The sequence below is a fragment of the Mytilus californianus genome, unplaced genomic scaffold, assembly GCF_021869535.1.
Source record: "Mytilus californianus isolate M0D057914Y unplaced genomic scaffold, xbMytCali1.0.p SCAF_1, whole genome shotgun sequence".
Classification (NCBI taxonomy): domain Eukaryota; kingdom Metazoa; phylum Mollusca; class Bivalvia; order Mytilida; family Mytilidae; genus Mytilus; species Mytilus californianus.
In genome coordinates this window covers 81098166-81159113 of record NW_026262581.1, presented here as the reverse complement: position 1 = coordinate 81159113, position 60948 = coordinate 81098166, and the positions used below count along the sequence as shown (strand labels likewise).

The 60948-nt window shown below is 33.0% G+C and overlaps 3 long non-coding RNA genes across 3 annotated transcripts; all 3 read right to left on the bottom strand.

Annotated features, from left to right (window-relative positions):
- Positions 1 to 6001: 6001 nt before the first annotated feature.
- On the bottom strand, positions 6002 to 24971 carry LOC127724636 (uncharacterized). Its single transcript, XR_007992625.1, has 3 exons — positions 24873 to 24971; positions 8394 to 8504; positions 6002 to 6431 (listed from the first exon to the last, which is right to left on the bottom strand). It is a non-coding gene; the product is annotated as an uncharacterized LOC127724636 (long non-coding RNA).
- Positions 24972 to 27253: 2282 nt separating this feature from the next.
- On the bottom strand, positions 27254 to 29113 carry LOC127714283 (uncharacterized). Its single transcript, XR_007987679.1, has 2 exons — positions 28678 to 29113; positions 27254 to 27874 (listed from the first exon to the last, which is right to left on the bottom strand). It is a non-coding gene; the product is annotated as an uncharacterized LOC127714283 (long non-coding RNA).
- A 17315-nt stretch (positions 29114 to 46428) lies between these two features.
- Positions 46429 to 50134, bottom strand: LOC127714278 (uncharacterized). Its single transcript, XR_007987672.1, has 4 exons — positions 50003 to 50134; positions 48824 to 48936; positions 48366 to 48512; positions 46429 to 46612 (listed from the first exon to the last, which is right to left on the bottom strand). It is a non-coding gene; the product is annotated as an uncharacterized LOC127714278 (long non-coding RNA).
- Between the last annotated feature and the right edge of the window lie 10814 nt (positions 50135 to 60948).

Sequence of the window (60948 nt, the reverse complement as noted above, 5' to 3'; positions counted from 1 at the left end):
ACCAGATGTGATTTACGATTTAATGTTTAGATTTACTATTTACTGTGCTGTTGCCAGACATTAGCAACCTTAATGGCATGATAAAGTTAACCAATGAATATGTCACATTGTGGTGAAATGAACATGGTGAAACGCAAAGCAAACTACCAATTTATTTTTATCCTGAAAATTGTATTATAATTTTGTAAAACAGCTATTTTATAAATTTGTTTATCTTTACTGCAAAGTGATGAATATATTGAAAAAATGCCTTTTATCCAGAATCTACATGCATACATGTCTAGAGTGTTCCTTATAATCTCTTGCATGATATAATTTCTTTAAATTCTACCTATTTTATTAAATGCAGTGTTATGAGAAGTAGATGGTCTGTATAAGCTTTAGAATTGAAGCACGTATGATTATTTATATTCAGTAAAATGTAATTTTAACATTAGGTTTAGTGGTATGACTTCAAGATGACGTCATAATATTCCGTTATTTTATACAAAGAATGACAGGTCTGATTTTCTGTAATTTCTCAATTCGAAATATTTATTTTGCTTGGGGGAAACGGTAATTGCGTGCGAGAAGCAACAATGAAAATTCACAAAAGGTGTGTCATAATTTCACCTAATTTTTCTGGTTAAAAAGTTTCAATGTGCAAGACATATGTTTCCTGAAGAACTTTTCAGGTACGCTCGAGACTATTATTATGGAAACGCATCAAATTCATTAAACCATCCAACCCCACCCCCCCCCAACCTTTCCAAAAAAAAAGAAAAAAACCCTTAACAGTCAAAATCGTCAATCATAGGCTATCATAACCCAGTATTCGAAGACAAAAATAAAACTTACATCAATGACATCCCAATACAATTTCATTGCGAATGAGAATTATTTCTTGAGACCATGTGCCGTTGGAACACTCACTGCACTGGGAAGTAAAACCCATAAAATAAATTAGCAATAGAGTATTACAAAACACGGTAAACATATAAACTTTGTCATGACGTTCCCTTTTACATGCCTTATCGACAGTCATACCGCATATTCCTTATCTATGAATAAACGAGTACAACAAAATATCATAAAAACAATGACTGCAGTTTTAGAAGCAAGGTCAAAGTACATACTAGGCTTAAATAACTGTTATGCTTTATTGCATTCAAATATCGGCCGCTGTTTTTTTTTCGAGTAAATGCCTTACAGCATGGTAAAACACACTGCATAACGACTTGATTTGATGCAACGTTCAAACTAATCTCAGGGTATATAAAGTGCGAATCCAGTTAGTTTATTTTCATTGTCGTATGCGAGTATGTCTATTGTAGAATAAAGGATGATGGGAAAAACTGCGTTTGTTTACATTTTGAAAATACAAAATAATTGGTTTGAAAGTATGTTTTAAAACAATTTCATTAGAATATAACTTTTTAATGTATAAGAACAGGATTAAAGTCCAAAAAAGGGTAATTAAAGCTGCTGAATCCATAATATTGATTACTGAATGCGATTCATTTTAACTATAAATGCGATGGTGCGATCATTTCTGATGTGGAATTTTTGGAGGTGCGATGAATTTTCATTGTTCTTTTATATAATAATTCGACATGCGACAACTGAAAATAGTCTTTTAATGACTTAATATTAATGATATTTACAATTTGAAATGCAAGCTAGTCGTAGATACTTACTTGAATATACACGGGTATAAACAACGTATGGTTGAATCCAGACGTTGTGCGTCGTGTACCGCACGTGGATTTGTTTTCGGTATAGTTCTGTACCGTTCGTTAGTAAAAAATCGGGAACATAATTTGCTGTTTCTATTTAGATACATATCTTTTATTTTTTTGTTACCAAGCATTTGCAACTACTTAAACTATTTGACATTTCCTATTGAAGATTAAAACAACATGAATTCTGTATTTGTTTGACGTGAAACACATCGCGCCTGACTGCAATCAAGTTTCTTAGAAATCCAATATTTTGATCTTGATGTTATGGTTTGTTTTTTAAAAAAATATTCTTATCCCCAATTTAATGAAAAGAAAAAATTCTGGTCAAGCAGATGACAAAAAAATATTCTGAATCCAGATTTTCCCCATACCTTATAGAGTAAAATTTTGAAAAAAAAATAATTTGATTGATGGCGTCGAAAAACTAAATAAAATATTTCTGACTCAGAAAAAAAAAAATTGTTTTTCCTTGAAAAGTTTTGGTACTCGCTTGAAAAAGCTTTAAAAATTTGTCACGCCGTTTCATACACATTTCTACCATATTGATAGGCTTTCGCACAACAAACAGTACAAGAATTTACAACGAACGGTACTAAAGAAAGCAAACAAACTCAAAAGAAAATGTATCGTACAGTGTCGAAATTTTGAATTCAGTTTTTCAATTAAATGTCTGCAAATAAAATAAAACAACGGGTTTCTCATTCGAATTATGTATTTTAAACAACAACAAATCCCATAATACACGGTCGCATTTAGTGTAAGAGCCAACCAATTATGCTTTATTTGTAGTTTAATCAAGTTTGAGTTACAGAGAAAGTTTGTAGACAACAATGTATGAGCAAGACAATAAAAAAAAAAAAAAAAAAAAAATAGGTAAAAATGTCAAAAATTGCGGAACAGCAGTCAACATTGAGTTATAACCTTAATCACTATAAAAATAACTATTTCAACGAAGAAAAACAAAATGGCAGATAAACACTCTATAGACAATTTTACACAATAAAAATTGATTATATATTGACAATTTGGAAAAATAACTTTCCAGTTTAACATCAGTTATAAAAATTCTATAACATAAGCAGGTAGGAATAGTGTTAATTTCGCTTAGGAAATTCTGCAAAAACTAGTCTTTAAGTTTCATCTCAATACTTTTAATTACCCATTTATCTAACAATTGGTTCAACTAGATATTTGACATTCCACTTGTATCAAAAACAATTTTTACAAATGATATCCATTTACAATTAAGACCATAGTTTGGAAAATTAATATACAATAGTTTATATAAAAGAAATGAAATTTTACTTTCTCTTCCACATAGTCATCTACATAAGAAACTAATCTTACGCACTTTGGCATTAAGAATTACAGGATATTTACCCAAATCTGCATAAACAATACAGCTAGGTGTACTCTGTTTTAAGTGTAGAACAAGCTTGCAAAATTTTAAATGGACACGTTCTATCATATCAAAATTTACATAAACCTGGTTCATCAACGTTCTGCTCAGACACAGGTGACGTTTTATAAAGTCTTAGTAGCAGCTGCAAGCTCTTGAATACCGAATGAGTTGGGAAATGTATATCCAATATGCAGGTGAAGTTGGTATATTGCTGCTAATTAAGGTGGGTGAAATTTATAATTTCAAAATTAAAATCGTTTTATATAGATTCTAGTACTGAGAAGACCAATTATGTCAAATTCGAGGCATAAGTCTAAAAATGAGGCGGAGGAAGACGTGTCTATTGTTTCTAGTTCTGGAGGATATATTAATGGAACCCAATCAGAAAAGATTGGATTGTTAATGAAAAGAACATCATCAATATATCTGAATGTGATATTAAATAATCTGGCTTCTTTGATCTTCTTTTTTTGATAAGTGTCTGAGGGAACTCCGACTCATATGAACATAATAAGAAGAGGTCGGCAAGGAGAGGTGCACAGTTCGTTCCCATAGGAATTTCTTTTAAACGATTTTTCAATTTCACATGGAGAATGGTGGTATACAGGGTTGAAAAATCACGAGTTTTGATAGAATTAATTTCAGAGAAAGATCGGGATTCGAAATTATCCAGAAGTTCTTTAGAGTTTGTTTTAGAATCCACATATGGTTAATACCACTACGCAAGTAAACAATTTCACCGTATTTCTGAAGACCCTCTTTCACTGTGAACAGATTTTTTGTCAATCCAATAGACAATTCCTTTGTAGAACATGCAGATGAGCCGGCAATGTACCGTTGTTTGTATGGAATTTTGTGAAGCTTAGGTATCCAATACAAACAAGGCAAGTCCTCAGATTTGCTATTTAATGTAAGGTTCATTGAAGCCTTGAAGGACGTATGATTAGCAAAAATTTCATTCCTGTCAAAAGATATGTTTTTGTATGTGGGATTACCTGAGTGCTCATTAATATCTAATTCTTTTCAAGACAGTCGTAGTAGTACGTTTTACATACAAAAACAATATTATTTGAAGCTTTGTCCGAAGGAACAACAATGTATGTATCGTGAAGAGAAAAGTCTTTGTTAAACTCGAAAGTTGCACTGACGCTAATATGCAAGAAACTCTGCGAACAATTATCATTAGGCACGAAAACACGTAAAACTATAACAGAAAACATTTTACAAAAAAATGTAAGCCTTATCTTATATAAGGTATGTGAAAAGAAACGGAAGACAAACTACAACAAATATAATATCCTAATCAAAAGTAAAAGTTAAGTAGTATAATTTTGAGGTATGATCATGCTATAAAACTTGAAAAAGTTGATTTTAATAACTAATTTTATACAGAAAACTAAAATCATTAGATTTGTTTCCAATAATACTTTTTACGAACCCTTTGTGGAACTCCTGCAAAACTATCTCGACTGGATGATCATTGGTCAGTTTCTACACAATGCATCATATTATATATATTACACATTGTTGCCGATGAACAGGTCGAAAATTTTGTGAACAACCTTTCTATTTAGGATTTTAATATTAAAAATTCAAAATATTGCTTAAGTCAAATTGAGAATGGAAATGGGGAATGTGTCAAAGAGACAACAACCCGACCATAGAACAGACAACAGCAGAAGGTCACCAACAGGTCTTCAATGCAGCAAGAAATTCCCGCACCCGGAGGCGTCCTTCAGCTGGCCCCTAAACAAATATATATACTAGTTCAGTGATAATGAACGCCATACTAAACTCCAAATTGTACACAAGAAACTAAAATTAAAAATAATACAAGACTAACAAAGGCTAGAGGCTCCTGACTTGGGACAGGCGCAAAAATGCGGCGGGGTTAAACATGTTTATGAGATCTCAACCCTCCCCTATACCTCTAGCCAATGTAGAAAAGTAAACGCATAACAATACGCACATTAAAATTCAGTTCAAGAGAAGTCCGAGTCTGATGTCAGAAGATGTAACCAAAGAAAATAAACAAAATGACAATAATACATAAATAACAACAGACTACTAGCAGTTAACTGACATGCCAGCTCCAGACTTCAATTAAACTGATTGAAAGATTATGTCTTCATCATATGAATATCAGGCACAATCCTTCCCGTTAGGGGTTTAGTATCATACCATCATAACATATATGAGAAGAACATAACCCGTGTCATGCCAAAACTGGTTTTTAAATAATTGTGTTTAGTGCCGATGCAAAGACCCTATAAGTGAATCAATATTAACGCCAAAATATGCAATCTTTAATGACCTGACAACAGTATCGTAACTATATCCCTTCTTAATAAGTCTATTTAAAGGTTTTGTTAGCTTCAGAGGTGAATACTGACATTTTTGTGCTTTATAAAGAATATTTCCATAAAAAATTGGATGTGAAATACCTGAACGTATAAGAAGTCTGCATGTTGAGCTATATTTACGAATGATGTCCTTATACCGATGATAAAATTTAGTAAATGTTTTGACTAGTTTGTGATATCGAAAACCCTGGTGTAATAATTTTTCAGTAATACATAAATTTCTCTCGTTAAAATCTAAAACATTGTTACATACACGAGCGAATCGTACAAGTTGAGATATATAAACACCGTAAGATGGTGACAAGGGAACGTCACCATCTAAAAATGGATAATTAACGATAGGAAATGAAAAATCATCTCTTTTATCATATATTTTAGTATTAAGCTTTCCATTAATGATATAGATATCAAGATCGAGGAAAGGGCAGTGGTCATTGTTAGTATTAGCTTTATTTAAAGTAAGTTCAACAGGATAAATTTCTTTAGTATACATACTTAAGTGTTTATTTGCGACATTTGTCAAAAACATAGACATTTTGTGAGTAATCCGAGCAGTTTTAAACATTGATCAACGAAGAAAAAAAAAATACATACGAAACAAATTGCAAAAAAAAAACGTTCATCTCAAATGCATCACGAGGATCGGCAGATTCTGTTACAATTTACACGTGTGTGCTGTAAGTAAGGAAGGGACTGGTTATTTCATGGCTTGTGTCATGACACAAACTGTTACAAATGTAAAATGCATATATTCATGCCACAAAATTCCAACACGCATTTCAAAAATCCAAAACCAAAAGCATCTTTCTTTTATCGGAGTTATTTTATGTCTCAAAGTGACAAATATGACTTCAACATGGAGAATATACTCACAACTATTATAAGTTTATATCAGTCCCGAGCAGCATCGACTTAAGCAAAGTTCTTTGTTAGATGTTCATCAAACTAAATGTAAAGAACACAAATGTTATGTAATATCAACAAATTAAATGCTATAATGGACAAAACAATAAGAATAATACTATCCTTATTAATGAAACACAAATACTACAAATAAATGACTTTGTAGGATATAATGTATAAAAGAAAAACTAATTTGAATGGATTGTAGAGCAATTTCAATAAATAAAATCAAGACCAAGTAAAAAGGAGATCTAGAGGGATACATATAAGAGAAGTTATCCCCCAAAAAATTACAAAACAACACAACGTGTAGAAATATAAGTGAATTCATCTGAAGTACATGTTAGCTTTTTAAAGCCTTAATATTGCAGAAGAAACGCTTAACGTCCAGCTGCAAATATTGCATAAATATTCAGGACAATAATACATTCATGTCATAGGAAGATACCCTACTTTCCATATATCGAACATGTCTACAATCACTTGTCTTGTCGTCGTTCAGTTCCAATGAATGTTAGTTAACTATATTTTTGATTGTTTTTCTTTCACGTCCTGAATAGATTTGAGTAACCATGGAAATGTGGAGTGAACGTCATAAAAGTTTTATTTTTTACATATATCTTTAAATTTGGTAAATTATATAATAAACAAAAGCCTTACCAAAAAATGTGTTTTTCTCGTATATTATGTAGCAAAAGGTTGTTTTGGAGTAAGGCTGTTGGTAATATTTAAATAGCAGGGAGATCATCTGAATTTGGGCAATTGTGTGCAGTTTTACCTGTAACACAATAAGTGTATAGTCTTAACTCATAAGAATGAACGACAAAATAAGAGTAAACAAAACCGAAATACTAATCTACCATAGTTCATATCATAGATTATAATGCATTTTTATTAAAGAGTTTTTACACCTAGATCTTTTCTAATATTCCATATAAATGGTAAGTTGGAACGCAAGTTCTACTTTAAATTGGTAAATACAAATTTAAATATTACGCAAAACCGGCATATTGAAAAGTCCTCTGTCATAGTGTCGTCTGCGATTGAGGATTTATTGCGAAAATCCAAGTACCCGGCCGTCATTACGATTCACATATTACGTACAATTTTGTTTAACATGCTACTAAATGAACTCATGATTCGTGTGAGCAGTTATGCTGTTCTACTGGTCCCTGAAACTTGGAAAGTGCAAAATAAATTTACTTCAATATCATCTTATAGAAAAAGACTCATTTTATATATCAAAATTTGAACTTTGGGACTTCATGTGGATTTGGTTCATTTTAGCTCGAGACTACAAGATACTTTAATTCAAGTTCTCTGGATTACTACCAAAGCACTCATACAAAACGTATATAAATAAATTTGATTTGCGATTAGGGAAAACTTATGTAACACATATAAAGATGAAAAAGTACGAATGTGAACATAAAATGTATACGTCGAAGTAGAAGAAACAACAGCATAGTCATACACACACAAAGGAAAAGGCAAATGGCATTGATGTAGGTAACAAGGCTACATACCATACTACATTGGCTAATGTCACGTGTCTAATTCTAAAACATACATGTACGTGATTTCATTTACCGTAAACAGAGAGAACCTGTATCAAAATCGGATAATATCTGATAAAGTTTCTTACTAAAGTAAAGTGAAGACCAAAACTAAACATCATTGATATCTGTAACTGATTATACTATACCATGACCTATTCAAAATCAAAATATCAGTTAGCACTGACAACAGATGAAAAAAAGACATATATGAAGTGCTAATGGAAAATCTACAAGTATAAAATGTACAATATGCATGTACCGATATCATAATTTATAAAACAATATTTCAATCTTATATAAAGTATTTTTAAAAACACATTGAATTTACTGTAATAACCGTCTAATTATTTAATATTCGAAAAATACAACTAAAACATTCTTAACAGTCATTTTTAATTGGCAACAGTTATATATAATAATGGCATTTTTGTTTTTTAATACTAACTTTATCAGCAACAATATCCATCGAGCCGCTACTGCGCTATGGAGAGCCGAAATTAGAGCTGATGATTCACTCGGAGATTGATAGTCCACCGGCAGATGTATCGACCCAGTGCTGTAAAAAATATAAACAATACGTTATAAATTTCATGCGTCCAAAGCGCTTTTCTGGATTTACCTTCATCAGGCACGCTCAATACAAAATATTTGAAAGCCAAGGATGTATAAGAACCGATGTTGAAGAACTATGTGACCGAATGAACATAAAGATAGCCAAATCCATCTAAGGTCAACTTTGCCTAAGGGAGTTAAAATCTTAGTTTCTAAATAATTTAAAAATTTATAAACGGGCAATTTTAGAAAGGTTTGTCATAAATCATGTCAGTATCGAAGTACTGTCTACTGAGCTGATAATACCCTCGGGGAGTGATAGTCCACCAGCAAAGGTATCGACCCAGTGCTGTAAAAAATGTAAATATTTATACAGAAATAAAACAAAAACAAAAACAAAACAGAAAAAATATTATCAAAGATTAAATACCTAACTTTAGATTGGTACTGTCAATGTCGTATTTAGCTATAAAAGGAAGCGGATATAAAACATTGATAATTAATACTTGTTTCTGAGTAAAAAAAATCTAGGCCTGGATATGAAACGATGTCATCGGGAAATATGAATTGTCTTGAGTGAACAAATCTTCTTATCTTCCTAGCAACAAGGGAAATAATTGTTTATTATTATACCTCAGTATGTTTTTTTCGATATAAAAAAGAATGAAATATTTGTGCTATTTCATTCTACAGACTATTTGCCAGTCAATAGTTTCAAAGACAATTATCCCGGTCAACAGTTTTATGAACATATTTCTCGTACTTTTTCATACTAATTTTTCATGAGACAACAATGACGACATTGACTATTCTGCTTGGATTTGTGGGCTTGGCAACGTTAAACTCTGAAATATCGTAAACGGTATAATCCGTATGTGTCTGTCGTCGTTATTTCAAATTAATATGTTACTCACCAGAAGCAATTAAAAAAGAAAAAGAAAATCTACATGACATATTTTAAGAACTAAAACATAACAAATGTATGGTATGGGGGTGTCGTCGTCTTCATAATCTGGGGTTGCTTTGGTTTAAGGTAACATATGATAGCTAGTGTTTATTATATGCACGGGAATTTTTACACAAGAACTCCTGGTCTTGATTACACTATATAAAATATTGATAAATACCACACGAGTAAAAAAAACAAAAAAAACCTGATAGTTCACCTTGTGCATGTTTATGTGACTATTTGGGTTTTTTCCCAAGTGGTGTATGTAGTCTTTTTAGAATGTTGTTTTGCTCGGTATAATCAAACACCTACTGACTGGTTATGAGTGTAATAGCAAGTTTGTTGTCCCTTTGAAACTAACTATTGCTCTTGGCTTCACCTCGAGCAATAGTTGGTATCTCAGGGACAACAAACTTACTATTACCCTCATAACCAGTCAATAGGTGTATAATATTCTTGAAGGGATTGATGTGTTTTGCCAGCTTTAACAGATCAACACAGGTCTGAATCTCATCATATATGATTTTGATACATGATAAAGGTGTTAGAATATATTATATGTTATTCTGGTCTCAGGCAGGGTATATAATGTGACATTCTTGGTCTAACGATTATATTCCATGATCTGAAGGCGAAGGGGATATTAACTCTAAGCCGGGAATATCACATTATATACCCTGTCTGAAACCTGAATCACACAGTTATATATTACGAATTACCCTTTCCTTGATGTAGTTTTCAGTACCAGAAATTTAACATTCAGAATAGATATTCAGTACATGTTTCTGAAAATATTTTTCTGCAATTCATTTACATGCACTTTTTTTATCTTGATCATGTTGAAAAATAATTTGTTTTCTTTAGGAAAATATATTTGCAATAAAGTTTTTACCTTCCATGTGCACCGTTTTTATGTTGGTGACTTTTCATGTATTTTGACAACAGAAAAGACCCAACCTGATATTTTTCCGCATACGGGAAAGATTTTGTAATTACCTTAGCAGTATTAATAATTTTATCGGGTATGCAATAATTTTGATATGCAAATCGCGTGATTTTAAATTAAAAACGTATTATTGACGGATCCTCGTAATTATTTCCCTTTTGTGAGCCTCTGTCATCCTTTAAAAAAGGGACGAAAGATACCAGAGGGACAGTCAAACTCATAAATCGAAAATAAACTGACAACGCCATGGCCAAAAATAAAAAGACAAACAGACAAATAATAGTACAGATGACACAACATAGAAAACTAAAGACTAAGCAGCACGAACCCCAGCAAAAACTGGGGGTAATCTCAGGTGCTCCGGAAGGGTAAGCAGATCCTGCTCCACATGTGGCACCCGTCGTGTTGCTTATGTTATTACAAATCCGGTAAATAGTCTAATTCGGTAGGTCACATTCGTGAAAAGGAAGGGTATTGTAGTTACGACATAAGGAACATATCCGAAATCATCTGTGAAACGGTTATTCCAGAACGGTCAACCAACTCGTGATGGCGTCCGTAAAATTTACGAGGGGATGATTTCAACTTCACCATTTGGAACTCTTGGTTTAATAGCTTCCTTGTGAGCAGCAATCCTCTATCAAGGAAATCATGATAGGAAGTACAAGCCCGGGTATATCGTATCAATTGGGAGATATATATATATGTTGCTACATAGAAATGGAAAGTTCACAATTGGGAAGCTGAAATCATCTCTTTTGTCGTAAAGTTTTGTTTTCAACCGACCCTCATTGTCAATTTCTAGATGTAAGTCAAGATATGAGGCAGACTTAACTGTATCTGTAGTATCCTTTATCTCTAGTTCGATGGGATAGATTCGTTCAACATAGTCACCAAATGTTGTATTATTTAGTGAGAGAACATCATCTATATAGCGGAACGTAAAGTTAAAGGATATTGCTAACTTCTTATCTTTCTTCCTAAGAAGTTCCTGTATGAAGTCAGCCTCATAATAATAAAGAAACAAGTCGGCAACAAGAAGGGTACACTTGGTTCCCATTGGAATTCCGACAGTCTGCTGAAAAACACGTCCTCCAAATGTAACAAATATGTTGTCAATCAAGAAATCAAGCATCTTGATAATGTCAGTTTCAGAGAATTTTTTACAAAGTAGGATTTATCCCTCCCCAAGACAAGATACTTGTATCTACGTTCGCCATTCTTTTTAATGAAACAAAGTAATACCAACTCTTTCAATTTGTCTTTTAGTTTGGAATGGGGAATACTTGTGTAAAGTGTAGAAAAGTCAAATGTTTTAATACTATTGCAAGATGAGAGAGTCTTAGAATGTATGTACTCTAAAAGATCTTTGGAATTTTTAGTATCCACATCTGATTCACGCCACCTCTAGAATAGGCAGTTTCACAATAACTTCGGAGCCCGGCTTTGATTGCTGATAAAATAGATGTTAATAATTTAGAAAGAGGTTTCGTGGAGCACTTGAAAGACCTAGCAATATACCGTTGTTTGTAAGGACAATTATGTAGTTTAGGTATCCAATACAGTGATGGAAGATCCAGTTCTTCATCTTTGGTTGAAATTCCAAAGGAACATAGAACAGACCTATGATTATCCAGAATGTCCTCTTTGTTAAGTGTCGTGAGGGTATATGTTGAGTTTCCAAGTGAATTGTCAATACCTAATTCATTTATCAAGCAGTTTATGTAATGATATTTACACACAAAAACGATGTTGTTTGGGGCTTTATCTGCGGTGACAACAACATATTTGTCATGGAGGTAGGACAAGTGTTTTGCAACATTTGGGTCTTTAAAAATTGACGTAGCGTGGGTGTTGATAGGTCTATTTAGTTTCTTAATTCGGATTTGTATCAACGACCTCACAGCCTTAATTCATTCGGAAAGAGTATCTACGTATTCTTCCTCGCGTTTAGCCCATTGCCTGGTATAACCCTCGACTGAATCCATCAGTATTTTGAAGTTGTATTTCCAATTGATGGATTTAGGCTCACGATATTTCAGACCTTTGGATAACAAATTTCGCAGGGAAGTGTTATTGACAATTTAACTGTTCTGTGATGACGTTATTGAGGTTCCACTTGGGTAAAAAATGTCGTCTATACCCCGGCAGTTTCCGAAATATACATACTGACATCTCTATTTTTGTTATCCAATCACAAAATTCGACATATTTGTAATACGTAAAATAACATTTTCATCGGAAGTCATAAGATTTCCTTGCCTAATAGATTTGAAAAAATATAGTTTAACTCATAAGTTGAAGCCTGGAAAAGATAATATATAATAAATGAATCATTTACAAATTTATAACTGATTCAGTTAGTTCCTTCAATGTCCTGTAGATACAATTGAATAATGCATAGTTGTCGTTTCGACAAAGGTATGACACTCTACTTCGGCTTCATTTTGTGCTTGCAAGTACATTAATTCTGAAAAACTTTTACATTTTTAGCTCACCCGGTCCAAAGGGCCAAGTGAGCTTTTCTCATCACTTGGCGTCCGTCGTCCGTCGTCCGTCGTCGTCGTCGTTAACTTTTTACATTTTGAACTTCTTCAAGAGAACCACTGAATGGAATGAAACCAAACATGGCATGAAAGTTCCTTATCAGGTGCTGACCACGTGTTGTTACTTTGTAGCCGATCCATCATCCAAGATGGCCGCCAGCAGGGGACTTAGTTTAACATAGGACCCTATGGGAAATACATACAAATGTCTTCTTTTAGAGAACCAGTTAATGAAATGAAACCAAACACGGCATGAATGTTCCTTATGAGGTGCTGACCAAGTGTTGTTACTTTGTAGTCGGTCTATCACCCAAGATGGCCGTCAGCGGGGGACTTAGTTTAACATAGGACCCTATGGGAAATACATACAAATGTCTTCTTTTAGAGAACCACTGAATGGAATGGAACAAAACATGGCATGATTGTTCCTAATGAGGTGCTGAGGAAGTGTTGTTACTTTGCAGTCGGTCCATCATCCAAGATGGCCGCCAGCGGGGGACTTAGTTTAACATAGGACCCTATGGGAAATACATACAAATGTCTTCTTTTAGAGAACCACTGAATGGAATGGAACAAAACATGGCATGATTGTTCCTAATGAGGTGCTGACCAAGTGTTGTTACTTTGCAGTCAATCCATAATCCAAGATGGCCGACAGCGGGGGACTCAGTTTAACATAGGACCCTATGGGAAATACATACAAATGTCTTCTTTTAGAGAACCAGTGAATGGAATAAAAAAAAAACATGGCATGAACGTTCCTTATGAGATGCTGACCAAGTGTTGTTACTTTGCAGTCAATCCATAATCCAAGATGGCCGCCAGCGGGGGACTTAGTTAAACATAGGACCCTATGGGAAATACATACAAATGTCGTCTTTTAGAGAACCACTGAATGGAATGGAACCAAACATGGCATGAATGTTCCTTATGAGGTGTTGACTAAGTGTTGTTTCTTTGCAGCCGATCCATCATCTAAGATGGCCGCTAGCGGGGGACCTAGTTTAACATAGGATCTTGTTGGAAATACATACAAATGTCTCCTTTTAGAGAACCACTGAGTTGAATGAAAAAAAAAAACATGCCATGAATGTTCCTTATGAGGTGCTGACCAAGTGTTGTTACTTTGCAGTCAATCCATCATCCAAGATGGCCACCAGGGGGGGACTTAGTTTAACATAGGGACCCTATGGGAAATACATACAAATGTCGTCTTTTAGAGAACCACTGAATGGAATGGAACCAAACATGGCATGAATGTTCCTTATGAGGTGTTGACCAAGTGTTGTTTCTTTGCAGCCGATCCATCATCTAAGATGGCCCCTAGCGGGGGACCTAGTTTAACATAGGATCTTATTGGAAATACATACAAATGTCTTCTTTTAGAGTACCACTGAATGGAATGAAACCAAACTTGGCATGAATGTTCCTTATGAGGTGCTGAACAAGTTTTGCTACTTTGTTGCCGATTTACTGTTCAAGATGGCCACCAGGATATTTTATTAAATAACGGGACCAATATTAAACCAAATTTGGCCTCAATCATTATTTGGGTATCTCATGATTTTTATCTAATAAAAAGTATCTTTACATGATTTCTAAAACCAAAGTAGAGTCAGGTGAGCGACACAGGCTCTCAAGAGCCTCTAGTTATTTTAACCTGCATAAGTAGATGAAGAATTTCAAAAAAATTTTCATTTATAGAAAATATCAACTGCTTCCGGTTATTATCGCATGCCTTTCTGTAACGTTATCCCGTGGCATTTCTACGTCAGGAAAAAATATTATTTAAAAATGCAAAAAAATAATACGATAAATGCATTTTTCAAAGTTTAAAAAAAAGTTCTTGTCTGTTTGTCTTCTGCTGAAGTATATGATAAAAAGAACATAACATGTCATTTTCATATCAGACCCCTTATCAGCCTATGGTCAAAATCATCCCTCGAGCCTGTCCGCTCTCGGGCTGATATCATGACCTGGGGCTGATAAGGTGTCTGATATGAAAAATGCCATGTTATAATCTATATTTATATAACATTGGGTAAGGCAGCAACGTTGAACATGTCTATTCAAAGCGGCTGTTGATCAAAATTAATGTTATTAACACGGTCATTTTATCCGCTGACCCTTGCATCATAAAACAATATATAGTCTTTACCCAAAACGTTTTTGCCATATTTATGACTAAATATCACAGAAAAGTAAACCATAACATCCATAAGACATAAAAGTGTTCTCGCTTTTGAAACAATGTTATTTCGAGAAAAAAAAAATACAATCTTAAAATATATATATAGATATGTTTCACTTATCGTAACCACATTTTTTTACTGCATTTGCACTTGCATGAGCATTACGACAGGCGGTACATTTAATGTAAAAATTGCGTACTCTTGAGTATACCTCAGTATTCGGTGGGGATCGTGTTGCTGAAACCATATTAATTTTTGTTCAATGGTTTGTTTTTGTTGTTTTTCATTTCGTCGATTTTATTTTTGTGCCATTCTGTTTGATACCTGTTTTTATTGGAACAATTTATTTTTAATCGGCCCTTTGTCATCTACTCTCTCATGTTTATAGTTTTTCCAGTTAGAAATTGAAAACAAACAAAATAAATTGTGTACGTTCGAAGAGATTTTCTGTTTTTTCCTTCACCAGGAACAACCCAACCAAACATGTGAAAGATAAGGAGGTAATTAATTTGTCGACTAATTGATGGCACATACGGGTACACGATTAGAAATTCACGACACAAAATTACAGGGACCTACAGGCACTTGGCAAAACAAAAAATAAGCAAACTTTTTATTGCTCTTTCTTCATTTACATATCATAAAAAAAAGCCTTGACCACGGATCAAATGCTAACACTTCCAGGAAAGTCACGACAGCTTCCAGGACTGGTTTCTGAGCATTCATCAACATAGATTTGTGTAATATCAGCAAAAATTGAAATGATGTATAAGTAGGGCAAATAATTCAAATGAACTACTTTACACTTTCGAAAAATAAATAGACAAAAAGAGAAAAGTTGAAATAGTACATATTACCAGATGCAAAAATACTAATTAATTTCATTTTCAAACTAGTTTTTTTCGATCACTGTTTGGGATATATATTTTTTACCAATCAACACGAGCATCATTGAAGGACATAAAAGGAATTGTACATTTCTTACACCAAGTAATGATTATTCTGCAACTTTTGATATTTTGAATAATATATACATTTGTAAATAAGTGCAATTGTATTCTGATTAGTTCAAGTCAGGTTGTTTATTTCAAAAGATTCATTTTACTCTTTAAAAAAATACCTACTTCTGACATATTTCATTATCAATGAGTATTTGAATGATTCATTTCATATTTGTTCTATTATATTAGTAAAGCTGTTTAATATTGTATTTGACAGTGACACAATTCCCAAGATTTTGCTATTGGGAAATATCATACTCATACTTAAAGACAAGGGTTACAAATTGGACCCCAAAAACTTTAGACCTATGACAATTATTACCTGAGTTGGTAAATTATTCACCTCTGTTTTGAATTCAAAATTGAACAAATCTTCTGAGGATAATCAGATCATTTGTAAAAATCAGTCAGGGTTTAGAAATGCATAAATTTTTTTTTGTTATTTACATGTTATTAGTATCATGAAAAGTAAAAAGGAAAAAATGCATTGTGCATTTATTGACTTTCTAAATTATTTCGTAGTGTGCGGATGAATGGATTGTTTCAGAAATTGCTTGGACACCAAATTAATGGTAACATGCATAATGTTATATTTCATAATGTACATAATGGTGAATAATTTGACTATTTCCCATGAAATATTGGGATAAGGCAGGGAGAAAATCTCTCTCCTTCCTTATTCTCCATTTTTGTGATTGATTGATAAATGCATGATGTTATTGAGCTAAGCTGAAATCTAAAGAAATTGAAAATGAGATGTATATTTATTTTAAACTTCCTGCTTTACTATATGCAGACGATACAATTATGTTTTACTAATTCTAGTAAAACGAAAATTATGACTGTTTCTAAAAGACGTTTATCTGAAAATGTTCATTTTTATTTTGATAATCATGATAATAATGAATTAGAAATTTTGTAAGAAATTCAATATTTTTGGTTGACTTTTTAAAGCAGATAGTTTTGCAAGTACAAAAATAATTTAGTTACTAAGGCTTATTGTGCTATGTATGAAGTTATGAGAGGGTAGAGTTCATAACCTATCTGTGAGATGCCACTTACGATTTATTTGATAAGATATTGGAGCCTATTTTACTTTATAGGTGTAACATTTTGGTGTTCAGTAATATAGTTAATGTAAAGAGAGTACACGTGAAATTTTGCAAGCTACTACTGAACTTAAAGATTCTGAAGTAGACTACAAACTTCATGGTATACGGTGAACTTGGTGTGTATCCTATGTGAGTTTTTATCCAATTGCGTATCGAAATTTATGGGTCTAAAATTGTTCACGACAAAGAAATAAGTTGACACACATTTTGGATAATTTTATATTTTTAAATTGTTCAAAAAATGATTATATGTCTGAATGGGTAACAATCATAACAACATATTCTTGATACTTGTGTTATAGTATTAATATCTGGTGGGTACAAACTGACTTCAGCACAAAATGGCTGAGTGTTATTTTAAAACAAGAGTTTTTGACCAATTTCAACACAACTGGCGCTGAGATATGTGTATGTATCATAATTGGCGACACTCTAATAGAATATTGAATCTGAATCTTTATATAATTCGTCCAAAAAAAATAATCATATAGATTAAAATTGAGTTCGAACAAAATTAAAATATAGTACCAGATAGAGATAGGATTATATTTGGCAGATTTTGAAAAGAAAGAGGTAGGTAGATCAGTTTCGATAGACAGAGAAGATATTGTACGTTAAGGCAATGTACAGAATTAGGTGACACATTGCATCTGTTTAGTTTTTGATATATTTTACTTGAACAGAGTAAAGGTAATTAACTTTTGTAACACATAGAAATAGGTTAAAAAATATATGTAAAGGACAAGTTACACAAAAGACTGTTTTTGTCTCCTATTTTGTCACAAAATCATTTTCATGAAATAAATGAACTTATGATCCGAAAAGATTTGCATCTATCTGTTTTTCAGTAGCACGTACGTATTTTATTTTTCAGTAAAGAAGAAACCTTGTTTTGGGTTGCTTAAAGTGCTATGAATATGTCAAAAGATAGAAAGTGTTGATTTTTTGGAATGAAATCTATCGTTTTTAAAGGCCTCCGCCAACGTTAGCAACAGATAAAAGTATCGATAAAGATGGCATACAAACGGGATTTCCCAACTAAGTAAAGAAATTATTGGCTCACTTGGGCGAAGCATTTAAAGATTAAAAAATACCCCCTAAAAACAAACTTTCATAGAAAAATAGTTATACCGAAGCGGAATCATAGATAGGGCTGAAAATATCAGCTTTCGGTTGTGATAACAAGAAACCCCCGTTTAAACCAAGAATACTTCCATAGGAGAGGATTTTAGTTTTAAGATTTTGTCGTCATACTTCAAATTGTACTTTGTTTTTTTTTTTATCTTTTTTTCAAGGTGGATTTTGTTTTATCGATTTAAATCTAAACCTAAAATGGTGAAATCATATGCACTTGGCACACATGATAAACAGCATGTTTGCGGTTGTCCATCAGGTTGAGTCACAATGTAAATTAAAACGAGAAATAGGTTATCCTTTAAAGTAAAATATACCCAGAATATGTGAAAATCTAGGACAAGATACTATACATGTATACTTGGCCGGTTACATACGACGAAGAAAAAGACCACCGCCGAAAACCCCTATAGTTCGTCTACTTTTAACGTGAAATTTTTATTATGAGTTAAGTAAACAATTTTTGCAAGGTAGTTTGTCCCAGTCACAGATTTCTTAGCAGGTCTCCCTGGTAGAGCCTTATTAGGTCTTTCCACTTTTCCGTGGAATGACATTTTGCTTTTGTTCTGATTTTTTTCTTTCTTCCGCCTATTTTTGTTTCTTGCGCTGTATTGATGTTTCAAAAGATGTCGCTTAAATATTTTGTAAATGATATTGCACAGTTTATATGCTTTTGAAGCTGACCCTGTTTAATCGAACACTTTTCTTTGTAAGAGTTATCTCCCCAAACACTGTTTTTCTTGTTATGAGATCTCCTTCGCAACCGTAAAAGAAAGCGACAAATTTATTTTTCCAAATTGCTCATTATATCCTCAGAATGTTACGTTTTATTTTGACCGAAGTCTCACGAAAACTCCATATGAGAGTTATTCCCCCTTATGTATTTGAAATAAGTGATATGTATTTGTAACTTGTAAACCATAAGTGATAGAGACCTAGGGTGTTTTGATTTGAGGTCCTTGGTCCACTAAAAAAAAAATTAAGTCAAGGTCAAAGGTCAAGGTCATGTTCTAAATTTTGATTTTTTTTCTTCCGCCTAATTTTTTTTTCTTGCGCTGTATTGATGTTTCAAAAGATGTCGCTTAAATATTTTGTAAATGATATTGTACAGTTTATATGCTTTTGAAGCTGACCCTGTTTAATCGAACACTTTTCTTTGTAAGAGTTATCTCCCCAAACACTGTTTTTCTTGTTATGATATCTCCTTCGCAACCGTAAAAGAAAGCGACAAATTTATTTTTCCAAATTGCTCGTTGTATCCTCAGATTGTTACGTTTTATTTGACCGAAGTCTCACGAAGACTCCATATGAGAGTTATTCCCCCTTATGTATTTGAAATAAGTGATATGTATTTGTAACTTGTAAACCATAAGTGATAGAGACCTAGGGTGTTTTGATTTGAGGTCCTTGGTCCACTAAAAGAAAAAAATAGGTCAAGGTCATGTTCTAAATTTTGTTTTTGGCTTGTTATTTCTTATAACAGAAGCCGTATAAGAGATCGACAAAATATTTTACTAAATTGTTATATGCGACATGTTGTTACACATAAATTTTGGTCGAACGGGTACGTTGACATAAAATGGGAGTTTTCTCCCCTCTCATATTTAAAACTAGCTGTATGGTGATATAACTCATTAACAATATATAGTACAGACCTAGGGTCTTTTGATTTGGAGTCCTTGATATTTAGGTCAAGGTCATAGGTAAATTTGACGTTCTAGATTTTTACCCTTGCTTTAACTTTATATTTGTAAATGATAGAGCCATGGGACTTCTTGCATTAGGTTGCAAGCCATATGACCTTGAAAAAGCCAACCAGAAGTGACCTTGTGTGAACCGGAAGTAGCTATTTTTTGTACTTATTTGATGTAAAAGTATATAGAACCATATATTTTGGGAATCAGTGTCAAGTAAACTATCATATTATACCAGAAGTGACATTTTTCAAACTAGAAGTATATTGAAACCATATATTTATTAACTAGAAGTGTATTGAAACCATATATTTTTGGAATCAGCGCATAGTTAGCTATCATCTGACACTGTAAATGACATTTTAAACTCGATTTTTATATTTTCTTATTAAAATACATGTTTTTTTTTTGGTGGAAAGACCTTCAATTGATCTCTGAACAATTGGTTTTTAATTGTATCTGTATTCTACAAAAAGGTTTTAATATCAATTGCAACACTCTTATATTGTCATATGCAAACTTTGTTATGTATTCATGGAAATGAATTGGTGTCAACATTCTTATCTGTTAAGTTATACTTGAAAATGTTTGATTCCGATATTTTTATGAGCTTTTGTAGGTTCATTTTAGAAACGTGTGGCAATATTCTATAAGCCCATCTAGCAAATAAAATTTATTTAATGACAAAAGAACATATTTTAGACATCCTCTGGCTATTTGCAGGCACCAGGTTAGACGGAAGACTTAGATCAGTGTGGTCGATAACCAATGACAATCCCGATAAAAGTAACCCAATACATGTATATAAATTTAGTTGGTCATTCAATATTTTGTTTCGCAATTTATTATAATAAATATATATATGATATCTATTAGAGAAGTTATATAAAAATGTATACATCATAGCAGTAAGAATACTAGAGAATTGGCCTCAAGCACATCGAAATTATTTTTAGACAGCACGAGAAACAAGCTGCCGCTTTACTTCAAGCGGTAAATATTACATTTAATTCAGGACGACTACATGTTGATGTTATATGGAGATATGTGCTTTGTATTAAAGATACGTTTTTTACAGTCTATTCTTTACAGCCTGCTAAAAATTGGTCTGTTTAACTTGGGCAGTGAGTGCCATTGATTAAGGAAAAAAAACAATAAGGCTTCATACTTTTGATGTATTTGAAGTACTTTACGTCATTAACCTTCATCGCGAACACTCCCAGCCAAAAATTGGAAAGTCAAAAAGTATATACTTGTGGAGCTGTATGAACAAAACTAATCCAATACGAATAGCCAAAATCAATCTATGGTCAAACTTTGCCTAAGAAGGTTTGATCATTATGTTCTTAATAATACAAATATTCGTCAACGGAGAGTTTTAAAAAGGTATGTTATTAATCATGTCCGTACCTGTTTTGGATATGTCTTCAACTGAATTCTTCTGTTGCCATGCGCAGACTTGATTAAAGCTCTACATTTTTTGGCCGAAAATAATTTGTTCGTCATTTCAATATTTTATATTGTCAAATTATCGGATTTCATATGGATACATGTATTTATGATAGTATATTACTCACTTATTTATCATATATCTATTTACTGTTTTGATCTTCTTTTATGGAAAAACTTCAGTAGGGAAAATATTTTTGTTACAAATTATAGCAGATACCGAGATGAGTTACCAAGTGTTGATAACCCCCTGATAATTAGATATTCTACAGATACACATATTTACATAAAAGAACTTCACCTGAACAAAGCTAGTTGTGGGAGTCAATTTTGTCCATTTTGAAGACAAACCTGTGTTTGTACATATTTTACATGGACATACGTATTTTTAAGAAATCGTTGTTGCAATTTCGAACGCAAATCCCATTGAAACATGTACGTCGTGCAGTCCTCTCTTATTTGTTTTATTTCCTTAGATAATTGGACCACGGTTAGTCGTTATTTTGAACATTATTTTCAAAAAATAAGCTTGTCGTTGGTGGTCAGGTTTGATACAACACAAAGACAAATAAATCATACATGAGAGAAATTTCAAAGACGCTTAATAAGATATGACAAATTTGTTTGCTAAACATAAGCGCAGGGTTTATTACTTATTCCGCTCTTTATTGATAAAGGAATTAGGTAGTGGAACTGCCTTAGAAACTCAACATATATCCCTACGACACTTACCACGGAGTAAATCGTGAATATTCATAGGTCGGTTCTATGTTCCTTTGGAATTTCAACCAAAGAAGAAGAACTCGATCTTCCTTCATTGTATTTGATACATAAATAACATAAGTTCCTTACAAACATCATTATATATTACTGGATTGTCCAAGTGCTCAACGATTCCTCCTTCTAACTTATCAACATAAATGTTATCAGCAATGAAAGCCGGGCTTTATAGAGTTATTTTGAAACAACCTAATCGTAGGGCGGCGTGTATCAGATGTGGATTCTTAAATTCCAGAGACCTGTTAGAGTAAATACAATCTTGGTTTCTTTTCTCTTGCAATAGTATTAAAACGTTTGATTTTTCTACATTGTCCACAAGTATTCCTTGTTCGAAACAAAAAGACAGTTTGAAAGAATCAGTCCTGCTTTGTCTCATAAAAAAATGTCCAACGTAAATACAGGTATTTTGTCCTATGGAGGGATAAATCTTACTTTGTAAAAAATCATTCTGAATCAAACAAATACTTCTATGAAACTGACATTATCAAGATGCGTGAATACAACAGATACAGTTAAGTCTGCCTCATATCTTTGCTTACATCTAAACTTTACAACGATGGTGAGTTGAAAAAAATAAATCTGTACGACAAAAGAGATGTGTTCAGCTTTCCATTTCTATTAAGCAACATTCCAGCAGCGCCTGCATATGGAGTATATTAATCCCAGTTGATGCGATATTCCATAGCTTGCATTTCGTGGCATGATTTCCGTGATAGAAGGTAACTGCTTACAAGGAAGCTATTAAACCAAGAGTTCCAACTGGTGAAGTTGAAATCGTCCCTTCGAAAATTTTTGGGACGCCATCACGAGTTGTGACCGTTGTGGAATATCTGTTTTTTTAGATGACGACGGATATGTTTCAGTTGTCTTTATCACAATTTTGTCCTCATATCCTCGAATGAGACCTATCGAATTAGATTTTATTACCGTGTTTGTACTTACATGAGTTAGCACTCCACAGTTAGGAAATAAAATTAAAATTGAACCACAAAATGTTTATTCATTTTTTATTCCTGGCTTTCTAATACATTACACCAAATGTTTGTGTCATACATGTGCATATGTATGTAACGAGTATCTTCCATATATTTGATTTTCAAAACTTAAAATGGTGAAATATAATTCTGTTTTGGGGTATCCATTGCAACAATATGCAGTTGTTTACAATAAAATATTGCAAAAAGGGGAACGAAATTGTCACATATCCCCCAAAAAATCGGTTTTAACTAGAATTTCAATCCCTTTGAATGATACCTTTTCTTAAACTTTTGACATCATTCTACCAAATGATCAAATAAAAACTAGGTGTCTTTTGCCTCATTTTTTCCTGAACTTGAATCACAAATATCGTTCGAAAAAAAACATTACAATAATTTCTGGACCAATGTCTAGATCTGGTATGGATATGACAATACGGACTGTCATACAGAAAACAGCCCATAGTACATACATTTCACAATCTAAATGTTCATATAAACCCACTATGAAGGGTATATTAATCTTTAGCTATCAAAAAATTAATTGTATTGCACACTAGCTTTCAAATTTGAAAAATACACCGGGGCCAAAATGCAAAACTACAGCAACACAACGATTGCCACATGTTAAGCAGGATCTGCTTGGTTTTCCGGAGCACCTTAGAGCACCCGGTTTTGGTAGGGTTTGTGTTGTTCAGTTTGTTGTTGTTTTGTTTTGTTTTTATCGTTTTTCGTTTTATGCAATGTCATTGTCACTGACAGTTTGTTTTCGACTAATGAATTTGAATATCCCTTTGGTATCTTTCACTTCTGTTTTAATTGATTAATCCGCGATTCGTTTACAAAATTAAACTGCATCGGTATAGATATCATAATTGGTGAACACTTTACCCAAGTTTATCCTAATATATTGCTTTTCACTGACATATACCTCACACAATCTTTAATTCAAATTGTAGAGATGTCAACTACTGCTAGGGAAAAATAACGTAAGCTAAAACACCTGCTCAGATTCCTGACCAAAATTTGATTTGCATAAACTAGGTCGCGTAGCATGTCATTGACAAAGCGTCGTTATAGAAGGCAACTTGTGCAAAGAAAACACATTAACTGTTAAAAGTGGCATATAAGAATGCGTTTTGTGCAAAATGTAGACGAAAATTACAAACGTAAACATTAAAAAGACCAACTTGATTACTCTTTAGGCCAGTTGTCATTCGTGTTTCAGAAATTAATATTTCTAAATGATATCGCTACAAGTTTACAGTAGTTGTCGTCTATTGTTAAAAATATGACGAAGAATATCAGTAATATTTCAAACAGTAATAATAATTTAAGCACTAATTAGGGTAATATAGTTAGGATGTATTCTTTAGACATTGGCATTTCACGTCACCTTAACATTAAAAAAAATATATTCCACAAACGGGACTCTCAAAAGGCAATACAATATTAACAATGAAACAGTAAAACAGCTAAGTTTAAGTAATACAGAGGGAATGAACGTTAAAAATTGAAAGAATGATACAAATCACAATTGCTTTTATATTGACAATAATTAATAATGAAGTACTTTGTGAAAGAAGACGTACCTTTCATCAGGAAATATTCACAGTAAATAAACAATTATAACTAGGAAGTTAATTTGTTTGCTATAAATTTAAAATAGAATATGATCCGTCAAGACTTACTTAACCAGTCAAGCGTAGATTGGAATATCGACAATGTTGTGTTTAAGGTGAAAAATAATTATTATACAATTCAGGACTGAGCTTGTGTACGTTTTTCACAGCTGTTAGATATAGGTTTGCACATTTCGAAGATTCAAACAATTATGAAAAAAGTACTGGGTAAGACTGGTTTTGAATATTGGATTCGTAAATGATAATCAATGAGCGAAGTTAGTCGAAAGTTGATCGTCGTTTCCAAATCCTCTACGTCTTATATATTCTTTAGTTTAACCCATTTCTAATAAAACGAGTGTCTGTTTTACGTTTTTACAATTATCATCAATCATCGGAATTTCATAAAGATAATTCCAAATTTTGTCTTTTTTATTCTTTAATAGTTAGAAATGATTATATCCACACCATTCACATCTATATTTAGGCATTCGAAAAGTTAACAAGAATTAAATATAACTTACAATTTCAAACATCTGTTACGGGTTGATTCTGCAAGTGCAAGAAGAGAAGCGAGATAGTTCCCATGGGAATGTCGATTTTTTTTTAAACATAACAAATATTTTGTCAATCAAGAAATCAAGCATCTTGCTAATGTCAGTTTCAGAGTATGTTTTGTTTGAATCAGAGTGATTTTTAATCAAGTGTGATGTATCCCCACATAAGACAAGACACTAGTATCTTCTTCTTTGTCATGAAACAAATCGAGATCAAGTTTTTCAATTTGTCTTTTAGTTTTGAAATGGGAATACATATGTTAAGGGTAGAAAATCAAATGTTTAATACTGTTACAAGAGGAAAGAGACTTAGATTGTATGTACTCTAACATATCTTATGAATTTTTAAGTATCCACAACTGGTTCACGTTGCCCCTAGTATAGGTAGTTTCACAATAACTTTGAATCCCGGCTTTGAATGTTGAAAAAATTGATATAAATAATCAGGAAGAAGTTTTGTAGATATAACGTTGCTTGTAAGGACACCTAATATGTAATTTAAGTATCAAATACAGTTAAGGAAGATCCAGTTCTTCATCTTTGGATGAAATTCGAAAGGAACATTAAACATACCAGGATTTCCTCCTTGGTAGGTGTCGCGGGGGTATAATGTGTATGTTGAGTATCCAAGTGAATTCTCAATACCTAGTTCCTTCATCAAGCAGTTTATGTAATGTGATTTACACACAACAATTATGTTGTTTTGGGCTTTATCAACACATTTGTTATTAAGTTAGGACATTTACTTTGCAATACTAGGGTCTTTAAAGATCGATGAAGCATGTTTATTCATAGACCCATTCAGGTTTTTTTTTTATCAAATTCTAATTGCTATCAACGACCTCACAGCAAACTGATTTATGACGAAGGATATTGCCCAAGTTGATGATATCGAGATCTTTGTTGGTAAAGGAAAGTTGTAGAAAGGATCTTTTCTCCTTTTCATCTTTTCCAATGCGAATTGGTATGAAACATCTGTGACTGGCAATATTCGAGAAGATAGCTATAAGTGTGTATTGATTTAAATAGGGGTTTGTAACAGTGGTTTCCAAACATATTTTGTACAGAGAATACAGTTTTTAAAGCGGTAGTGAATAAAGCTTCGTGTGAATAAATCACAATTTAAGGGCAATTACTCCTATAAAAAATCTACTCACGATTTCGGCAAAATTTGACTTATTCGAAGATCTTGTCTTGCTAGTAATCAGTGTCTATCCATCTCTTGTAGTTTTCAAGATGATAGGCAAAAAAAAATATTGGTAAAAATCATCATTAAAGAGCAAGAATTCCAATAAGGAGTTGACTGTCGATTTCAGCTGTTGATTTATTTTGTAGATCTTGTGTAGCTGATTATTTTTGCTTATCTGAGTTTTCATCCATCTAATATAGTTTTTCAAATACTAAGCAAAATCGCCAAAAAATGGTAAATTCGTCATTAAATAGCAATAACTCTAATAAGGGGTGGTTATACGATTTCAACAAGATCGTCTTGTATTGGGGATCATTTTTGCTCTGTAATGTTTTTTCTCTATCTATTATAATATTTAAGATATGAGGCAAAAACACAGAAAAAAATGATAAAAATCGTCATTGAAGGGCAATAATTCATATAAGGAACCGTCTGATGATTTCGACCATGTTTAGACCGTATGGCATAGTTACATTCTACCATGTGATCAGTTTTGTATATTTAGAGTCCTTGTTTCATATTTGTACTTTTCATAGTTGCATACACCTGAAGTTCTTTCCAAATCACTGACCAATTGTTAAAAGCATAAATAATGGAGGTAATCAGATGGAGCGCTGCATTTATTATTAACACATTATAATCTATCTGTAAGTTTACAAATTATTTAAATTGAATAGAAAACGATGTACAATCAAATCTGAAATTAGCTTCCATCAATTAACATTGCAGTTTATGTATGCTTGTATATTGTGATAGTTTGTTACGAGTAACCAGTTTTACATTTGTCGTTACACATATATTTACAGCAAAACAAAAGAAAGAGAAATATAACTTTCCACATGCTAAAGCACATACATAAACCAATAACAATGGAAAATTAAAGAATAACTGTAAACTATAAGTAGCAGTCGTTTCCTTTCAATGGCCTGGTAGTAAATCCAATACCATTATGCATCCTACAACTGTGACTATTATCGATACAGCTATATATCCCATGTTCCGTGAGGATTGGCGGTCATCATTTGCACTTGTTTTCCTCCGTTTTGTCGATGATAGTTTTGTCCTGTCAATTGTAAGGGATTTCTTCAGTGAATCAAGTTTTTCAGTAACTTCTTTTCCTGTAGTATCTACATGTTCAACACTCGTGCCAGTGTTCCATTCGACATTTCCAAACTTATTACAGGAACACTGGTTGCAAGATTCAACAGAAGTCTCAGTTTCTTCTACTGGTAATGTAAAAATGAAAAAAATACATATCCGAGAAATAATTATAGCTTACACAAGTCCATGTCAACTTTATATATCATAAGGGAAAAACTAATTTTAAAACCTATAAATTAAAGACATTTCCGTGCATAATTCATTAAGAAAAATATATCCAATACTCATTATATCAGCAAAACATTACACAGTAAACTACAGATTAAGTAACGTGATATTAATAAAAATCCGGGGAGAAATCAGGTTTTCAGAGGGGTCAGCAGTAACTGTTCCTACTCCACTATTTACATCCGTCACGTATATTCTTGTTTAGATATTATAAATAGCAGTCAGAAATAGGTAGCTCTTCAACTTCGTACTTTATTGAGGGGCGTAAAGAGGGGTTATCTGCACGGAAGAACGCGAAATAAAATTGCCACTTCACGATGAACGAACAATTAACAATTTCTTGCACGTTGATCTTTTTGCCGATTTCACGAAACACGGTGAATAACGAACTTTTTTCACGGCTGCACGTGAAATAAAAATGGCAAAACACGTTGCACGAAAATAACCCTTTACCACCCTCTTTATTTGGCCTTTTGCAATTTTTTATTCGAGTGTCACTGATAAGTCATTTGTAGACGAAACACGCGTCTGACGTACACAATTATAAGCCTGGTGAATTTGATGATTTTTCATGTATCGTGTTATGAAGTATAAAATAAGGAAATAAATCATTGAGCATAATCCGTATCCCTACTCTTCACTTCTTAATTGTATTGGCAGTTTACTTAGTATGCGGAAAGAAGCCTCTTTAAAACAATACCATTTTGAATTCTCCTTGTTGATGACTCGTCTTTGATGAGTTGACGCTGACATACAACTGTATGCTTCTCGGCGCAATTTGAACGCATGGTGTACCATTGATGATCGACAGCAATAACACAGGAATTGTCACCCAAGAACGCATAATTGTTGTCTGTAATAGGTTTCGATATCATTTAGAAAGAGACAAAATAATCTTAGAATTTTAAAACTCGCAATCTGCTTAGTATTAATAACATGTATCAAGCATTTTTATTCTGAAAATCAGAACTACATTTCACATCAGTTTTAATACAAAGAAGGAAACCAAAAACCATAAGTCAAAGAAGAAAAAAACATGATCAAGAGAAAAACGAGAGAAAGACAAATAATCCATCCACAACTACAAAGATAATGATTGATTGAGCAAGAAGAGCACTACTCAGAAACAGGGAATCGACCAGGTGCTTCAGAAGGGTAAATAGTTCATACTCCACTATTATCGGTTACAGTTTTACTCCTGTCAGATTCATTTTTATTTTTTGTATAAACAGACCCATTGAACATGACTAAGCTTTATATACAAAAAAATGAACTTAAATGAAAGCTAAAGATTTGATAGGATTAAAATTAGGCTAATCTCTTCAGAATGTAAAACAAATCGAAATTATTGAATATATCGTCAAACCTGTTTATAAAAGTCACCCCTTGGACCAAAGAAATGTGACTTTATAGAAATGGTTACATTTGAATTGAGGTTCAAAATGCATAGGTATTTCTACATCGAGACAATAAGAGGATGGCCTGACAATACAGGTTTTCGCTTAAAAGAGGTGACCTTTATAGCAGGTTTGACTGCTCAATGATTTGTGTTTAATCAGTTGTCGAACATAACAATAAAATTCATCAAGAAATATGAATTATCGAAAAGTTTGACATTTGTAACTGCATATGTTTACTCAGAAGTATAATTAATCATGAACCCAAAAACAAATGAGACATAATAGCTTTCGTTGATATCATATCTTTGGTTGTTTCTGTTGGATTTATTCACAGTTTTTATAGAGTCAGGAGTATTTGCAGTTTGATATACTATATGGACACTTGTCTCGTGTTCAAGACTGTATGTTGCCCTTAAACAGTTTTGTCTTGCTTTTTTTTTTCTTTTGTCGTAGATTTTTGATATAACTCGCATCTGATATTATTGATTTTCTTCGGGAATGTATCGTAGTAGGGGATGATATTGTCAAAGCACATTCGAAGCTTTTAGATCACGAGGGAGTAATTAAATGACAACTTAATTTGTAAATTTGTCAGATTACGTAAAATAAACCTTTAATATCATTGTTAGCATTTTTTTTTTCATTTCAACGCTAAGTTTAACGGCATTTCTGAAAACATCTTTAGATAATATTTTACGGACACAAATTGACAAGGCCAATTTGTATAATATTCCTGCAGGGTATTTCCTATTTTTAATATGTAGAATCAGCTGACGTATGTTGATTCTGCCTGGTATCAAATAAATAATAACTCATATTTAGATACTCCTGAAATGAAGGAAATAGTGATATTAAAAAACTAATTGTAGCGAAAGTTTAACAATGGAAATGGAACTCTTCATTAAAAAGGTACAAAATAGCCGAGTTGCCATATTTGGATTGCTTATTTTTCTATACTCCTCACACAAAGATGTACAAAGTTATCAGGAAGAACGACTGAAATCCATAAGTATTACGGTCATCATTACGAATTGGTAGACCGATGCGATATGTTCGTGTCCAACATACTAGCGATATGTTTTCGCAGTATAATCTTAAATTTATCGAGCGTGTTCTATTTCCGATTGCGAAATTTTGACTTAGTGTGGATTCGCATGCATTTATAGCAGGAGACGCTTACTCTGTGGACGCATTAAAACTCTCTTTAGAGATGACCAGGATATTGACGAACGAACGTACGAAAGCGTAACTTGACGAATCGTACGAAACGGGAGCTGCTGTTTATACATAGTACATTAAAAACATAAATCTAACATAAAAATGCATATTGAAGTTAAGTAATTCGCATCGTCTGTATTAATAAAATTGAGAATGGAAATGGGGAATGTGTCAAAGAGACAACAACCCGACCACAGAACAGACAACAGCAGAAGGCCACCAACAGGTCTTCAATGCAGCGAGAAATTCCCGCACCCGGAGGCGTTCTTCAGCTGGCCCCTAAACAAATATATATACTAGTTCAGTGATAATGAACGCCATACTAAACTCCAAATTGTAAAGTTTACATGAGATATTTCCTGTCTCTGTATAGCTAACTCCTCGCGTTGAATTGATGATTAATAACGTAATGTTTTCTACAATAGAAAAAGGTGCATTCGATATACAAGACTCTGTTTTGACAATGAGATTCCAAAAGGGATTTAAATGAGTTACGGAGTTAATACAAGGGTGATAGCATAGATATTTACGCTTTTTATATTGATATGATTGATGATCAATTTCAAATCAGTTTTTTTTCACTTATTTTAGTTGGCTTATGCCCCCAGACCAATCGAATTAGGCTGGATGTAGAGAACCTCTGCCCAAATTAAAAAAAAATGTGTAGACAAAAGAGTTTTTTACGAATATTTTGTGATAAAAAGTTGATACTTCAAAAGAAACTGAAGTTACGTATATTGATATATTGATAATCAAATTGGAGTTGCAACTCGGCTATTGCATCTTTGATGCTCATTACATTTACTAATTGCAAATTTATACGGAAATCAACGAGTTTAAAGACCGAAAACAACAACAACAGACTCATGTAAAAACGCTCAAATTATCCAATAGACCACGTCACATGAGTTGCATACTGGTTAGGGTCCAACTTTCTTGGTAAAAATGGATATAACTCTAGGAAAGTTGGACCAGATCATCCTACTCACGCGTACACATTGATATAGAGTACGTTTCACCTTGCTGGGTATCACATTATGGTAAAATCTGATAAGATAAGAAGAATATCATTTTGAAATTTTGATTTAAACATACTTACGGCAACTAATTTTTGTGACATGTTTCCAACTACTATGGCTTGTTCTCTACTCATGTTGAAATTGGGACAACACTTAAGTTTTTGATAGGTACAAAGTAACTTATTTGCCAGTGATTTCATGTTAACTGTTTTCTACACTATACCAATAGGTATATAATTAGCCGAAATAATTTCTACATTCTAAAAGTTAATAAAAAAAAAAGACCTATAGGTTTATTATTGGGAGGACAGAAATACCATATTTTCCCACGTGAGCTTAGCAAAACGGAAAGGCAATATAGCAACATTCCGAAATAAAAAAAGGTTGACGTACCATCATCTAAATGATATTTATTATCGATCATATCATTTGCCTTCTGGGTATTTTGTGAAGTCAATGAAACTTGAAATACTTAAATAATTGAAACGTATTTCAACAATCGCAAAAAAAAAACATGTCAGAGGATGCCATGAGTATGTGCATATTGGAGATGAATTAAAATTTATATAGTTGTAAGTATTTAAAGTTGTCTTCGTGTGCGTTATAAAAGGACCCTTGTGTCAATTCAAATCCCCTTTAAAAAAAAACGTTATTTACTCTCATGACTAGTGGTTCTTTTTACACCTAATAACTTTTTCCATCCTCAGAGGTTGACAAATATGATAAATAAAAAACACCCAAAAATCATTATTTTTAACTGGTTCAAAATGCCATATGTTTTTTTTTGTTTTTTTTTTGTAAACTGAAAGATTTTTTTGTTTGAAATTTGATTGATTGATTGATCTATTGTTTGTTGCTAAACGCCCAGTGGCAAATAGTTCATCCATGTCTAGGACGAGAACAAATTAACAATTAATACATAGTAATAGAGCCCGTAGGTCGGGTAAGTTTAGATTGCATTTGCAAACCGAGGGTATATATTGGAAAAGAAATTTATCCTTGCAAAAGGCCACCTACGTTTACCTCTCATAAAATTGTTGCAAGGGTTTGACAATCTCTCTACATGAGGCATCGGATTTAACATCCCCATTCTGTCCGGACGTAGCTGCGTACTTGTACATCCCGCATTGCCAAACGGACGACCCACTTTGGGAAAAGGTTTTACTGCGGATCGGAAGAATACCTGTAATGACTATATTTCTATTTCCCAGTCACCCTTGGCGGGGTGTGGGGAGGGGGGAGGGTGTGGTAGGGGGGGGGGGAGTGGGGAGGGTTGAAACTTTAATACCTAATAAAAAACATTGAACAAACATACAAACCGACAACAGTTATTTAGTAATCTTATAACTTTAAAAATTGTTTCAAATCTTCCAAATCCTGAATCAATATTTGTTTGAGCATTGCGAAAGTCGTCGGTGCACTCAAATAATTCTATGTGTGATTTACATTTCATCATACTTTCAACAATAATAATCTCATTGTATCGTAGTATATATGTACACTTACGGAGACTTAAAAACGTCTTTCATATATATAATTAAAACCTTTTTAAGATCGGTATGTTTTATGCGTTTCGTTCTATTATCATGATTACATGCCATCCAAATAATAACATCGTTAAGTTTAAAGTACGTTTTTAAAACATACAATTACCGCTCCTATTACGTTCGTTCGTCGAGATACGTTCGTTCGTCAATATCCTGGTCATCTCTATTTTGAAGTTCATGCCATTCCCTAAATGTTTGCTTGTTACCACGAATCATATTCTTAATCGGTTTATGAGATTTGAACATCAATAAAGTTTTGTTGCCTTAATATATGCTCTTTATAATAATAAAATGCAGGTGTTTAAACTGAGAATTTTTTATCGTAAATACTTGTTCATACACACATTACTATAGTAAGGAACTACGAAATATCACAATGTTTTTTAAATAAAGAGAAATCATCACAATTTCGGTAAGTCACTTTGGATCTTCAAGATGAATATGCATACAATGTAGATTCTATAGAACAAATCCACGGAAAGATGAAATATTGGTTCTTTACAAGCGTTAATTTGTACCTTTGCTCACGGCCACAATATTAAGGAAAAAATCCTGAAAATTGAAAGTAATCTTACCGTGAGAGAACGTCTGATACACCCTTTTAGATTAAGATGTGGGTGTGTGTTGAAATAACTGCTTTGTCTCTATATAACGTATTTAAAGCCCCCTTCACATACACGAATTTTTCATGTGAGACCTTACGGATCCGGATCGCACAAATTCACGGATCCTTACGATATGGCCATTTTTATGATTGCTTTAAGATTTGTTACGATTTATAACAATATATTTACGGCAAAATTCCGCTATTTGTAACCAGTTGTCACGGATAACTACGAGCAACTTACGGGATTTTACGAGTTTATTACGGATTGGTCCGAGTATATGATGGAATATTACTATTCATCGAAACTTTAACGTCTAGTTTACGACATGTTTAAGCGTTGTTACGAATAATTACGGGTTAGTTACGAGTATTTACGAGTTCTTGCGATTTTGCAACTTTTATACTTTTCCCTTAATCGTAAACAATACGTAGAAATACGTAATGAATACGTTTCTATTCATAAATTACTCGTAATTACACGTACAGGGCACGTAATAACTCCGAACAATCCGTAAAACCATCGTGACATGATTCAAATGAAATTGTAAACAACACGTAATATAAGACTTCGTTATAATCCGTAAATAATCTATAAACAAATCGTAAACTAACCGTAACAAATCGATATTTACTGACGCTTGCGATTGTCTACAAGTTGGCGATACGTAAGGACTCGTATGAAAATACGTGTATGTGAATGGGCCATAACAAAACTAAATGTTAGAATATTAGATCATCTCGCTTCAGATTCAACTATTTTTATATTTTAATGCTAAATGTCGATGTGATATAATTGAACATTCAAAATTGTAATACAGTAATATATTATCAATGAAATTACTAGAATTGGCGGGTTACGTAAAATAGACCGTTTATATCATTACATAGGTCGGGAACACTACCTTATATATGGATGTGCATAAATTAGCATACTTATGTCTCGCACATGTAATTGTTTATTTACGTATGACGCAATTTTTTTTTTACCTGGGGTTTTGACCAATCCACTAAATGAGTAACAATGCATGACGGACTACTACGTGTTTACGATGAACCGAGAACACGTGTTATTTACTGAAAAACAACACATTTTATCATGTTTTGCGGGATAAACAATTTCGCTTAGTTTTTCATTTTTTTGTATCCACACTTATAGTCCGTGATATAAAGTATTCGTTCTATGTTAAGATTAACGAAGAGTTGTTTTTATTCGAAGAAACGAGTGTTTGAATAAATGAAATATAGCCATTAATCTGATTGATGATTACATGAAGATTTCAGATATTTGTCCACAAGACAGCAGCGAAAGAACAGTGAAAAACACAATTATCCATGAGATAATCTTTCATTCAGATAGTTAAAAAAATAGGGGTTCTTGAATTTTGGGTTCGTAAAAAAGGGGAAGACTTAGAGGGTGTATCTTTTGGCCCTTACAGAACTGAAATGTTTGCTGCAGATCTGCAGCAAATTTGCTGCAGGTGTGCTGCAAACAAAAAGCTTGCAGGAACCCTTTGAATAATGTTTGAACCTAGCTGCAAACCTCCTGCAAACATTGCAGCTTTTTGCTGCAAGCTTGCGACAAGTTTGCAGAAAAAATTATGTTTGCAGTAAGATTGCAGGAAAAACTAGAATTTAAGGGATGTTCGCAGCTTGATTGCAGAAATCTTTGACAGTTCTATATGTTTGCAAGAGCATTGCAAGAATTACATAAAATGACTGAGCATGCCTATTGGTAACTTCCTGGAAGATAAATATTTGAAATTTGAAAATGTTGATAGTGTTTGAGTTATGTTATATATTAGTGTGGCGATTTTTATTAGTTTATTTTATTGTATTTTTGTAGTGTTATTCATGTGTGAGTGTTAGGTGTCCAGGTGCCGACCGGTGCCTTGGCGGAGGTGGAATGGATACCAACAGGAACCGTCGGGGAACCGACACGGAACCGACGAGGCACCGTTGGCCACTTAGTATATAAGAGAGTGTGAAAGTGTGAGAGTTTAGTTTTAGTTGAAGTTGAGTTTGATGTTTAGATTAGTAGTAGTTTAGTGAGGAGTAGCTGATGATTATTTTTATTTATACTGTGACTACATGGAATTGTAAACTGTTGTATATATTTGAAGAGAATGATTAAATAATTATATTTTATATACTGTCTTGGTTGTACTAAGCCAAAATTACTACCAAATAAAAGTACAAATACGGACACGTTACAAATGGTGGCAGCGGTGGGATCGCTCATCCCAGTAAAATTAATGAGGAATGATTTATTTCAAATGTGATTTATTCTGATTGTAATGGAAGATTCGAATAGAGATGGAACAAATTATGAGAATTATCCAATGGATTTTACTTGTGTGAATCAATACATTGATCATCAAATTGCTCCTACATATTATGGAAATACTCAGCCTGGGATATTTTCTCCTGGTCAACAGAGGATGTATCGTCCAGGTACAGAGGTTTATAGTTATCAAGAACCAGTATCGGTTCCGACACCGACGGCGTCGGAGCCATTGACACCGTCCTGAGCATTTAATCCTCGAGAATCTTACTTACATCCGAGTATGACAAGTACACCTATTCTTGAACATTGTGTTGCAGAAGGTAGTAATAACGAGATAAGTTTCCGAAACAACAGGAATTCTGTTAAATGGAGGGGATTTTTCGTAAAATGGATTATTGCTATAGCCATAGTGACAAGTGTGATTGGAGGAATTTTAACAATGAATCCATTACATGACGTGGTATGCTGGTTGCGGGAAAACTACATAGTGATTCCAACTTCTGTTTTTATTCTGTTTATGTGTACAGTGATTTTCAAAATGTTTGAGGAAATTCAATCGCAACAGGCTAGCATAGGAGATCAGGAAGGTCGACCATTAAACGACACAAGGGATTGTATTTATCCAAGGACTACACCAAAGGTTAGACGGAAATTGACATTCCAGCCAGAAATACCTAATGGAACAATATTGTCAACTGGTGATGATAAGAATCGATCGAGTTATAGATCTGAAACCCAAGCAAAGCGAACATTCAGTGGTACAGGGAAAGACATTTGGGCAGATTTCTTGCGTTATTTTGAAAATATTGCTATATTAAATGGATGGAATAATGATAGAAAACGACTAGTTTTTATGACAACGCTAAGAGGCCAAGCAGAGACATTTATGCATGGACTTTCTAATGAGATTCAAACAAATTGGGATCGTTTAATTGAAAGCATGGAATTACGATTTGGACATTCAAATATGAAAGAAAGTCATCTCGCTGAAGCAAGGCTAAGAAGAAGGAAACCGGGGGAATCGTTCAGAGATTTAGGACAAGCAATAGAAGATTTATATAGACGTGCATATCCGTCTAACTCAGAAGTTGTGCAGGAAAATAGCATTCGAACATTTCTTGATGATTGTGGGGATCTGAAGATTTCAGGATGGCAATTCGACGTACAAAACCTAAGACACTTCAGGAAGCAGTGACGAGTGCTATGCAAGAAGAATGCATACGCATAAACGAACGAAATTCTAGTAAGTTGGTTCGTAGAAATGTTTATGAAGTGGAAGAAGAAAGAAAATTACGTGGCGATGATAAATTTACCAAAAACTCGAAAATATTCATGGACAACAAAGACGTACATATTATCCTAGCAATTACTGCGGAAAAAGAAATCATACAGTGGATAAATGTTGGAAAAAGGAAAATGATACTAGTATTCAGAAGACAAAGTCGACGGAGTCCATCAACACCGTTCGACGGAGTCAGGGTACCGACCAACAGTTAAACGGGGATCGGTCGGAGCAGTAGGTCATGCTCCGACCGGCGGTTTCAAAAGGCCTAGCAAAAGTGAATTAGAAAGTATTCTTGATAGTTCAAAGATGTCAATAAGCACTCAAACTTGTGTTGAGGACATTGATGGTAGTTACATGGATCACTTGAAACAGTTGAACGGTTCGTCCGTACAACAAAAAGTAGACCAGAAAGTAACTCCTGAATGTTTTCATTTACAGGTAGATCAAAGTGATGATACATCTTATTTTCAAGAAGGGAATTATAATGTGAAAACATTGTCTACAGAATTTGAATTTCTACAGGACAATGGAAAAGATGAATCGGACATTGGGTCGAATGATGTGGCATTCTTAACAAGGGTGAATGGAAAACCTGGTATGGTTGTTGACGGTCAACTGGAAGGATCTCCAATCTCATGGAAAATAGATACCGGGGCTGGAAGGACCTTTATAACAGAAGAAAGCTACTGAAACATTCTGCCTGATAACAGACCTTTGCTTCGTCAAATGGAAACAAAATTCGAAACCGCAAATGGAAGTTGTTTAAATGTGTTGGGTACTGCAGTTATGACATTGCCTTTGACGAATTTTGTGTAGATTTTCCTATAATTGTTGGAGGAGTTAAATCAAATTTGTAAGGAGAAGACTTTATTAAGTGTTTTCGTTGTCATTGGGATTGGAATACTTCTTCTTTGGAAATAAATGGAAAGAATATACCATTTCAGAAAAACGGTGTCGATAATCGATCAAGTAGAGTGATTGCTTTAGAGACTATTATGGTACCTGCTAAACATGAAGTCGTTGTAAAATCGGGATTAACAAGAAAGGTAGGAGATACTTCATTGAATATCTTTGGTGTATTGTCTCCTGAGAGAAGTTTTATGAAAAACAATGGATTGGCGCTAGCAAGAGTTCTTGTGAATGCATCTCATGGATTAATTTATGCCAGATTATTTAATGCAACCAGTACAGATATTATTTTGTACAAGGGAACGCATATGGCTTTGTTTGTTCCAGTTATGAAGATCGGTGAAAATATTGAGGTAGAGTTTGATAATGCAGACGTTTATCACATTGATGAGAGAAACTATAAGACGGATGAAATATTGCCTCAATATATGGATAAGATGTTTCTAGATGGGAAAATGCTTTTAACCCAAGAACAGTCCGATCAATTTAAGAAGGCGTTAATGCAATACAAAGATGTAGTTGCAAATCCTGATGGAAAACCTGGAAAAACTTTGTTGGGAATGCATTCTATTAAATTACATGATGAAACACCAATTAGAGAACCCCCGAGAAGAGTACCACTGTTTAAAAGACAAATTTTAGCAGACGAAGTAGAGAATTTAAAGAAGAAAGGTATCATAGAGAAATCATGTAGTCCATGGTCGGCTCCCATTGTCTTGGTACAGAAGAAAGACTCATCATGGAGACTATGTGTCGATTACAGGAAAATAAATGAAAAGACCATAAAAGATGCGTATCCGATACCAAGAATTAAGGATAACTTAGATGCCTTAAGTGGATCTCAGTGGTTCACCTCATTGGACTTAGATATGGCTTACCATCAAATACCAATGAGACCCAGTGACAAAGAAAAGACTGTTTTTTCAACTCCAAACGACTGACTTTACCAGTACGTTTCAATGCCCTTCGGACTATGCAATGCGGCATCAACGTTTCAGAGAATCATTGAAGCAGCAATTAGTGGACTACAATGGCATATTGCGGTGCTATATCTAGATGATATTATTGTTTATGGAAAATCTTATAAAGAACACCTTTCCAACCTATGCAAAATCATGAACAGACTTAAAATAGCTGGACTAAAACTTAAACCGAAGAAATGTGCATTCTTTCGACACGAAGAACAATATTTAGGACATATAGTTTCAAGAGAAGGTATACGAACAGATCCAAAGAAAGTTGAATCCGTTTCAAAAATGGCGCCTCCACAAAACGTGAAAGAACTTCGATCATTCTTGGGTTTAATTATGTATTATAGAAAATTCATCAAAAACTTTTCTTTAATAGCTAAAAGCCTTTTTGAACTTACGAAATCAAATATTAAGTGGAATTTGACAGAGGAATGTAGTACAGCCTGGGAAATTTTAAAGAACAAATTAATTTCTTCGCCCATCTTAGCTTATCCTAGGGTTGATGGAGGTGAATTCATATTAGATTGCGATGCAAGCCAATACAGTATTGGAGCTGTTCTTTCTCAGATGCAGAATGGTCAGGAGAAGGTAATTGCGTACGGAAGTAGGACGATGCAAAAGCCCGAAGTTAATTATTGTGTGACTAGAAAAGAACTTTTAGCCGTAGTTTACTTTGTAAAATATTATAAACATTATCTGTTGGGACTTAAAATACTCTCAGAACAGATCACGGTTCCTTAACTTGGCTGTTTAAGTTCAAAGAGCCAGATGGACAAATTAGCCGATGGCTGCAACAACTTAGTTCGTATGAGTTCAAGATAATCCATAGACCGGGAAAACGTTATAGTAATGCTGATGCGCTATCAAGAATAAAGATATTGGATGAGGAATATTGTGTCCAATGTAAACTACCTTGGAATTATAAGTTTAACGAAAATGAAGGCGCAAATCCTGTGTTTGAGAAAAACGTTGTAGAAAATTCAATTGAGACAATTGTTAATGCAATAAATGATACAAGTACTGTTAATGCTGCGAAAGATACACCAAAACAACGAGGAAGGCGTCCCAATGTTCCTAAACTTGCAAAACAACGAGAGCAGCCATGTATTGACGTAACACCAACATCGGTATTTACAATACAACAAGAAGATAAAGACTTGAGTGAAATTGTAACATTAAAACTGAACAAAGCGGAAAAGCCAACTTTAGAATCATTCGTGAATAAGAGTCAGTGTTTTAAACTCTGGATACAGAAATGGGAATTGCTACAAAAAAAGACTAAATGTTATATTATTATTGGGAAGGCAGTGAAAAAAACAAAAGGTGGAGAATATGTACTCCGAAAGTTTTACAAAAGTATGTGTTATGGCATATTCATGACCCTCCAATAGGAGGACATCAAGGAATAACACGTTCATGTAAACATGCCAAACTTTGCCCATTCTATTGGCCAAAAATGAATCAACATGTAAAAGATTATGTACATACGTGTGACGTTTGCGAAGAGAAGAAGCAACCACCACGTTCAAAACGCCATAAGATGAAATCATACATAATGGGAGCAAGATTTGAAAGAATAGCAAGTGATATCGCAGGACCATTCCCTTTGACAGACACAGAAAATGCGTACATTTTAGTAATAGAAGATTATTTCACGAAATTTACCGAGGTATATCCAATTAGGGACATGGAAGCTGAAACAGTTGCGAACGTTCTGCTTAAAGGGTGGATAAAAAGATATGGATGTCCGATAGAACTGCACACTGATTAAGGGACTCAGTACGAGAGTAAACTTTTTCAAGGAATATGTAAACTTTTGGGTATATCTAAAACAAGGACGACTGTTGGTCATCCTAGATCGGACGGAATGGTAGAAAGAAGTAATAGAACAGTAAAAGAAATGTTATTGAACTACATTAATAAACATCAAAAAGACTGGGATTTGTACATAGATTTTATGGTTATGGCGTATAACGCGACTCTACATGACAGTACAAACATAACACCTTACAAAAGGTTTTTGGGAACGAAATGAGAATGCCTTTAGACATCGTATCAGGAATTACAAATGAAGAGGATGAAGTGAATTATGACAAAAATGAACATTATTATGTTGTGAGAATGAGAGATGAATTAGAGGACGCGCATGAAATAGCTAAACGCAACTTAGCTAAAGCATCGCTAAGACAAAAAGAGTATTATGATAGAAATATCAAAGAAATTAACTATTCAGTGGGAGATTTAGTTAGACGGTGGCAGCCTCAATTTATTAAAGGAGCAAAACGGAAATTACAAAGAAATTGGACAGGACCTTGGGTTATTACAGAGAAGTTAACCGATGTTCTGTTTAGAATTAAGCACTCAAAGAACTCACCTGCTATTATAATTCATGCGGATAATTTAAAACCCTATCGAGGAGAAACTTCAGTTCCTTGGTATAAACCTAAAACAATTGTATTAGATGCCCCACTTCCATATCTAAACTATTTTTCGGATGATGACAGAAACGACAAAACATTGCATAAAGTACCAGAAATACCGAGAAACACCGACGAAGTACCGTCCGAGAATGAATGTAAAAGAAACACGTTAAAACAACAAGATAAATATAGAAATAGGGTAGAACCGACGGATGCCACTTCAGACGGTAGTGCAGAACCGACCGGTAGTTCGGAATCGACAGGTAGCTCCTGTCTCCGTCCGGTAGTGTCAAAGGATCCGCCAAATTACATTCGCACACGCATCTGTAGAACAATCAGACCATCGTCACGATATAGACTGGATAACACCTATAATTAAGGATAATGGATACAATACAATGTGAAATTTGTTTTAAATGGTTGAAAAATAAGAAAAACTTTAATAGGCATAAAAGGGAAATTCATGGACATAATAGAAAACTGTGGAATTGTGCCGTTGAGTCGTGTCCACAAATGTTAAGTAGAAGATCCCACAGTAAAAAACATTTAAAGATGAAACATGGAATAAAGACGGAGGTGCATACAGAAATCCAAGTTGCTAAGGGTGATGCTGAGAAAGATATTGACTAGGATAACACTGGAAGTATTTATATAACTGTTAAAAACAATCAATATTCAGACATAGGTGAAGGTGAATTTGACAATTCTGTAACACCGGAACAGATTCAAAATACAGAACAGGACGCCGACCATACAGAAGGATTACCGAATATAGATGATTTAATGGATTATTTAGACACTGAAGACATTCTGGATATGAATAACAATTCAGTAATTGTAGACGAAACAACAAAAACAATAACATTGGAAATTACAAAAAAAAAACAACGACACTTGCTGATGGCACAGTAGAAGTATCAAGAGATAGTTTAATTGCATATTCTGTGAATATGGACGCGAATGAAATAAATGTAACAGACATTGTTGAAAAAGTTACATCGGAAGTAAATGACTATTTACAGAATAAACGTGAGGCTAAGTGCCAGGATATTTAGACTTATTTATAGCCGATATTGTTTCATCTATATTTAGAATTTACCTGACAGTGTGTTTATGGTCAATGGGTTAATTAACTATATATAGTAACATTTTGAAATGGGAATTTCAAGTGCAAGCCGGGAAGGAATTGTGGCGATTTTTATTAGTTTATTTTAATGTATTTTAGTAGTGTTATTCATGTGTGAGTGTTAGGTGTCCAGGTGCCGACCGGTGCCTCTACGGAGTTAGAATGGATACCAACAGGAACCGTCGGGGAACAGACACGGAACCGACGAGGCACCGTTGGCCACTTAGTATATAAGAGAGTGTGAAAGTGTGAGAGTTTAGTTTTAGTTGAAGTTGAGTTTGATGTTTAGATTAGTAGTAGTTTAGTGAGGAGTAGCTGATGATTATTTTTATTTATACTGTGACTACATGGAATTGTAAACTGTTGTATATATTTGAAGAGAATGATTAAATAATTATATTTTATATACTGTCTTGGTTGTACTAAGCCAAAACTACTACCAAATAAAAGTACAAATACGGACACGTAACATTAGTGTTCAGGGAGGCATTTTAGATTGGAAATTAAAAGTTTAGTTTTCAAAGACATTATTTGTTAGTACAAATTCTTCATAGAAGTGTAAACTTATGAAATTCGTCCCCTGCACAAATACCTGCATGAAGGTTTGAAAAACATTTTCAAACATGTAACCAATATACAGTACTCTCTATTAATATGTTTTGAGATTGTAAATTATTAAATGTTTGGTTGTAATAACGCAAATTGAATTTCGTGACAATATTAATTTTTAAACTAGCTGTATATACATGATATATGCACAAAATAAATTTCAAATCAACCTTTTATTTTTGTATTTTAGATTTGCATGCATGCAATTCATTTGAGCACGTACTTAAACAACAAAAAAAACTTTAAATTAATTTTTAAAAGGTATTAACTTATGCTATGATAATTTTGCAAATGATAAAGTATTTGAATCATGTATGCATGTAACCTAACCTTTTCAGAATTTGCCGTGTAATATAGATAATGTGATGTGTACACAACATGACATTGGTTAATTGTATAATGTATGTAGTTCCTGCAAGTTTACAGCAAACACGCAGGAGAAAGATTAATTTGAATATAAATGTTTGCCGCAGGTCTGCAGCAAACACGCAGGAGAAAGATTAATTTGCATAAAAATGTTTGCAGCAGACCTGCAGCGTATTTGCAGCAAACATGCCGCAAATACAGACTTTGTGTTCGCTGCAAGTCTGCTGCAAGTTCGCTGCAGACTTGCAGCAAATATTTGCAGGAGGCTGATATTTTCAGTAAGGGGGGGTCACTAAAATTTCCCAGCTTTTCACAAAATTGATGTTATGATATTGTACCTTCTTTTATGATTAAAAAGTCATTTAAATCCACGAAGCGTATGTATTCATTCATTTGTCTGTTAGAAAAAACACGTGTAATCATCAATCGGGGTCATTTATAGCCGACTATACGGTATGGATTTTTCTCATTGTTGAAGGCCTTGCGGTTGCCTGTAATTGCTTACATCCACTTCATTTGATCTTTGGTGGATAGTTGTCTCATTGGCAATCATACCACATATCTTTCAGTTTATATTTATATGCAAACACCTTTCAGAAAGATTGGTTTTCCATTATCTTGAAAAGAGATATATATTATAGAATACTGTGTAATATTTTTATATTTAGAATTTGACAGGCACAGAACATGTATAAAACCTACTATCATTTATCATATTTCATCAAAACTGCTAAACTCATTTCTTAATTATTGTCCTACAATGTTAAGAAACAAACACGTGTAACGCCACAACGGGAACATGCTTGGAATTAAGCAGTGTTTCAGTGCCATGTTCTTTGTGTTTTTCGAAGCAGCAATGTTTTACGAATGGCATTATTCAGGACATTAAAAATCCAATAGCATATAATAAATTATATAGATAGACGTGTAACCCATTCCTTTAAACCGATTTGACAGGTTTAAAAGAGCTCAATGATTTTTATACTGGACAGTGGTCACTTCATTGGAAATTTCACTGTTTCGCGTGAAATTAATGCACATGTAAAATGCATAACAATGGACAAAACCTGTTCAACTACTTTTACAAGGTGAAAAAGAAAGTCGAATCGTGAAGCCAGTAAACAATATTTTTTTAATCTGAGCATGCAAATTGAAGATTATGTTATATATTTTACATTAAACACATTCGCTGAACAAAAACATTTATTATGAGAGTCCCAAACACGTATATCAGTTGAAAGTTTTCCCACTAATTCCACGTGTTTTTAAGTGGTAGTAAACTCGTAGTAGCCCACAATGTATTGTAGTTCTTTGAGTCCATTGGTCAGTTTTTCAAGGCCATGTTTACTTTCATTTGGAAAATTACTATGCAAATATATTCTGACGTCAGGAAATCTAGAGTTCCCGACCTGTTACATGCAAATGGTTTTATTTTAATGCTTAGTTTGCAGGCATTTTTTATGGTACTTCTTTTTGACACGAATTAGCATGCTTATTTTGACTCAAAGTAGAAAGTTTACTTTTATTTTACAAATTAAAGTAAGATGAAACTTGAGTATTAATCCTATAGGGAATTCAAGATCCTTTTTAATGTTTACCCTCAGCTGACGTCAGAAAAAATGCATACTGCCATGTAATAAATAATATATCTTTTTAGGAATATCCGGTAAAGAAGGGGACAATGTAATTTTAGAATCAATTGTAACGCAACTTGTGAGTTGTTTTGGTGGGTTAAGCATGCAATAATATATGTATAATGTACATGATGTGGACAATTTGAGTACACATTAATTATTAGATGGCATTCTTAATTTATTCATCGTTGCATGCAATGCCTATATAAGTGTTGTATAGTCTTAATAGAGAAAACACACAATTACAATAAACATAAGCCTATACATTGTACGCATGAAAAAAGAGTTGCGTTTAGGATCATTGCTTAGATTAGTACTGTAATGTATAGGGTATGTATAACATTATGAATGTGAGATTTCAATAACTCTTTTATAGGCAAATATACTTTTGGTTACGGAAAAATGGTTTAGTCTCATCGTAGTTTATATGTCTATTTTATTAAAACTCGGTTATTGGTATCAAATGCGGTCAGTTTATGCTCGTCAACTTCGTACTTAATTTGACCTTTGAGCTGCTAATTCTTTATATTGACGAAACGCGCGGCTGGCGGACAAGATTATAAATCTGGTATCGTTGATGAGTTTTAATTGTCCAGTATTGTTTTGTTACTTATTTTAACCTTTTTATGTAGCCATAATCTTGACTTGAAATGAAATTACTGTATAAAAATATTAAAGTAAACGAATTAATAATCAAATGTGTATTACCTAATGCCCTAATTGCCTGTCGCAACACGGAACCATCCTGCCAAACGTATACACCTTCTGCCTGGTTATCATCTAAGCCAATCCAAATATAGATGACATTTTCTCTAAAATATTAAACGTATTTGTATGTATGCTTATATTACTATACATAAAAACTAGGAAATTACGAGTTAAATAAAGCTTTTCTTTTGTTTAATTTGAATTATTTCTAGATTCTTAAAGAAAATTGAGAACACTTGCAATCATGATTTTTTTCTGTCGTTCGATATACTAGTCCATGTACATGATACATGTATCTACTATTTATCTATAAGATTTTACATAATATAAATATATATGTACATTTGCATCATTTCTTTTATGAACTCCATTTCCTCACGAGTCTTGGGCATTATAAGGGTAGCATTCTTGCTGATATTCCTACACAAATCAATTGCTTGATACCAGGAGGCTTTAATCACAATACCGACGTTCTTAAGAATGTGATAACATTTCCCCATGTAAAGTTGCCATTGACTTGTATCAGGACATGCTGTGTAAAGAGTAGTATACGTAATTAGTATATTACATTCAAAAAATAAAAAAAGAAATAACTAAACAATTGATCATAGCTGTTTGTAACATGATATATACATGTATACAAATGGCCGTAGCATTATAAACTTTTCCCGTCTTTAACGAGTTAGAACGAGTCCAAAACAATGCAAAATCAAATCTAAATTATCACTCTCAAGTGCAAATTAATTGTGTCTTTTAGAACTGTTTTTTTTGTTGTTGTTGTTAGTTGTTTGTTTAGGTTTGTTTCGATCTAACGAGTCAATATAAAAATTAGAAGATGTGGTATGATTGCCAATGAGACAACTCTCCACAAGAGACCAAATGACACAGAAATTAACAACTATAGGTCACCGTACGGCCTTCAACAATGAGTTAAGCCCATACCGCATAGTCAGCTATAAAAGACCCTTTTCAACAGTATTTATTTTAATTTTAATAATATGTTTTTATGTTGTGGTGTTACACCACGGTACCAGGTTAGGGGAGGGTTGGGTGCATGAGCCTGTAATTCTGTAGTTGTCGTTTGTTACTAGATATTAAATTATTAATTTTCGTTTGTTGTTTTGTACATAAATCAGACCATTGGTTTTCCCATTTGAATTGTGTCATATTTTGTTATGTTGGGATATTGTACCGCTTGCTATGCAGTACGGGATTTGCTCATTGTTAAATGTCGTTTAGTTGTTAACATCTACTTTACGTCAATTGGTCTTTGGTGGATATTTGCAATCATATCACATCTACTTATCTTATATACTATGAGAATATGATTTCTACATTTCTTTTAATTTTTCGTGTCGTTGCTGCTGTCTCATTGTTGTTCGTAGATTCTCCTCTCTTTGTATTCATATTCCAAACAAATAAACGTCAAACTTTAATATATTTATCTCGATTTGTTTTGTTTCCATGATGGATAGTTATGTCACTGGCAATCACACAACTCCCTTTATATATATTGCATTGTTTTGTGTGGAGGTGACAGGTCTGTGTTATTATAGTTCAGGAAGCAGATTAAATTATTGTTGTTAAGTGGAAAATGGAATGTTTGCACAAGTCAAATGCGGGAATCGTATAGTTCAGGATAGACACTTTCAAAAGACATAGTAACCAGGCGTGAATCCAGAGATTTAAAATATGGATTCTAAAGGGTTCGACATGGAAAAAAGAGGATTCAGCCTTTCTTTGTGTAGTTTTACTGCTTTCCAAGCAATCACGAGGAAGCAAACGGCTATATACAATTACTTGTTTAAAGTAATTTTAAGAATTTAAATATCTCAAATAACGCTTTCGTAACATCATGTGGGGGCCGATGATAATACAGCTGTTGTTGCACTCTCTCCCGAAAGTAAAAATGTATCTCAAAGAGCATATGAGGATGTTTGGAAGGATTATAATGTCAATCAAATTATAATAAAAAAAAAAATGGATATTATAATTAAAATTTCAAGAAACTTAGCTATGTACTCATTAAAGAAGTCCTCTATGGTACATACATTTTTAAATCTTCATAACATTTGTTACTTGGTCAACATTGAGTATATCCTAAAATTAATCTTTACGATAGAACATTGATATTCTTCTCAACATATTGGTAGATCTATAAATTTAAAGTAATGTAAGTAATACATCTAAAGTATTATACAACTATCTACACGTTTGTGATTGGTACATTTGTGTAACACTTATCATAAAACTATTATATATCTACATGATGTGTAGACACTCACCATTTACCATTGAAGAAGAAAAGAGTATCTGTTCGCAAATTAGAGGATAGATTGAACCACAAAATGCATCATTCCATCCATCATTTTTTATCATCGTACAGTCTTCTCCATATTTACTATTAAACCCAATATAGTTGTTTGGCTCGTCTACAAACAAAACTTTTAATCTACTAACAATTAAAATAACTAGATTGTTTTCTACCGAAATATAAATTGTGACCATTATGTATTATTTGTTGGGTTGGTGGAAGACGTTAAAAATTATATCCGAGTCTTGTTGTTGTGATAATAAAGAACTCTATTGAAATAAACTGGAAATATATGAAAATAAAACACAATATGAATATCATGATTAAGGTAAAACATTGCCTTAAATTACATTGAAGCAAACGTGGTATTGCCCATTTAAAATGTTAACTTCCGTGTCAGTCGCAACTTATATATATAAACTTTTGTACCTGTGATCCAGAAAGTGTTATGTGCTTCATATTCAGAACCATCATTCCATACAAAATTGCCTTTGTAAACGTCATATCTTAGACCTAGCCACACCACAAAACTTGAGAATAGCCTATACAAATATAAAAGAGTAAATGATCCACATCGAAATAATGCATTTTGTACATGAAAATAATATACAATCAGCGCATACATCGTACGTAACGATATCTAGCCAGCTAAATCAACCAAAGTGGTGTATAAATCCGACAGAGTTCATGGAAGGTCTGCCATATTAAACACTTGAATTTAAGTACCCGTATCCTAGCCCCTCAACTCTATATACACATAAAAAGGAAAAAGGGAGAAATCTTTGTGAAACAACTACAGCTCTTAACTGTTGTTGGATTTTTTGTCTGTGTCCTTTGTTTGGTTCACTAATGTTGCTGTTGTTGTTGTTGTTGTTCAGGGGGGGGGGGGGGGGGGGGGGTCTAGAATGAAATTTGAAAAAAAGGTAGGATGAGCAACTTGGCAAAAAAAAGGCAGGATGACAATTTGTGTAAAAAAAATCAGGATAAACTAATAAAAAAAAAAGGCAGGACAGAGATTACAACTAATAAAAATACAGGACAACATTTTTCATCCATCATTCATAATAGATTTAAACATGAATAGTATTGAAATATTTTGTATGGTCTTGTTGTATATTTTCGATTTTTTAAAATTGTAAACCCATGTCAAAACGATAGTACGGGCTAAATTTGTTGCACCCTATACCTGATGCGTAGCAAATTGAAACTCCTGTAATATTCGGTGGTATAAAAATGTGCACATTTTCCTTAAACTACTTCTTTTTCAAACTACTCAAAAAATTATTCTCACAACAAAATATACTGTTACTAAACCATGATTCCCTACTGACAGATGCCACTTGCAATATATTTTTAAAACTGAGCTGACAAACAAGATTCTCTGTTATGAAATGTCCAAAGCAATTATCATGTATGGTATGCAAATGCTTCACTTTAATTAAATTGCATGATAGACTCAATTTGTGGTTTTCTTGGCACATTTGTTACCTTATGCTCTTACTTCAAATTATATTTGTACTATCATGATTTGTTTAAGATTGGGTAATAAATATTTGGTAAAATTCGCCTCAAATAAGATTCGAAAAATAATTATAAAAATCAACGTACAGTGACAAGTCTTGGATGGTTCCAACATCTTTTGGGGACAACATATTTGCATTTTGTTCCGAACATGCCCGCTTTCCATCAGTCCAGTTATAAAAAAGTGATTGGTCAGGAAGGTAATAGCAAGTGTCATTAGATACCACGTCACCTTTTAAGCATTCACCTGAATTATCAAAACAAAACTTAGCATTATAACTCGCATATAAGGATTAATCCTTGTAATGTTTTTGTCACATTATCAAATGTATTCATCTCGATTAAATGTAATCCCCTCTAGTCCTTGAAACTGTCAGTGACTGTCTAATTTTATATCTTACAATTTTTTTTTTTTTTTAATTGGAGGATTTGTGTTGATGGCAGATCATTGATAGTTTTCGCTTATTTATTTATATGTACAACTTGTTTATCTAGTCGGGAGGGTTACATTGTAGGAACTTAACATATTGCGGAGAATTGATGAACACAATGTATTGCGATCATGATTTTTTGGCATTTGGTTGCTGTGGCTTATTCTTATTAGATACTGTTTATTTATATTTATCTACTTGTTGGAAACATATTTTGCTCTGTCTTATTTTTACTCTCGAAGGTATCGTAAATGGTGGAAGGGTCGATTCGGATTTATATACTATGGTATTCATAAACCTTCAACAACATTGCGGCAGTAAAACATCTTTCAGTTTTTTTTGTTTCTTTTCGGATTTTTCTTTTTAAAACATTACTTAGGAGCATACGATTTCTCACATTTGTAACTGATCTAAAGAAGGGGCATATGATTTTACATCAAGTTGTAAGATCACACAAAAAAGAGCATTTGTATTACATTTGCCGAAGAAAGATATTTAGAAATGAATCTTCGATAATTCCTTAATGATGCTATTCGGGAATTTATTAGGTACATTGTAGCACCTGTCTCATAATACATGTAAAAATCATGATAGTTTACAATGGAAAATTTTACATAATTCATTCCAAAACTCACCATTAACTGGGACTATTATACTAACTATTAATTGCCTTTGTTTATACATTGTGTTTTTATCCTTTAAACAATTTGACGTTTATTAAAGATCTTTGATAATCTATATTTATTTGCATCTTGTAAAGACAAAACAGAAAGTAAAACGGAGAATTTTCAGATCCTTGTTAGCAAAGCTTGGACCCAGATCAGATTGTGACTCACAGAAATCATAGTTTTACATTTATGCTTTATTAGACACTTTTCTCATTATTGAAGCCGGTGCCCTGAGGTGATCGTTTGGTTCACTAATGTTGTTGGATTTATTGTCTGATTCAGGTATAGCAAACATTTTTCTTCAATGCATGAGCAAATACATTTATCATACAAAAGTTAATATTTTTCTTTTATATTTTACTTTCTTTATATTGTCCAACTCACAATGATAATTCATTTCCACAATTAGCACATTTATTATTCAATTATGAGGGTCTGGATGGGGTTTACAAAATAGAGAAAAATGGGCTAAAAGTGCAGAATAAAAGCCCCCCCCCCCCCACCCCCCCCCAAAAAAAAAGAATAGAGAAAAATAGGCAAAAATGATAAAGAATGACAAAAAATGGGGTGCTAAAATATAAATAATGGATGATAATGGGCAAAATGAATATAGAATAGGGAAAATGGTCTACAAACTGCAGAATAAAGCAAATAAAGGACCTCCTAACCGGACCCTCAATAATCAATCGAACGACCGATTTTTTAAAGTTTGATCTATATAGAACCTGTATAGATCACCAGGATGAATCTTTATATTGTATCATGTTTAACACCAATAAACGGACGGCCTAAACGGGTATTCAAAAACCGGGATTAAAAATCATAGTTAAAAACCAAAGATTCTTTCCTTTTTCTCTCTTTGTAAAATGAAGTTACAATTTATAAAACGGTTAAGTAAAGTATTAAAAAAATCAAGTTAATTCGAATGATCAGTCCCATATAGTGATACATTTTTTTTGTACATGTACAATGTAGGTATTGCGCATTGACAATTGATAATAACAATAATGATAAGAATTGAATTATAACAATAATATTTAAAGTCGGAATTCGGATATAAATTTTTCATAAATTGTACAATCGTATTTCTATTATCAATTTTAAACAAGAATACGCAAACTAGTCTTCCATTTTATCACACAAGATTAAAAAAAAATAGATTGCAAAGTTCAGGGTATTTTACTAATTTCAAATTAATAACATATGTACAAAAATTATACTGATATTTTACTGTCAACCTACTTGTATGAACAGGTTTTATAAGCATCACCACCAGTATCCATAAAGTCATGATGAATGCAATTGTTTTCGTAAAACTTTGCCTTCTTAAACTTATAATTTAAACGAATATACAGCATCGTTTTATATGAAAAATTCATGTACGTATAGATTTTCAGAACAAAATATTTTTTTTATGAAAAACAACTATATCGTATTTTAAATCTTTGCACAATGTCGCTTAAAAATTCATAGATTTCTAAATGTTAGATGTTCAAATTTCTACTCTTCTCTTTGTCACCAATGCAAGAATCAATAGATCTAGCTAGCGTTGTCTTTTTCCCTTTTACTTCACGTTATATAGATGATGTTTTTACATCGCGATGACCGTGAGGGCATTCCGATGTATTGTTGCCACAGAGATTTCTACTTACGTAACTTTCGTTTTTGGCTGGTAACCGATCTATAAATACGCGGACATTATCGAGTGCAAAATAACATTCCTTGTCGCTTGTTATAAATTCATTTCTTCAATGAATACTCATAAAAAAAATTTTTTTTAAGAACATAAATTAATAATATGAAAATGTTTTGTCATAAGAAATATATATATATAAGTAAAAAATCATTAATATCTATGCACACGTACAGAAAAATTGTGTCAACGCATGCAGAAGAATATCTCAAGAAACGTTTTGCGGGAAAATATGAATGCCTACTCAAATCCAATCTATTAGAAAAATCGAATTATTACAGAAGAGTGTCCACCAGGCACTTGCACTTCACTATTATTAGAATAGTAGAATAGAATGATATACAAATGGATGAAAATTATACGTATGTGTAACTGTTATATACAAATATTAATATAATATATAACAACAAACCAGAGTATACTGATTTGTATCATTACAATATAATAGTTATTACGGTGAGGTTGAATTCCCTGTCATTTATTCATCATACACGCACGAACTTGTCTCAGAAAAAAATATATCTCTGTACATTAACCTCACTTTCAGGTACAGAGATGTGATTTTTTTTTCTGAGACAAGTGCTGGTGACCATCCACAAGAACTTGCGGTCATCCGATTTTCAGTACTTCAGTATCTTTGATTCTCACTGATATCAATAGCATTTATGTAATATTAAAAGTGCAAATTTGATATCGCTTGATATCAAGTCAAGTTATTTAAATTAAATATCGAGAGTTGATGTCAAACGATATCCAATTTTCAAGAGTAGTTAAACCTATTTCTCTTATGGTAAAATGTCCTGGTACAACTGAATAGTCTGGTTGGTATATAAAACATTTTGTACGCTTCAGAATGTAATAATATTTGACAAAAATAAAATGTTCAGGCGAAAAGTGATTTGTTTATTATTGAAGAAAAGTGTCTCCGTCGCCATTGTTTAAATATGCGTCGTTTTGACCTTTTGAAAGTCATCGATGACATAACGATAGCCAATGAACATGTCGCAATTTTGTTTCATTATGCTGGATAAGCCAATCAAATTTTAATTTGTATTTCTCATGAGTGAAAATCCGGTTCACCTTTTTGTAAAGGTAGTTATACCAAATTTGTTGAACATGTCTGTCATGTTAAAGATAATGCATATTTCAAGGTTTTTCCTGTAGTACAAAACACCGAGGGGTGTCAGCATTGATTAAATGAAAGATTGACCTATCGTTCTGGAAGTACATAACTCCATATAGGTATATTAGGTAAAGGTAATCCATGTCCAAAATGGTTCGTTCATGTCTCACGTGCATTTGGCACTACAGGTAAAAATACAAAAAAATCCTATAGGATATTTTAGTATCCCATTCCTATATAGGATATTTAGTATCCCAATCCTTAAGGATAAAGCTATAATCATATAGGATATTCAAAATATCACACAGGACAAGTTATTTCCTTAGGATATTAAAATTTTTTGCCGCCAGAATTTTTTCAAATTATTTATTTCTTATAAATTTTTATATAGATATAAGAAGATGTGGTATGAGTGCCAATGAGACAACTCTCCATCCAAGTCAAAATTTATTAAAGTAAACCATTATAGGTCAAAGTATGGTCTTCAACACGGAGCCTTGGCTCACACCGAACAGCAAGCTATAAAGGGCCCCAAAAATTACTAGTGTAAAACCATTCAAACGGGAAAACCAACGGTCTAATCTATGTAAAAAACGAGAAACGAGAAACACTTATGAACCACAGCAACAAACGACAACTATTGAGCATCAGATTCAGACACTTGTCAAAAACAAGAAGATCAAAGAAGCCAGGTTATTTAATTTCACTTTCAGATATAGTGATGATGTTCTTTCCATTAACAATCCGAACTTTTCTGATTGGGTTCCATTCATATATTCCCTAGAACTAGAAGTTAAAGAAACAACAGACACGGCTTCCTCCGCCTCATTTTTAGATTTATACCTCGAATTTGACATATACAGTCATTTCAGTACAAGAATCTATGACAAACGAGACGATGTTAATTTTGAAATTATCAATTTCCAACACCTTAGTAACAATATACCAACTTACCCTGCATAAGGGATATACATTTCCCAAATTATTCGGTATTCAAGAGCTTCGGCTCCTACTCAGACTTTGTAAAACGTCACCAGTGTCTGAGCAGAAAGTTGATGAACCAGGGGTATGTCAAAGAACGTCTCGTCCTTTTTCTACAAAAGTTCCTCGGAAGGTACCAAGACCTTGTTGATGAATATTCCGTATCAACTTCACAAATAATACACGATGGTCTTGAAGTATAGATGCTGCGTACTGACGTTGTTTATCATCTTAATAACGTGTTATAGTATTCTTTTATTTGTCTTTATTAATATTACTTTAACTGTTAAGTCTGGGTTTTTTTGTGATATCCATTTGACGTGACTCTGTACTTATGTATCCCGTCATACTTTGAACGACAAAATTATTTTATTTTATTAATATTACTTTAACTGTTAAGTCTGTTTTTTGTGATATCCATTTGACGTGACTCTGTACTTATGTATCCCGTCATACTTTGAACGACAAAATTATTTTATATCTACCTGTGTGATGTCAATCGCGCGATTCTACACCAGTAGTTAAAATCTTTCAATCCTTTATGGGTGGATTTTACATAGATAAATAAAATCGTATAATAAAAAAGCAAAATGAGGATGTTTAATTTGATGTATGCCTTTTTGTGCTTCTTTGTTACATTTGTTTGTTTTTATAGTGATTAAGATGATAACACAATGTTGACTGCTGTACCCCTATTTTTTACATTTTTACCTATTGTGTCTGTTTGTTTTGTTCACCCATCGTTGTCAATATAATGGAATTTGATGCGACTGTCATACAAGTGAGAGGTTCAATCCTCCATTTTCTACATAAGAAAATGCCTGTACCAAGTCAGGAATATGACAGTTGTTATCCATTCGTTTGATGTGTTTGAGCTTTTGATTTTGCCATTTGTTAGGGACTTTCCTTTTTGAATTTTCCTCGGAGTTCAGTATTTTTGTGATTTTACTTTTTGTTAACATTTATTACTGGACAAACAGTATACAGCAAAATTTGTAACTGCCAAAATACAGTTTATTGCACGATGCAGTTTTAGAAATCTTACAAATATTCCAATAATATCTATATTCATTGAATTATGAAATAAAAATTCTTTCATGTTTTGCTTATCAATCAAATTAATAAATCAGTACAAAGTCATGATACTGTCTAATCACCCCGTCGGCCTCAATTAAATATCAGAAAATGTGATATGAGTGCCAATGAGACAACTCTCCATCCAGGTCACAATTTGCAAAAGTAAACCATTATAGGTAAAAGTACGGTCTTCAACACGAATCCTTGGCTCACACCGAACAGCAATCTATAAAGGGCCCCAAACTGACTAGTGAAAAACAATTCAAACAGGAAAACCAACGGTCTAATCTATATAGAAAACGAGAAACGAGAAACACTTATGAACCACATCAAAAAACGACAACCACTGAACATCAGGTTCCTGACTTAAACCATTATTATGAAGGAGATTTTTGTAATTCTGCGTGTTCCATTCCGGCTATGCTCTTTATAATCTTACAGCTCTTTTTAATTAATCGATGAGGCCATTGAGTTTTTGAAGACTACACATGTTTCACAAAACACGATTCTTTTAGGGAGATATTTTGCGTTGTTTACCTAGTGGTTCCCGGATATGATCTCAAAGTTTATTTCGTAGCGACATAACTTGGGAATGTTACCAGTATAAATACACATGGATAGCGGCTAAATTGAATATTGAGGAAGACCCAAACTGAAGAGAGGGGTAGTACAGAATTTTAGTAAAGGTTTAACTCTTAGAAGTATAAGGAATACAAATTTTGAAAATATGCCGCACAGCCCTATACTTTGACCTTTGAAAAAAACCAGTAGTGAATATGAATTTTCCATTCTTAAATATAATTTTTTGCGAAAATAATAGTGAGAGTGGCACAGTTTTAGCTGTAAAAGGAGTTCCTATGGGAAATTGCATTGTCTATATCTACAGAAGTGTAACCTATATTCTTCTACATGTACTTGCAATTATCTCATTTATATAGGACTATTTGAAAATTCATAAAATACATGTAGATGTAAGTGAAGCTGATACAGTTGGTAATAATGCAAGAAGTTATTCTTTATGTGTTACCCATTTTAACTTCAACTTATTTTGTCATGTCGAAAGAAACAAAAAACACTGCCTTAGCAATCGAAGACCGTCTTTCTTCTTTGCTTTAAAAAAGTTAAATTTAAAAAAAAAGCATTGTTTCTCCAGACAAAATAGAGGTTAAGATTTTAAATGTTGAGGAGATATGACCATTGAAACCTTTAGCAATAGGACTAATAAGTGTTAGAACATTTATTGTTCTGCCATTTTCCTGCATCAGGATTTTGTTTAATATGGCATACATCATTTTTCTTGTGATACTGTTCTAAATGTCTTTATTTATCATATCTAAAGACAGGAAGCATATAAGTTTTATCTGATATTGATTATAAAAAAAGTTTTATATAATTATGCAGTTGTTTAGAAAACAATACACGATTGTTATATTTGTAAGCTTAGATTTACATATGCGTTATCGATTTGTTCATATTCATTTGATACTGAAGGAGTCGTCAGATCCTGGTATGGTGATGTAGGGTCCATTCTCATAAGGTCATCGTACTTCTGCTCGTTTCTACAAAATTGAGAACAATGCAGGGAATGAAAAAAAATAATTACAGCTATATTTACAAAATAACTAACACATATAAAAAGAGGGTGATGACGGTCATTATGAATATGCAAATCATTAGAATTCAATTTAAAGTATTATAGTTGTAATGTACACTGAATTCACAAAATGTTCTTTTCTCAAGCAATATTTTTGGTAAATCATTGTTAAATTTCAGTTATTCAGATTGAAACTAAATTGATGAAAACAGATTATCTTAAAAAACATAACGATACCATTTGACTTCACCAGATGCACATTTCGACCATTAATGTTTCGTTATTGATCCGAGACTAACAACTCGAAAGTCCAAAACCAAATACATATGTTAACGAGCTGATTAAACCAAACAGGATCACAAGTAATATTTATGCCGAAGTTACTGCCTACCGTGTTTGTGATACTCCCGGGGAATAACATGCAGTTCATTAGCAGATGATGTATTAAGAGAGGTAGGAATTGATCTCAAACGTAAATCCTCATTCAAAGCGATACATAAATACTTCTGTAGAATGCATTCACAAATACATATATTTCATCAGTATTCCATCATCTTTATTGCCAGATAACAACCAATCGATGTTACTTTTCGAATAAACATGTTTACATGAAAAAGATACAACAAAGCAAATAAATATTTCAAAACAAAACAAATTAAAAGGTTTGATTTAATCGTGTTTCATTTTTTCAACATTTTCGTGCTATGATAATTCAATGCCTCTCCTCTGTAGTTTTATGTACACTAAAGAGATTTATTCTGTTGAAATAACTTTAAATAAATCTAATACTAACAATGAACACTGCCCTTCCCAGGATCTTGATATCTATATCATTAACGGGAATCTTAATACCAAAATTTATGATAAAATAGATGATTTTTCATTTCCTATTGTTAATTATTCATTTTTAGATTGTGACGCTCCCTTGCCACCATCTTATGATGTTTATATATCTCAACTTGTTCGATTCGCTCGTGTTTGTAACAACGTATTAGATTTTAACGAAAGTAATCTATGTACATATTACTGAAATATTATTACACCAGGGTTTTCGATATCACAAACTAGTGAAAACAATTACTAAATGTTATCATCGGTACAAGGACATCATTCGTAAATATAAATCAACGTGCAAACATCTTATACGTTCAGGCATTTCACATCCAATCTTGTATGGTAATATTCTTTACAAAGCACAAAAATATCGGCATTTACCTCAAAAGGTAACACAACCTTTAGAAAGACTTTAAGCTTATTAAGAAGGGATATAGTTACGATACTGTTGTCAGGTCATTAAGGATGGCATATTTTGGCTTCAATATTAATTCACTTATAGGGCTGTGCATCGGAAATAAACACATTTTGAATGATGAACATAAACCGTATCATGCCAACAACTGGTTTCAGAATAAATGTGTTTATTTCTAATGTATGATTTTTAACTTTCGTTCATTTATATATTTCGGAGTTTAGTATGGCGTCCATTATCACTGAACTAGTGCACACTTTTGTTTAGGGGCCAGCTGAAGAACGCCTCCGGGTGCGGGATTTTCTCGCTGTGTTAAAGACCCATTGGTGGCCTTCGGCTGTTTTCTGCTCTTTGGTCGGGTTGTTGTCTCTTTGACACATTCCCCATTTCCATTCTCAATTTTATTATATAGATGAGAAAAGGTTGACCAAAGTTTGAAGCGCAAAAATAAAATCGTGTAGAAAAAGATAACTTTAACCTTAAATTGATTGATATCAACTGAGTATTTGTTTTTTAAAAAAAAGAAAGTAACAGGAAAATGATATCCTCTGCTTTTTAGCAATGAAGAAAAAACAACGTCTTGTGTTTGTAATATCATGAATGTCAACCTCGCTTAGGCATCGATGGCTTTTATAAACTAACAAAATTGACTTATAAAGTGAAAGAAAATAATCAACACAGCTGCAAAATGTGTTGAAGAATTATGTAAGATGTTTCTTTATCTCTTTTTTGTCAGACGCTTTATAATAATGACTCATATATACAAGAATGCAGAAATCAAGGATGAAAAATCATTGTGAAAATTATATATACTTACTGATGTGAGTTATTGATAGTATACCTAGTTTCTGCAATAGATTTATAATACATAATTGTCTGAAAGGCGATCATCTTCATGAAAATGTAAATTATATACAAATACAAACCATAAAATTGAAATTTCAACCTTTAAAACGTTTCAACGTTATTAAATACAAAATTTATTAATAAACTCCTTAATGTCAGATCAGATTCATATGGTATTTTCTATACAAATAACATACAAATTGTAACATACGAAATGTCTGTTAAATCGTGAACTTTTTCATGTGTATGACGTCACGTTTAGCCATTACGTGTATGCAACAAAAGCATTCCTGAAGTTTCCCGGAATTATATTTTATTTCAAATTAAATTTTTAACGTCATTATTTCTTTTTGTAATGTATTAGAATCCGAGTAACACTACTTATTTGAAGCGTTGCCATGTTGTTATAGATTGAACACATATACACTATGTTACTTCAGACAACAAAATTCAGAAGATACACAGTATGTCAAATAATAATCGCAGAAATCAATTAATCGTATAATCTGCCTAATAAGGTAATAATGTAAAGAGCAAATTGCAAAATCAGATTTATCATGTTATCATAACCTAGTAGTGTGAAACATGGAAAATGGTAAATAAATGAACGAGTGTCGTCTATTTTAAGACGTCCTACTATTTCTGTGTGCTGTCAACACTGATAGTAACCTTACACATGTTACACGTGCATTAAGCTACAGCTATTACCATAACCTACATGACTAATATAAAACTAAGACAATAACATTGATCGTTTTCACCAAAAAAAGTGTTGTTCAAATCTTCTAGCAGACTTATAGCAAGGTATAACATTTTGCGTTATTTTGACGTTTTTGTCATTTACCGTGTTTTATACTGTTTGTTGCATTTTTTAAACTTGTGACACCTCATTCAGATGATTTGTTTGTTATTTGGTAAGATAAAAGAGACCCAATAAAGTTGGTTTAATTTTTAAAAATATGTATAAGGTTATAAGAACAACCTTATAATATGCATGTATACATATAAATTTCAAAAGCACGTTAATCCTGATATTCATCACACTGTGCTAAGGTATTTAGACACAAAATTTTAAAATTGGTCACATGTCTCCTACTCTCATCTTGTTTTCTTTGTTAAATGAGTTTCCACAAGTTTTAAATCGGCAGTGAATTACCTTATAACAGTAGACCATAGTATACACAATACGAGAACTGTCACCCATGCAAAGTATCATAATGGGATATTTATGTGCCTATGGCGTTTTGTATTATATTATTTAAATATTTGATAGGTCTTTTTTATTCCGATGATGTGCTTTTCATTCTCATTTGCAAATAAATCATGCCACTAGCATGAAGTGTTTTTTCTATAAATATATAAAAGATACAA